The sequence below is a fragment of the Camelina sativa genome, chromosome 1 (assembly GCF_000633955.1).
Source record: "Camelina sativa cultivar DH55 chromosome 1, Cs, whole genome shotgun sequence".
NCBI lineage: Eukaryota > Viridiplantae > Streptophyta > Magnoliopsida > Brassicales > Brassicaceae > Camelina > Camelina sativa.
This window is the reverse complement of record NC_025685.1, coordinates 14,517,057-14,571,783: the sequence shown is the minus strand read 5'-3', so window position 1 is coordinate 14,571,783 and position 54,727 is coordinate 14,517,057. Positions and strand designations below refer to the sequence as shown.

General features: G+C 35.8%; 8 protein-coding genes across 8 annotated transcripts; 6 read left to right on the top strand and 2 right to left on the bottom strand.

Moving 5' to 3' along the window:
- LOC104708109 lies at positions 765 to 2,141 on the top strand. The gene is made up of 3 exons (XM_010424607.1): positions 765 to 796; positions 908 to 1,130; positions 1,269 to 2,141. The coding sequence occupies exons 1-3, from the start codon at positions 765 to 767 to the stop codon at positions 2,139 to 2,141; spliced, it is 1,128 nt and encodes a 375-aa protein (XP_010422909.1).
- Positions 8,658 to 10,370, bottom strand: LOC104708099. Its single transcript, XM_010424597.1, has one exon. It carries the CDS (start codon positions 10,368 to 10,370, stop codon positions 8,658 to 8,660), a length of 1,713 nt encoding a protein of 570 aa, XP_010422899.1.
- Positions 25,443 to 27,730, top strand: LOC104790704 (cyclin-B2-1-like). Its single transcript, XM_010516487.2, has 10 exons — positions 25,443 to 25,688; positions 25,789 to 25,921; positions 26,019 to 26,081; positions 26,165 to 26,303; positions 26,391 to 26,519; positions 26,602 to 26,691; positions 26,787 to 27,008; positions 27,094 to 27,192; positions 27,292 to 27,470; positions 27,589 to 27,730. The coding sequence occupies exons 1-10, from the start codon at positions 25,625 to 25,627 to the stop codon at positions 27,728 to 27,730; spliced, it is 1,260 nt and encodes a 419-aa protein (XP_010514789.1). The 5' UTR covers positions 25,443 to 25,624.
- LOC104790694 (phosphoserine aminotransferase 2, chloroplastic-like) lies at positions 28,141 to 29,695 on the top strand. The gene has a single exon (XM_010516477.2). It carries the CDS (start codon positions 28,249 to 28,251, stop codon positions 29,527 to 29,529), a length of 1,281 nt encoding a protein of 426 aa, XP_010514779.1. The 5' UTR covers positions 28,141 to 28,248; the 3' UTR covers positions 29,530 to 29,695.
- On the bottom strand, positions 29,738 to 32,233 carry LOC104790684 (serine acetyltransferase 2). Its single transcript, XM_010516468.1, has 10 exons — positions 31,860 to 32,233; positions 31,307 to 31,504; positions 31,168 to 31,227; positions 30,992 to 31,087; positions 30,864 to 30,888; positions 30,632 to 30,726; positions 30,373 to 30,539; positions 30,209 to 30,282; positions 30,081 to 30,140; positions 29,738 to 29,974 (listed from the first exon to the last, which is right to left on the bottom strand). The coding sequence occupies exons 1-10, from the start codon at positions 31,998 to 32,000 to the stop codon at positions 29,919 to 29,921; spliced, it is 972 nt and encodes a 323-aa protein (XP_010514770.1). The 5' UTR covers positions 32,001 to 32,233; the 3' UTR covers positions 29,738 to 29,918.
- Positions 32,774 to 35,168, top strand: LOC104790673 (probable acyl-activating enzyme 2). Its single transcript, XM_010516457.2, has 2 exons — positions 32,774 to 33,390; positions 33,474 to 35,168. The coding sequence occupies exons 1-2, from the start codon at positions 33,064 to 33,066 to the stop codon at positions 34,935 to 34,937; spliced, it is 1,791 nt and encodes a 596-aa protein (XP_010514759.1). The 5' UTR covers positions 32,774 to 33,063; the 3' UTR covers positions 34,938 to 35,168.
- On the top strand, positions 35,186 to 35,710 carry LOC109125703 (RPM1-interacting protein 4-like). The gene has a single exon (XM_019228163.1). It carries the CDS (start codon positions 35,378 to 35,380, stop codon positions 35,585 to 35,587), a length of 210 nt encoding a protein of 69 aa, XP_019083708.1. The 5' UTR covers positions 35,186 to 35,377; the 3' UTR covers positions 35,588 to 35,710.
- On the top strand, positions 39,528 to 41,583 carry LOC104790666 (pentatricopeptide repeat-containing protein At2g17670-like). Its single transcript, XM_010516448.2, has one exon. It carries the CDS (start codon positions 39,714 to 39,716, stop codon positions 41,112 to 41,114), a length of 1,401 nt encoding a protein of 466 aa, XP_010514750.1. The 5' UTR covers positions 39,528 to 39,713; the 3' UTR covers positions 41,115 to 41,583.

The window sequence follows — 54,727 nt, the reverse complement described above, 5'->3', positions numbered from 1 at the left end:
TTGTTTTGCACAGGATTGCAGTGTTAGCTTTTCACATTGCACTTGTGCGTAACCCCCAGGAGGCTATTGTGGTGCGCGCTTTTGCTGCTTTGCTCTACCATAGAGACTGGAGCAAAGCTGTTGAATTTGCTAGAGAACATGAAACTTCTGTAGTCGGATACGGTCCTGAGGTATTTAAATCTGTGCAAAGGAGATCTGATGAAGATCTTGTTGAAGCAGTTTCAGAATTCACATGTCTATTAAAAGATACTCAATACGTTCTGACTGGTATAGAGGCTCTCCGCGAATCCCTATACCTATACCCGGATTTCAAATTCTCTGGTCTGGTTAGTACAGTACAAAGATTCATTGTGTTAAGACATATATTCTCTGTGCAAGTATGCTAATCTATGTTGGTCTTGTGCTCTGCTCACGTATTCTTATTCTAGCAGTTAATGTTATAATTGATGGATGTGTTTTTTCAGGTGTTTATACCGAAGAGAAAGGGGAGAGATGTAGCAGAAGGGTTTGCGAGATTGAGTGATGTCAAATCATACGAAAGCAAAAAGGAGGGATTCTCTATTGACTATCTCTCACTTGGCAAGGGAAATCCATGTGAAGTAAGATTTGTTCTTGGCAAAATCATTCTGGACACCATCACAGAAGGTATCGTCATCGAACCTCTAAACTCAGTCAAGAAGGAGCAGAGCACCAGTAAGCAAACTGTTCCAGCGGCTTGCTTGGAGAAGAAGNTGCCTCTCGCCATTTAAAACACAGATAGGAATATGGATCTTCTCTTCAATGAGCTTTGGTTAATGTCCTGACTTGTTTTGCACAGGATTGCAGTGTTAGCTTTTCACATTGCACTTGTGCGTAACCCCCAGGAGGCTATTGTGGTGCGCGCTTTTGCTGCTTTGCTCTACCATAGAGACTGGAGCAAAGCTGTTGAATTTGCTAGAGAACATGAAACTTCTGTAGTCGGATACGGTCCTGAGGTATTTAAATCTGTGCAAAGGAGATCTGATGAAGATCTTGTTGAAGCAGTTTCAGAATTCACATGTCTATTAAAAGATACTCAATACGTTCTGACTGGTATAGAGGCTCTCCGCGAATCCCTATACCTATACCCGGATTTCAAATTCTCTGGTCTGGTTAGTACAGTACAAAGATTCATTGTGTTAAGACATATATTCTCTGTGCAAGTATGCTAATCTATGTTGGTCTTGTGCTCTGCTCACGTATTCTTATTCTAGCAGTTAATGTTATAATTGATGGATGTGTTTTTTCAGGTGTTTATACCGAAGAGAAAGGGGAGAGATGTAGCAGAAGGGTTTGCGAGATTGAGTGATGTCAAATCATACGAAAGCAAAAAGGAGGGATTCTCTATTGACTATCTCTCACTTGGCAAGGGAAATCCATGTGAAGTAAGATTTGTTCTTGGCAAAATCATTCTGGACACCATCACAGAAGGTATCGTCATCGAACCTCTAAACTCAGTCAAGAAGGAGCAGAGCACCAGTAAGCAAACTGTTCCAGCGGCTTGCTTGGAGAAGAAGGGTGAGTTGGTAGTTTCTAAATCTTCCAAGGAGGATGACAACAATCAAGCTCCAGTCCATGGGTCAAATGCATCATCTGTTTTAAAGATTTTGAAGAAGACGAGAGAAGACAGTGAGAACAAGAATGACCAAGAGACCGAGGTATGTCCAAGAATCCTTACTGGTCCAGCAAAGAATCAAGATCAGTCTGTAGTTCAAAAGCTGAAAAGACGGCGAAGCAAAGAAGCACCAGTCTCTGAGCCGCCTAAGCAAAAGACTTCAAAGAGGTCGAGATCAGATGACCAAGAGGCAGTTGGAAGTCTCTCTGTTCCAGCAGAAAATCAGCATCAGAGTAATAAGTATGGCAAAAATGCACCGATCTGCGAGCCGCCTAAGCCAAAGACTTCAAAGAACCGTTCAAAGGAAACACAAAAAGTAAAACACAACGACTTGCCTGTGAAGGAGCTTCAAGAAGCAAACAGCAGCTTTGTTTCTGACAAATCTATGAGCGATCTTCTAAAAGTTCTTGAGAAATCAAGTCAGCACGCGTCTAGCAAAGAGGAGAGCGACTCCTTATCATCAGAGAAGACAAAGAGACCAAAAAGTCTCTCAAGTCTGTTCAGGTGAAATTGGTAACCCTACTGGTGTTGAGGGGCCTGAAGTCAAGCTGGACCTTCAGAACGAGTCAGAAGGTCTCTCGTCAGTCACGGTCTCACTTCACAATTTGTAGGTACGACATGTTGTTGTAACTTGAACCAATTTGTTTTTTTTTGGTCACTGGTAGGGAGAAATTTTGGCCGTGAGTAATATAATAGTCGCAAATTAGTTATTTATTCGTATCTTTGTTTCATTTAGATTTCAAATAATTTTCTTCCTTTCTATCAAATCAGATTCATGCACGATTCCATCGTTCTTGTTCTTTGGATCCTGTTTACTACACATTTGTTCAATTACTTTGTACTTTGAAAATGAAAACGATTTGTAGTTAATTTGTCTCATTGTTCTTGACGTTTACAAACTAAATCGTTTGTTAAGATTATATTACTCACAGTCAAACTAAATATACCAAATCTATGATTTTGTTAACATTTAATCTATAATTTGGAATGAATTTTTTTATACGAGTTAAGGAATAAAATGTCATTTTGAACATAATATAAAATATATCTCAATACTAAAAATTTATAGTGTAAAGTTTAAATTTTCTAATAAACTTTAAAATATACAATCAATTTATTATTATTATTAGTTTGTTCAACATCTTTCTGAATGTTATATTTCTATTTATGTGTGCGCGCGAACGAGTAAAGTTAATTAGCGTCAATATATGAAATTGTGACTCGGCTATCTATTTGATGATTCTCATACTCAAAAAAAAAAAAAAACAAACTCAAAAAGTAACACAAATATCAAATGCTACCATTCAAGTCTATCAGTATCATAGGTTATATATGTTCATTACTACATCACATAAAAGATAAAATAAAGAGTCACATACCCAATTGGTAGGGAACTCCAGTGGAGTTGATCCACAAATTTCCTTGAATAAGTTTTCCAACCTTAAAACTGGCAGTTTCAATGGAATCCTTAAATCTGGCAATAATTCTTTAGGACATGAACCAGAACAAAAGGATTATGAAGCATATGAGGTAATGACACAGTTGTAAGGATCAATTTCACTTTTTTTTGTTAACAACGTACAAGATCAGCTCAAATGAGCCAATTCAAAATAAAATCATTTGCAATAAAGTTTATATAATTAAGAATATCTACAATATATATATATATATATATATATATATATATTGGCTATAATATTTTTAGCCAAGCATGTTAACGATATCCTATATGACAACAATTAGCAAGAGTTTAATATTCCTAAATTACGTGTTATAATGACTGATGTTTTGCGTTGATGAAAGATATATTCATAGCCAGTAATTAAAAGTGAGTGAAATCTGTTGAAAACCCTCAAATCTTATCTTAGTCGATTTTGTGTTAATATCGAATTAAACGGTGATAAAGAAACATTACGATCATTAATTGTTTATCGATCTTCCACTGACTTATACAATGCAATTAGGTAAGTTCGATATACATTTATTTTCGCCCGAGTATCCCAAACTGGACCATCTCCACCTTGTTCACTTCCGCTGTAGAGACCGGAAAGCACTTGCTGGCATCCATGGCGGCAGGCCGAGGAAGAAGATGAGAAGAGCGATTTAGGGATTTTGTTTGTCACAGTATGATTCTATGTTACCAAAAGATCAATTAAGATCAGATTTAAGGGCGTTCATGCGAATTTAGTATGATGGTTTAGTTGGCTAATGTTATGTTCTAATAGTACAAGTTTGAATCCATACTGTGTACTTTACGAGTCTTCTATTATTTTTGTTGACTCATATTTTCCTTTTATTTTGCTCACATTTTTCTTTTGTTTGGCTCACATTTTCCTTTTGTTTTTTGTTCTATAGACTTTTTTTGTATGTGTTTTAATTCGAGAAAATATGGTTTCCAAATGAACGTCAGAGCATGTATAGGCTAATTATATGAATAAGTCTCTTTGTATCAAATGTATACAGTCTATTGAACACTTACAACAAGATACTAATTAGTAACTAAACAGCTAGCATGAATCAGAAGAAATATGGAAGACTTACAACAAGAGATTTTGCATAATCTCCCTCTACTAAAATCAATGTGCAGAGTCTGGATTTTTCCCCTCCGGCTTCTTTAGCATTATCTAATTTTTCGATGTGAACCATACCAAGATTTGCTATTTCAGCATCTTTGCCATTCTTAGAAGTTTCCCAGGGATGCAACGGCTTCACCAGACAAAGATTCTCATCTAGAAGAAACATAAAACAACAAAGGAATTAAACGTTACGTACATCACTAACCCAACAAGGAAGATTAAATAAGTGCATACCTTTCTTCAGAAGAGTTAATTATGAGATAAGGACTTATTTGAGTGGCATTTATAGATTTTGCCATTTTCTTAAAATTATTTCAAATTTGCCATTTTCTTATATTTACACTTGATTGGGTTCCATTTTCATTTAGGGTATAGTTTTTTGTTATTAAGTATGTATTTTATGAAAAAAAATCCCAAATTTTTAGTTTTTTTAAGGTAAAAATAGTTAAAAAAATATGACAAATATGAAAGATTTTAGGAAAAATGGCAAATTTAAAAAATGATTAGGCAAAAATGGCATTTTAGACAATCATCCCTTCTCCATAATATAGGCTAATGATATGTATATATTTTACACTCTTTCATCGTGCATTTGTCATTCATTTTGTTCTCTTAACTCATTGCTTTGCATTGTTTTTAGTCTCTTTTTGCATAATATGCATATCTAGGTAGTCTTTGCATTGATATTGCATGCATCTTGCATATTGGAGTTGTTTCAGGTGTTTTAGGAGATGTACAAACCATCAAAAGCAAACAGGGAACAGGAAAGCAGTCCAGCGACTCAATCTACACTACCTAGCGATCCAACCTTCCACGTCTTTGATCGAGTCGAGTGAAGCTTTTAATTTGGGATTCAGCTTTTGACGTCTTCATAAAAGTTGTAGGGAATTGAGTCATCTTTCCAACGCTGTTTATTTCAAGGCAATCAGAAGCGTGGTGCAAGAGTTATCACCGTTTTAGTGGGTGCATGTACACCCATATTTCCGACTCGACCTGCACGCAAAGGAGAGCTCCCACTCGATCGGACATGTTAGCAGCCACTTGATCAAGACATCCCAGGAGGGCTCCTGAGCATCCTCAAGAAGCGACTCGATCAGCAGCTCCCAGACGACACTTTTCAAGTTGTCATTCGATCGACGTTTTCAAGCTGTCACTCAAACAACGATCTGAAGCCGTCATTCGATCAAACGTCCTAGACTTCAATTCGATTGACACTCTCACGATGCGACTATATCGACGCTCTTAAACCGACATCCTGATTTTGTTCTGAACATGCGTCCGAAAAGGGTTCTTGAACCGCCTTTCTATTTTGTCGTTTTATGTTTTAGTGTTTTTATGTTTTGCTATAAATAGACTCTTATGCCTTTACCCAAAGGACATAACTTTTATCCTAGGGTTTTTTTGTAGCCACCAAAAACGTTTATGAGTTTGTAATCAAGAAATCTCTTAATCTATTTAGTTTTTGCATTTGATTTCTTCAGCAAAGTTGTTTATCTCATCTTCATCTATCTAGTCATGCTTGATTTAGTATTTTCTGGGGTGTCTGGGTTTTTGATGATGATTGTCTTGAGTAGTGAACTAGGGTTCTTGAGAATAGGATAGATTAGGTAGAGAATCTTAGTATAATAGGATGTCTAAGCTTAAATTGTTTGATTTCCCTTCTGGATTAGTGTTCTTACTGCTAATTTCTTACTGATCATTTGAGATTAGATCTTAAGCATCTCAGCATCCCAAAGGTGTTCCATGAGATGCTTGAACAAACTAATACCAGAGATTTATATTCCTAGCCTAAGAGATTGTATGTCTAGGGTGTTTATTGAGAACTTGTGTGGCATGCCTGTTTAATCATGTTTCTCTAGCGAGAGTTAGGTTTGGAAGTGATTGAGTCTGAGTAGCTTCTGTCAAGAGATTGGATTAGCTAAGATGTGATGTTCATTGTCTAGGGATAGCTTGATGGTATTCTGTTAGGCATTCTAGGTAGATTAAGAGACTCCACCGAAATCAATAATTCCATCCTTAAGGCCTCTACTTATCTGATTGTTTCTACATCTTTAAACTTGTTCTTTGTTTTTGTTGCAATAGCTTGCTATTTTGTCTATGCACGTTTAGCTTGTTTTTACTCTCTTCCATTATTGCATTTTAGCTCTTGTTCTACAAACTTGTTTTGTTCATGCATCTCATATACTCTTGCTAGACAAACAAAAACTCATTTTGAATCTGACTTAACTTGTGACTGCTTGATTGCATCTCGATTGTTAGTAAAGTTTCCCATTTGAATTGACACCTTCTGTATTTAAACTGCATTAGGTTATGACACATCATCTATGATGGTTAAGGATCTGATTTGTCCAATATCTAAAGATTTGGAACATATCACTTATTCGAAACACATTACCTCAATATGAAGATGTCATTCGTACGCTTATCCCTAGTCGTGCTAAAATGAAAGATGTGCTGATTTGGCTACCAGAAAAGTCAGGATTGTACTCAACAAAAACAGGCTACCAATTGGCATTACAAACGGCAAAAGAGGAGATAGTACCCCACAAGAATTTCCGATGGAACAAAAACATCTGGCAAATCAAAGTGGCACCAAAGATCAAGAACTTCCTCTGGAAGACAACTAGTGGTGCTCTTTCTCTTGGTAGCAACCTTGCTAAACGAGGATTAATGTCTTCCGTGTAAGAGATTTGGGGCTAGGGAGGATGAGCTTCATCAATCACCTCTATCTGTCACCTTGAAGTGCATTCGGACTCTCAAGTGTTAGTGGCGAACCTCAATGCAAACGCTTGCTCTAAAGAGCTCAAACCTATCATCTATGACATAAACTGTATTAGTTCAGTTATGTCCTCTATCTCTTTCCACTTTGAGATTGCTGATTCTATTGCTAAGTCTGCCCTTTATGTAGCGAACTCCTTCTCCCTAAGTGGAGTGTAAAACTCTATTTCTTTCGTAATCAATATCTAGTTTGATCAAAAAAGAAAAAGAGTAGTGCACATGTGTTACAATATAGGCGGTTTTGATCTTGCTTAAACAAAGTTATAGAGACAAAGAAAAGTGTTTGTTTATTCGGTCTACACTTCCTTTACTTTAAGCCTATATACTTCAGATCTAATCGTGACACAAACTAATTCTTTCAATAGAATTTAAACTCAGATATTTTTCTCGATTGGTTTGACCATTTTGGACACTTGCAAAGACCACTCTACTTACCCAAATGCTTGGGTAGCTATTAGGGTATGTTCCATTCGATACCACTTAATGTTTGTTTTGTAATACTCTTTATAATTTTTATAAATAGTGTCATTCTTTACATAATATAACAAAAAGTATACAAATTTCTACTCTCTTTGTAATAGATTCAATAATATTGTTTCTCTAATCACTTTAATAAATTTAAATGACACCGATAGAATTGAAATTATTTAAATATATGTCTAGTTAAACAAAAAAACGATACTATTATTTATAAAACAAAAATAAAATGTTAAAACGATAACTTTTGTAAAACGTAGGAAGTAGTTGATTAACTATTATTTTTTCCCGGGAGGAGCGGTTGAAAAAAAAAGTCACAAAGAAGACATAAAAACCGTACCCGAATACCCAACCCGGAACCCGACCCGAAAAACCGGGTTCGGTTTGGGTATGGGTTTGCCTATAAAACCTTATTGGGTTTTATTTTCTAATACCCGTGGGTTCGGGTTAGGGTCGGATAATACCTGGTACCCGTTTGGGTACCCATTAAACCTGAACATATAAACATATTTATAATATTTATCATTAATATAATGCAATTACCCCAAAATTATGATTATAATTTTTAATATTTCATTTAGTTTTATACCTAAATATCAAAAATAATCAAAATATCTAAAATATTTTGTTATGTAAGTCAAAATTTAACTAAATTTATTTAAATTTAATTATACTTTTTCGGGTACCCGGTAGTTCGGGTACTAATCGGGTTCTAAAATTTGTAACCCAAACCGACCCGAACCCGATAGTACCCAAACCGAACCGAACCCATATATCTAAAAATGCCCAATGAGTTCTATTTTTCTAAACCCGTTTACCCGAACCCGAATGGGTAATACCCGAACCCAAACGGATTACCCAAATGGGTTACCCAAATGCCCAGCCCTAGACATAGTATTATAGACACTTCCCGAGGAAGTAGTTAACGATAAACCAAAATAGAAATAACTTCTACTTCTCAGCTAACTAAAAGAAGATGACACTCCCCATAATGGTTCGCATCCAACATATTGTGTCTTAAAACCAAAATTCCAAAGTTGTTGATAAACCAAAATTCCAACTTTATTGATAAACTTCGCTTACATTATTGTATATCTTACATAAATTCAAACACTTAGATTTTAATAAAATTGATGTTATTACAAAAGAAATATCCTTCGCGGTTCAGAAAACCATCTAAGGTTTATTCCGTCTCAAAAACTGTCCATGCCGGATGTCCAAATACAAAACCAAGAACAAAAATCCTTCTCGAACAATTTGTAGTATATGGAGTCCGGACAACGATGGTCACACTTATAACAAATCGGTCGAGTATGACTATTGTTGCCAAGAATTTTCATCGATTCAGAGCCGAAATAGAACGTGTAACCTGACTTGATGTAAACGGAAGATCCAAATATACACTCGAGGTGGACAGTGATGCAACATTTGTTGCATGAGTAGAACCATTCTCTTGGATTTACTTCTTTCTCGCATACTTCACACCAATATGCTTTCTCTGCATCTTCTCCGTAGCATAGTGAGAGAGGATGTGCATCATATTTGTAATATAACTCGTACGGAATTGTAGCGCATCGATAACACATAGCAAATGAACATGTAGTGCATTGTAGATAATACTCACTACGAACACTATCTTTGCAGCCAGGGCAATAAATGATACCTTTTCTTGAATATGATGTTGAGATGAATATAGGATGCTCATGATTTTTGTGGGTGAATAACTCAGGAACTAAAACGCAACGAACATCTAACTGAAAGTCATCGTCGCAATCAGTTTTTGATGAGCATTTGTACCTGAAACCAGTGGACTCACGGGCACAAGTCGAACAACTTGCGGAATTGTAATCAAATACCGGAGAAGGGTCTAGAACCAGAGGATGCTTATGCAATGCATGAGCCAATTTTCGAGGAAGACCAGCACATACCTCATGAAGAAAGAACTCACACTGTATACAATTGTAAAAATCATTAGAGTCGATACGAAGGATGCACGCTTGACATTGTTTCTTTGCGTCTCGAACACTGTCATACTTCTCAAGCTTTAGATGATGTTCATGACAAAAGTACTTTATCATATTATCACCCACTTTCTTGAATGGCGCAATATCTTCACTTTCATCGGGTTCTTCTGGTTCCCATTCGAGTTCTCTCCCGTCCCAAACGTTCCTATGTGTTGCACATTTGGAATGGGCAACATAAGAACAACCTTCATGATCGCAAGAATACTGGCCATATTTGATGTCGACCATCTTGTAGCAAACTCGACAAGATGGAGTTGTGGGTGGAAGGAAAGGAGTGTGAGAGAGACGATGTGGGTGACGCGTGATTTTTATGACACGCGGTATGTCAATACAACTCTTATGAACCACATAGTTGCATTGGAAACAAGCATAACTTGGTTCCAACAAACTAACCAGCCCACAAGCTACACATGGAATTAAGAGGGGCCAAGGGAATAAAGAGAGTGAATGATAATGGCTTTTTGGGTTTGCGATAGTAAGAGTTGGAAAACCGTGGGAGCAAGAAAGATCCAAACAAAAGTTACAGATAGAACAACAATAGAATTGTGATCCATCTCCCAAATCATCTCCACACCAATTACATTTCTTGAATATGTAACCATATTCGGTTTTGTTAGATATGATCTCTATTTGAGTGGTGAGGGTGAGAGGATGTTGAAGGTGATAAGGGTGTGTCATCTTCCTCGGATACAAATGACAAGTATCGTGGAACTCCACATCACAAGTAGTACAAGAGTAATAGAAGGTAGCCAACGGTGAGGGTTCTTCTTTGTCGCACGCGAAGCAACCAGATGGAGGGATTCTTCCAGCTCTACGGGAAAGGGTGTGAGGGTGAGTTGGATGAGATAAACGGCATATTGGCTCTTCCTCATTAGCAGCCATTTTCTTTTTCTTTTTTTCTTACAGTTTTGGTTATGATCCAATTAATATATTTGTATGAAACAGATATACTCACACCTCTCCCATCGTGTGGAGATGACTTGACTAAATGGTGGACACAAGTTAACATGGTTAGCAAATAAATAATGTAGACTCAATATACAAATTATATAAAGTACAAATTGTACCAAACAAATGACTTGAAATTAATTTTATAGACAACTTCATTAAAGTTTCCTCCATGATCTGTGTCTCTCCAAACTGTCCATATCTCATACAATAGCGATATAATATGTGACAACGATTAACAATAATTTGTTTTGGCCAAAGAATTTATTACTACAAGTGTTTATTAACTAAATTAAAAGAATACGTAAGTGTTACAGGGTGTTTCGATCTTACTTCAGACATTAATATATATAGAAAGAAAATGAAAAGTCTTTGTTTATTTGAAAGTATGGATTTGTGAGCAGTCGACAACTTGTCACGGATACCAACGCGAGGGTGGTCGGTCCCGTTCACCCCGCGACCATTGACTTTAAATAGAGTGGGTTGGGCTTCAGTATGGTTTCAATAATTAAGCTTATTATGTATTTAAGATCTAACTGTGACACAAACTAATATGAATTTTGCCTGACCTTACAAGATTGATAGGTCCATCTATTTTGTTATTCGTTTACTTACCAAATCATCACTAGGGTCAGGGTGACAGGGTCTGATAACACTAATCAATGGACTAAAAACATTATGTTCCTTTGTGTAATCACTGACTCGTTGATATTTTTGTTCTACAATGTATAATTACTTGTTTCCCCATAACTGATTTGGGGACAAGTCGTCGCTGAAATATGCCACAGAACCAATAACTACTAAACAAATAAATATAGTAACAATGATACAAACAATCAATATGTTGTTTCTCGTCGTTATTAACTTGAACTTCAGCAATAATGAAACAAACATGGTCATTAAACAACAAGCTTTACGTTTCTTGTTAGTCATTCTGCCTGAACATCATAATTTAGTAGTGTTCGATCATCAGTTTATATTATTTTCGGTTTGGTTTTGGCTTTCCGGACAAGCAATATATATTAGTACTTTAGTAGAATTAAAGCTGAATCCGGTTTTTGGGTGGACGGTTTGGATCGGTTGGTTCAGGTTATCCAGACTCCAGACTGGATAATATTTCGTTAGTGCTAATCAAAAGCCTACATCGTAGCACTAATTTGAACAATAATATCAAAAAGACATATCATTAGAAAAATAAAATCCGCAGACTGATATTATCGAACGACTAAATCAGCTAGTTTGGTCCAATTATTTTGTGCAATGATATTTATTTTACCCACGAACAACAATGACAAAACATGGTCCCCTCTTTTTCTTAAGTCTTAACATATATGCGTTTGGTTAGAAAAATATTTCCTTTTCTACTTATAACTAGGTGCTTCCCCAAGCAACTGTGAGTTGTTGTGTAGTTGGTACTTTCTTGTTTTTTTTTGTTTTTTTCGTTTTCTTTTTTGTATTATTTCGTTTTAATTAGACATATACGGATTTCGTAGTCACTATTTATACACTATATGTTTATACCATTTCATTTAGATATGTACAATTGTGGCGTTTATTTTTTTATGAATTATGAGGATGTTGTTTCTTGCTTTTGAGAATCTAATCTTATCATTGACTGATATTGTTCCCAATACATTATTGTATTTTATATTTTCTAATTAACTGCTAATGTAAACCCTTCATATGTTGATGTTGCAATAATAAGTTTTTTTTTTTAAATAATTATCTTTTGTGTAAGTGATTATGTTTGTATGCCTATGTTTTGGTCTAATATCAATAAGATCGTTTCTGATTTTCTTTAGTTGACTTTGAAACCAATTTTGAGTTAAGCAAATAATGGGTCGAATTATGGTGTTAATAAATAATATAAATTCTTATGTATATATATTGTATATATATTGTATATATATTGTATATATGTGACTATAAGTTTAGCTAACTAAAAAATTATGTAATATTTAAATATAATCTTGAACATATATATATATTTATATATATATATATATATATATATATATATATATTTATATATTATTTGTGGGAGGAATGTATGGAGTTATTGGATATAAGTTATTTTTGAGTTAAATGACCTTTTATGTTTTTAAAGTGAGTTAAATATTAATAAATTTTCATATGTGTCTTCACCTTTTTAAAAAGGAATACCAAGTGTTTCCCTCCAAATTTGAAGTGACATAGTATTTTAGTTTTCTTATATGATTTTATGAACTTCAATATAAAGGTTTTTCAAAGTAATAAGTACACTCACACTGATGGAATTATAAAATTTGGAGAAATTTTTATTTCGATTAATCATCTGCTCTTTTAAAATATCAAATAAGTATGTTGTTGTTCCTACAAATAGGACAACATATATTATAGTTTAACCATGAAGTTAAGCAATGAAAATGGAACTTGAGATCGCAAGACAAAATGCTTATATATATTATGTTACACATTGATCGTTTAAAAATGAATAGGAACATCTAATTCTCAAATAAAGTTGATTGTTTTGTTAAAACCAACATATGTGAATTTAAATTTAACTATGCAAATTTAAAAAATAAATATGAATAGATTAGAAAGGCAAGAAATATAAAAGAAATATTTTTTTATATAAATAAAATAAAAATTGAAAACAATGTTAAATATATATAATACTTTCTACATTAAAATATAGAATCAAACTCTTACAAGTTACAACACATATGAGATATAACAACATTTGATATTGGTAGGAGAGGAGGAGAGAATGTTTATTATAAGATGGTAATCCAAATTAGATAATGGAGATGAATCTTTAAAAAATAGAACAATGTAAAATATATATATATATATATATATAATACTTTCTAAATTAAAATATAGAATCAAACTCTTACAACACATATGAGATATAACCACATTTGATATTGGTGGGGGAAGAGGAGAGAATGATTACTTATAAGATAATAATCTAAATTAGATAATGGAGATGAATCTTTTAAAATAAGAACAATGTAAAATATATATCATGTAGTCTCTAAAATTAAAATTTAGCATTAAAAACTTACAAATAAAAAAGTAAAAATGATTTGAGGTATTGTAGAAGAGAATGAGAGAATGTGAAAATGAGATAGTAAAAGAATGTCAATATAATAGAATGAGAGATTGAGAGAATGCTTATTTATATGATAAGAAATTATGGAAGTTACATTTAGTATTACGGAGTTACAATAGTAATTTATTGTGTTTGAATCAAATTGAGTGGTAGAATATGATTAATGCATAATTTATTTTATTTTCAATTATAATTTTATTTTAATGTGTGAATTAAATGTATTGTGTTTATTGTGTCTTAAATATTGTTTAAAGCAATTAAAAAGCAAAAAAAAAAAAGAAAAAAAAAAAGAAAACATTTAATGAAAATCAACCAATAAGGAGAGACCAAAACCTTACAAAACAAAACAAAACAAAAAAAAGAGATTTGAAAGAGTGACTAAGAGAATAAGATAATGAGTATTTATAGGAAGAGAAATGATGAAAAACTACGTTTAGAAAAATGAGAGTTACAATTCTAATTTATTGTTTTGTTTTAATACAATTGATTAATACTACTTAGTGGAGAAATAAAGTTAATGCATAATTTATAGGGGGAATTTATATGATTTGAGTTTTATATTATGTGAGTTAAATGTGAAGATTAATTGTTTTTAAATTTGTATTTTAATATAAATATTTTTGTTGTTAAAATCCAAATTGACCAATAATGAGAGAGTGAAACCTTACTTTTGCCAACTCTCTATGATTATGAAAGTTGGCCAACTCTCTCCATCCTTCTGCCACATCAGCAATGTAGAGAGTGTCACATGTCCATCCTTCTTTATGTTGCTTGACTGATCCTCATCTGTTTTTTTGCTTGATTTTCATAGTAACTCACACTTTGACCTTTTTTGACTTCCCTTGCTTTAGTATCTGCTCCTTTATAATATCTCCTTTACATTGTTGTGTTGTTCCTTCTCTGCAAACTTTTTTTCTATGACTCTATCTGCTCAATTGTACTCAAGATTGCAAGTTCATTTTCATTATGGTGAACATTAAGGATTTTGTCTTTGAGTGGCGTTGTTTCTAAATTTTTGTTTTATGCATCTAGGGCCGGTATGTGTGTTGTTAAATGTAATCCTACTATAGAATAAGAAGAAACTGGTCATTTTGTGTTTAATTTTTAAGAGGTAGAATAGATTATGAGACTTGAAAATTGGCCAAATTTACTATAGTTTTTTTTCTTACTGCTATTGTGCCAGAGAATAAGAAAATTCAATCATGTGTGGTGCCTACTCCAAATTTTCAGTTATATGATATGATATTGATCACCATGATTTGTGCTTTCATTTTTTACTACTCAATGCACAATATAATATTGACAGTAAAAATGTAATTGTTCGTATCGCCGAAAGATAACCCGTGCAGTGCGCGAATACTCATTTAGTGTACTTAAAAGGATGAGATCTGCAAAACTCAATGTACACGTGTCATATGAACGGTCAAGATTCGAAGAGAGCACCAATCCATTATTCCCGTCCGTTGCTCTTCCTTCTCTCCCCCTCCCTTACGTGTCAAACTATTTCGGCTCTTCCACGAAAAAATCCCGCCACTGTGTAAAATTTTCAATCTCTTTTTACATTAAAAAATTAAAAATATAGTAATATTATTATTATCATAAATAAAAACAAAAACCCTATTACTCAACACTAGTCATAACGCCCTCTCTTCTCTCTTCTAAGAAGAGAAATGATGAAAAATTACATTTAGAAAAATGAGAGTTACAATTCTAATTTATTATTTTGTTTTAATACAATTGATTAATACAACTTAGTGGAGAAATAAAATTAATGCATAATTTAAAAGGGGAATTCATATGATTTCAGTTTTATATTAGGGCAATTGTCATAAAGGTTTTTATTCCAAAAATACCATAATTTAGTTTTTTTCCAAAAATACCACTAAAATGTAATTTTTTCCAAAAATACCACATAATTGAATTAAAGTTCTAATACTAAAAACTAATTCTTAAATTGTAAATACTAAACCCTACCCCTAAAAACTATACTCTAAAACTAAATGTGTCAACCCAAACCTAAAAAAAAAAAATTCTAATCCTTAAAAATCAAATTTTTGTATTTGTGGTAATTTTGGAAAAAAAAAACTAAAATGTGGTATTTCTGGAAAAAAAAATTAGTGGTATTTAAAGGAATTTCTCTTTATATTATATGAGTTAAATGTGAAAATTAATTGTTTTTAAATTTGTGTTTTAATAGAAATATTTTTTTTGTTAAAATTGCATTGCCAAGTGGACCAATAAGGAGAGAGTGAAACATTACTTATATATATATGATTGTTTTAAACTTTGAAATGAGAAATATATTATTAACAATAATTTTACATGAGAAATATATTAATTTAGCCAACCAAAATATGAATATAAATTTAGCCAAGCAAAACAATTTAAAAATATTAAAATTTAACCAAAAATATTTTCTCTTGAAAGATAAATGAGTTAGTAGGAGGAATGAATTAATGTACAATTATTGGATAGGAGTTACATTTGATTTAAATGGAGTAACATGCCTTTAATTCTAAATAAATATTTTTAATTTTTTATAACCTAAAATAAAAGGAATACCAAGTGTACATCTTTGTTTAAATATATTTTATTTTTATATTTGAGTTCCAGTTGAATATGATTTATTTTTTGGATCAGTTTTTATTTTGATTAAACACACAAAAACCAATTGTTTAATTATGTTCTTTTTGTTTTCAAAAACCTCAAATCATAAAAAAAAATATATCTATATTATATTGATCTTTGCAGATTTATCAATTGGATCACAAAACAAAATAGTCTTTATAAATAGAGTTGATAGACTTTACAAAACAAAATAGACTTTATACATGGATAATTATATTGATCTTTAAATATTATATTGATCTTTATAAATTATTAAAAATGATACATGAATATGTAAGATAACTAGAGACATAATAGATAATTAGATATGGATCATTTCAACTTCATGATCTTATTGTGTGGTGAATATTGTAAAAAAGTATGAAAATAATGACTTATAAGATGTTAATAGAAAATGGAGATAAACCTTCTAAAAGATTAAAAATATATATATAAGATATACATGTCATAAAAACTCAAAAACTAAGTTTTTACAATGATATTTGATTTGATTTTTTATAACCCATACAACAACAATAACAAAAAAAATACAAAACAAAACAAAACAAAAAAAAAAGAGATTTGAGAGTAGTGGAAGAAGATGAGAGAATGAAAGACTGATAGACTAAGAGAATAAGATAATGAGTATTTATAGGAAGAGAAATGATAAAAAATTATATGTAGAAAAATTAGAGTTACAATTCTAATTTATTGCTTGTTTTAATACAACTAGGACTCAGACCCCCGCGACATCGCGGGAGAAGTATTTTAGAAAAAAGTAAATAAATTTAAAATTTAAAACTATACATTATGAAATCATTTGAATGTAATAGAATAGTTTGAATACATAAACATCTATAATAGTATTTTTGCAGCAACTTTTGACAAAAAAAATCATTTTAGAAATAATTAGCATTCAATGCATTGAATTTAGTATTAGTTACCAAAATTTTGAAAATTAATTGTAGGTAAGATTAAAAAAATAAGAAAATATATTATCTACCTCATTCAAACATAAATTTATAATTCTTTTCATTTTTGTTTCAATTTATATTTGAATTATTTTAGAATTGTGATTTTTCTTGCATATAAACTTTTTAAAACGGACATATATTACTCAATAGATGAAAAAAATACGGGTACAATATCCCACATCGCCTAAAAAAATGGACCATAGTTCAGAGTCATACTATAAAATAGACCAAAATGATTCATAATACAAATGAGTAGAAAACTTAATTTATCAGGCATTCAAACTATCAGTATTAGAGAATAGATATATATAATTAAAGTGATTAAATAAATATTATGTAAAAAAATAAATTATCTTGCAGTATTATATAGTTTAAACTTTAAACCATAAAATTAACAATTATTATATAATATAATATATTTAACCAATATAGTTAAACATAAACTGTTACTTAAAACATCTGACAACCCGTCCGTGGACCCCATTAGCCCACCGCTAGTTGCCCCCATAGGCTGGCCCTGTAGGGCATCGATCCTAACTCATCACTGTGGATATCCAAATCCACTTGTAGGTTATTGGTGACAACTTGTCTGTGGGAAGGTTGTTAAAGGGTGAGGGACCAAGGTTCGTGGAACGCCTGATGCACCAATAACCTACTGGTGGATTTGGATATCTACAGTGATGGGTTAGGATCGATGCCCTGCAGGGCCAGCCTATAGGGACAACTAGCGGTGGGCTAGTGGGGTCCACAGACGGATTGTCACATAAAAATCGATTTTTATACGACAACCCGTCCTCTGGACCCCACTAGCCTCACTGTTAGCTTGCCCCCATAGGCCTAAAGCTGGCCCTGCAGGGCATCGATCCTAACTCCTCACCGTGGCAAATAACTACTCATCCAAATCCACAGTAGGTTATTGATGCGCCAGACATTCCTTGAACCCTGGTCCTCACCCTTTATCAACCTTCCCACATGACAAGTTGCCACCAATTGATCTGATACCAAACTGAAACGACCTGACCTGTTTTTTTTTTAATAATAAATAATAATGATAATAATAATAATAATAATAATAATACTAATAATAATAATAATAAGAATAATAATAATAATTAACTACGACTAGTGGTTCCATACCCACTAGCCACCTAACCACAATCACAAATAACAGCGGAATACCAATACCAATTAAATAACCAATAATAATCCATAATCAAATAACCAATAACCAATCCTAACCATTTCAATGTCAAACAACAAGAAACACCAAACCGGCAATCCTAACAATGTTTCTAATGACCCAACTCTATCACCCTAGCAATGCCAGACAACATCCAATCGAGTCCCTAGAACATCTTCCTCTTCATTGCCTTGATTCCACGATCACACCTTGCCTTTACCTGAACCACAAACACAAATTGAGATACATGAGTATTTGATAAATACTCAGTGAGGCAATCCTCCCATCTACTGGGCTATACACACAAGCAACAATGACTCCAATGTTCCAAACGATCAACAAACAAAACACACAAACCAGGAAAAAACGAACATCGTCACACTGGAACGGAGGTGTCGACCGACACCAGCCTAGTGTCGACCAACACTGGCATTGGTGTCGACCGACACTACCCCACAGTGTCGATCGATGCCCATTTCTGCTGGTATCGATCGACACTCCACCTGCAACTGCGATCCGCACGAAGCTGAGAGTCGAATCTGGCTTCCCAATCTCCTCTAAATCATCCAATACTCAAAACCCATGTCGGAAACATCATTAGGAACCTGTATAATCCAATCCCCAGCAAGAAAACACACAAAACAACAACGAACAAGCAAGAACAAGGAAATCAAGGGCTTAGATTAGCCATGGTCATGCACTCACCTCTTTGCAGGAAGTTTCTGACCAACAATGAACGAATCCACACTCTCAGCAAGCTTCCCACACGTTCCTAGCCTTGAATCCTCACTCCCACAGCAAGATCTCACCCACAAAGCCTTTAAATCTCACAATCTCCCTCTAGAACCTCAAGAACAGTTTTCTCTCTTTTCTTTTCTCTCAAAGCAGCGTAAGACAAGAAAAACACGACCCTAGGTCGTTTTCTCCTTTTTAAACCTTGGTCCAATGGTTTCCTTAAACCAAACTGGTCCAAATCAATAATTAAAACAATCTGGTCGAACCAGAAATAAGTAGTGTCGACCGACACTAACATGGGTGTCGATCGACACCCACCCCTAAAACGCAGAGTTTTGGTTCGCGGGCGTTACAATTCTCCCCCACCAAAATAGATTCGTCCTCGAATCTCGAACAACACTCATCCAAGGACTCATGTGCTACCGACTCCACGGCCCACACTCCTCCGACTGATATACGAAAGGTCACCTCTAGGTGATAGACTCACGCTCCAGGCGTTATTTGCTCTCGACTTTTGGACTCACCTTTTTTTTTTACTCACAGGCCCAAACCTTGAGTTTTTATTGGCTCCTCATCAGACCGAAGTCTGCATGCCATAATATTGGCTCCTCATCGGGCCTAAACCCGCATGCCATAATGTATATATGGGAGTCCAATACTCGTCTCTCGGGTTGCCACCCTACAGCGCGCCTCCGGATCGTCATCCGAAGTCAATATACCAGCCATACTTCCAAGCCACAAAGTCTTAGAATATGACGGTACTAGGAGAACCTAAGTTCCCCAAGAGTCGCGAGCAAACAATTCTGAACACGTCTGAGTCCTATCCCTATCCAGGTTCCCTTCCCGTGGATCGCGTAAGACAACACAATGTCCTACCAACCACATATCCCCTCACTGGAATACCCCATGACCACACAAGGATCATCTCACTGCCCCACGGGCCGCCAAGAAGGCCAAACAAATTTCCTAAACAGGACCGCCTCAAAGGCCAACCAAATGTCCTAAACAGGACCGCCACAAAGGCCAAAGAAATGTCCTAAACAGGACCGCCACAAAGGCCAAACAAATGTCCTCAACAGGACCACCACTAAGGCCACTCGTCCCGAAGGACCGTCACGAAGACCATATGTCCCGAAGGACCGCCTCAACAGGCACTCTGGCTAAACAGCCCGCCACGAAAGCCACACAATGGCTAAACAGCTCACCACGAAGGCCACACAATGGCTAAACATCTCGCCACGAAGGCCACACAATGGCTAAACAGCCCGCCATGAAGGCCACAAAATGGCTAACAACTTGTCCGTGGGAAGGTTGTTAAAGGGTGAGGGACCAGGGTTCGAGGAACGCCTGATGCACCAATAACCTACTGGTGGATTTGGATATCCACAGTGATGGGTTAGGATCGATGCCCTGCAGGGCCAGTCTATAGAGGCAACTAGCGGTGGGCTAATGGGATCCACGGACGGGTTGTCACAAAACACAACCATCAAAATGAAAACTTATAAACAAAAATAGAATAGACGTAACTTTGCAAAAATATTGTTTAAATTATTATAAATATATAAGATATTTTATGAAGAATTATGGTAAAGAGCTACAATTAAAAAAATTATACTAACAAAGGGATCTTAACTCAAAATATTGAATTAATGGTTGTAATGAGTAAATTTAATTTTAATAAATAATTATAATAAAAAATGTATTTAATAATGAGTGAAACTATATCAAAGAAAAATTGAAATTAAAATACACAATTTTCAAAAACATGATAAAATAAATTTTAAATATTAAAAAAGTTTTTAACGAAAGTTACGATAAATATACCCAATTGTAAATTCTATATTAAGTTGTATTAACTTTCTCTATTGCTATATTTATTTTTAAAATTTTAGTTAGATTATAGAACAACGTTGAATATTAGATATTAATATTCAATTATTTAGATTCAATATAAAGTGAAAAATTTGTTTCAACGAACTTGTTGGTTACTGATGAAGAGACAAATATAAAGAAAGTTCAGAAGACATGACTATTTAAATAGACACACGTCAATGACGTCATACACCTATTAGAACGAAAGTTGTGATGAAAAAATATAAATAATAGTGAAAAACACAACTCTATAATGAACAAATACAACCGATTGATTTTTTAAAAAAAAACAAATAAAAACAAAAAATTTACGAAAAATTACTACGAAAAATTACTACGAAAAATCGCAACTGTTAGCAATTCATTATACCTAATAATCCATATAAACTGCTTAAAATAGAAGGCATCTTTATTACCATATTGAAAAGGTTAAATTCAAAAACTCACTCTATAATTCATCTAACTGTTGGAAAAAACCATTGGTATTTTTATTAAATTTTTATATTTAAAATTAACTAAAAGTTGTAAATTAGATTCATCATTCCAAAAATCTTTTGTTAAATCAAGAATTGGAGGAATTTCTTTACTTGTAAAAGAATGAATGCTAGAGAATAATAATTTAGAAAGCTGTAAAAACTGTTGAGAATGAAAATTTATATTATTTTGTGCCATAACAAAAAAATGAAAAGAGTTCAAACAGACAAATCTATATAGATTTCAAAAGATATGAATGTTCCAATAAACACAACTCTACAGTGAACCGTTGTAACTTTTCATAATTAACCGTTTTAATGTACTATCATGACTTTTCGGAAAATATCCAACATGTACGATTGAAAAAACACAACTGTTGGTCGCATTTATTCGGATTGTTATTATATATAGATTGATTAATACAACTTAGTGGAGAAATAAAGTTAATGCATAATTTATAGGGGGGATTAATATGATTTCAGTTTTATATTATGTGAGTTAAATGTGAAAACTAATTGTATTTTTAGGAAGATGAATGATGAAAAATTACATTTAGAAAAATGAGAGTTACAATTCTAATTTATTGTTTTGTTTTAATACAATTGATTAATACAATTTAGTGGAAAAATAAAGTTAATGCATAATTTCTAGGAGAAATTCATATGATTTCAGTTTTATATTATGTGAGTTAAATGTGAAAATTAATTGTATTTATAGGAAGAGAAATGATGAAAAATTACATTTAAAAAAATGAGAGTTACAATTCTAATTTATTGTTTTGTTTTAATACAATTGATTAATACAACTTAGTAGAGAAAGAAAGTTAATGCATAATTTTTTTTTTAACACTAGAACTGCATTAGCTAATATAATGATTACTTTATAGGGGGAATTTATATAATTTTAATTTTATATTATGTGAGTTAAAAGTGAAAATTAACTGTTTTTAAATTTATTAAAATTCTATTGTCAAATGGACCAATAAAGAAAAAGTAAAACCTTACTTTTATATATACGATAACTTTATCAAAAATCCGAAATGATAAGGAGGCTCCCCATGTTCACGGTTTCATTCCCTAGCATTACCCGTTATGTCTAGATTTTCGTAAACATTGACTATTATTCCTACTTTTATGCTTATGTTTATATTACGGTAGATGACTAACTTTTTTGGTGCTGAAAAGTATAAAAGATTAATTTTTTTTTTACTAGTTTTTGTTTTGGTTCGAATAAGTTTTAGAAGCACGTTGCAATCAGTTGTCTAAATAGATATATCATCTTAGTTTTTGGTAAAAAAATATAGAAACACAGACAAAAAGAATACTCATTTTCTCCCTGATAGTGTTCTAAGATTTATTTTTTTGCCTAATAGATTGAATTTGTATATTAAAATATTAAACTAATTTTTCTACTTTATGTTTTTTCAGACATGTCATCTATTTAATGATTTATATTTTCTCTTTGAAAAATAGTTAGATTCACTCCTGAGATGAACCTTTATATTTACCCCCTTCCCTCTCAATCAATCAGAATGTTCTATCTAATATTTTATTTTAAAATAAATCAAAATTAAATTAAAAAGCAAAATTAATTAAGGAAACAAATTTTGTATACTTTTATTTAAAGAAAGTTAAATATTGGCTTGGTTTAGATTTTACAATGAAACGAGGTTATATATCGGTTTGAGTTTATAAATGAGAATTAGGGTTTAGATTTTATAATTAAAACGAAATTATATGACAGTTTGGGTTTACAAATGAGGTGGTTAGGGTTTAGATTTTACAATTAGAACAAAATTATATGTCGGTTTGAGTTTACAAATGAGATGATTAGAGTTTAGATTTAGAACAAAATTATATGTCGGTTTTGGTTTACAAATGAGATGGTTAGGATTTAGATTTAACAATTAGAACAAAAGTATATGTCGGTTTGGGTTTACAAATGAGATGGATAGGCTTTAGATTTCACAATTAGAACGAAAGTATATGTCGGTTTGAGTTTACAAATGAGATGGTTAGAGTTTAGATTTTACAATTAAAACGAAATTATATATCGGTTTGGGTTTATAAAAGAGCAGTTTAAGTTTCTAATTTTATAATAAATGTATACAGAATTTATTTCCTTATTTTATAAGAGGGTGAATGAAGAGGTTCACCCCTATTACTCTTTCTCTTTCTACCCAAAAATAATTAAAAATTAATTTACAAATAAAAATCAAAGTTTTTTTTAATATGTGTGATAATATCTAAACATCAATTTAGGAGAGAGAGGGAGTAAACAAAATTTATTAGAGACAGGGAGTAAACAAGACTAAAGTAAATAAAACCTCAACCATACTTCTTAACACAAAAAGGTATTTGTCAGAAGTTTTGCCTCTTTTCCATTCATTTTTTTTTGTCATAAATTTCAATTCAGATCCAATTTGTTTAGCCATGCTCTCAAGAATATATATAATCCGCACCGGAATGATTATTTCCATTAATTGAACTTCTTTTTCTAAGCTCACACATATGCATATTAAGCCATAACGCCTTATTGATATGGGTTATTTTTTTTTTTTTGGCGATCACCTTATTGATATGGGTTAAAACTCAATATTCTCTTTCTTTCCTCCAACCTTCTCTTGGTTCTTTGCCTAGTCACATGACTTTTTTTACTCGAAGGTGGAAGAGATTTTGGGAGGACAACCTCACTTTTGTCCACCCTAACTATGTTACTTCTATGATGTTATTATTTCAGGCCCCATAACAATACTTAGAGGCCAACTTCCGAGAACCATATACTGAACAATACAAAGGAGAAGTTTTGCTAAGCTGTCTTCCGGCAATCGAGCCACTAACCAAAACAATGACATTTTTTTTGTGGCGAACAATCTTCAAGAAAAACAAAAAAGGTTGTGAATTCTGATGATTTTTCTTGAATAGATAGACAGATAGCACAAAACCATAATTCTACATTTTTCATTTTTTAAAAAAAGTTACAGTAGTCATACATTTGATGGAAATACCCTTGAGTCGACAAAATTCTACTGTTTATGTGCTTAATCGAAGGACATTGTTCTCATGCTAGCTAGTGGTGATGGACAACAATGACTTCTGATTTTTTTTTTTTTCTTTGACAAACTTTTACAATGTTTCCAAAATATTTAACAACTTTTGGAAAGCTTCATAGGTTCTCAAAAAAATTCAATTTTTTTTAAATTCCAAAAAAAGCAAAGAAAATTGTTGTTGATAATAAACATACAAAGATTTTTTTAAAAACATAACCCTAAATATAAAAATATATATTTAACATATATACAATAGTTTATTTAGCAAGTTTTTTCAAAAAAAAATATTCTAAAGGTTTTAAAATTTCAGAAAACCACAAGCAGGCTTTCGAAAACCTCCATAATTCTCTAGAAACTTTTACATATAGCCAAAATATTTATATACATTTTGAAAACTCTAAATCGTGAAATTAATGTAAGCTCTGATCCAAAATTCCAAAATAACTCTCATAGACACATGCCACAAAATTCCAAATACTACTTTATTAAATATATTCACCTACAAAAGATAATTTCAAATGGGAAATACAAAATAGTAACTCTCTCACGGGCCAGCATATAAGTCTCAGTACGGAATCTGGTCTGGTCTGCCTAACGAATTTTTCACTGAACAGAGTACTGAGAGAGCATGATTAGCTCTGTAAATGATTTAATTAATAAGTTAAGATTATTGATTGTTAATTATATTCTTACTATAACATTATTTAATAAGCTAAGTTTTTAATCAAAAAGTTGGTTAGGGGAGCGCATATGGAGCGTACGATTTCGTCTTAAAAAAAAGTCGAAGCCACCAAAAAAAAACTAAAAAAAAAAGAAAGAATAATAAAAGTTTGAAAACAAGAAGAGAAGAAGAAACGAAGCCACCCACATGCCTTGAACCAAAGTTACCGTTGTCTTATACAAACTTAGAAGTGAATCGTTTCTTTCCCCTAATCATCCAACGGTTATATTCTCATCCTAGCCGTCCCTTTTTTTAAAAAATTAAACACTTTGTTTTCTTTTCTATATTATTTTTTGTTTTTATCTTTCCTCTTTTTGCTTATTTCATCCCCTTGTTCAGATTCGACTGTATCAGACTTTTAAGATTCTCTTCGTGTTCTTAATGCTCTTCTTCTCCTTCTTGCTCTTCTTCTCCTTCTTGCTCTTCTTCTCCTTCTTACTCTTCTCTCTTTGTGGGTTTCTCTTGGAATAATCAAAAAAATGGTTAATTCATGTGAGAACAAAGCCTTCGTTGATGAATCTACTACAACTACGATTCTTCAAGGTAAGTCTTGTATGAGAATTTTTCGAGGTCTTATATACCAATGGAGAATCCTGACAGAATGTGTTTTTGTTCTGTTTTTTTTTTTTTTTTTATTGTTTAGATGAAACAAGAAGTAGAAAATTCGGACAAGAGATGAAGAGAGAGAAGAGAAGAGTGTTGGGTGTGATTAACCATAATAATCTTGTTGGTGGTGCAAGTGTTGTCAACAAGAGAGGAAGCTTATTATTATCTAAGTACGTTTGATTTAACTTCAGTCTCTCTAATCTCACAAGTTTGTCTCTCTTTTCAATTTGATTGTGCTTATATGGGGTTTTGATTGATTTGAATCAGTAATCAAGAAGAAGAAGGAATTCAAAAGAAGAAGTTTCATTCTCTGCGTCCACCAGTTACAAGGTATATATAAAGCTTCAATCTTTATTGTCAATTTGTTTTGATTTGCAAGAAAGAAAAGATCTGAGATTGTTTTGAATATGTAGATCTGGAGTTGAAGAGGAGACTAAGAAGAGGCTGAAACCAACAATTCCAAGTTCAAATGAATTTGGTGACTGTATATTTGTTGATGAAGAGGAAGAGGAAGCTGCATTGGACCATCCGATGCCTGAAGCTGATCTAATGGTAAAACAAGAACATTCACAATGCTGAATTTGCAGCTTTAGTTCAATTTATAAATTCAATGATTTTAATGAAACTTTGATTGGACAGGAGGAAATTGAGATGGAGGATGTAACAGTGGAAGAACCGGTTTTGGATATTGATGCCTTAGATGCCAAGAACTCACTTGCAGCTGTTGAATATGTTCAAGATCTTTACGCATTCTACCGAACAATGGAGGTAAAAGTATTGTATCTGTGTTTTGAAGCAAGAAGTGGTTTGAGAGCTTGTTTAAGACAGTTCTTTGATTTTGAAATTGCAGAGCTTTAGCTGTGTTCCAGTAGATTATATGATGCACCAAATCGATTTAAACGACAAGATGAGAGCAATACTAATAGATTGGTTAATCGAGGTAATATTATCCACAACATTTTACAGTTCTCTCTCTCTCTGCATTGTACTGTGTAGTTTTGATAGAGGCTAAATAAGCTTATGTAAAATTTTCAGGTACATGACAAGTTTGATCTGATGAACGAGACACTGTTTCTCACAGTGAATCTGATAGATAGATTCTTATCCAAGCAAGCTGTTATGAGAAAGAAGCTTCAGCTTGTAGGTTTAGTAGCTTTGCTCTTAGCTTGCAAGTACGAAGAGGTTTCTGTTCCAGTTGTCGAAGATTTAGTACTCATTTCTGACAAAGCTTATACGAGGGAAGACGTTCTTGAGATGGTAAAGACTAGGGTGGTTTTTTACATACAAGCTTCATTTATGTTGAGACATTCTCTGATTGAATGATTCTGTTTCTCTCTAACAGGAGAAAGCAATGTTGAGTACTTTGCAATTCAATATTTCGTTGCCGACTCAGTACCCTTTCTTGAAGAGATTTCTTAAGGCAGCTCAAGCAGACAAGAAGGTAAGTTAAAAAAAAAACAATTGGCTTATCATGAATCAGTTTTACCTAGAAGTCTGAATTTAGAAAAGGAACTAACTGTGAAACTTAAAAACAAAACAGTGTGAGGTCTTGGCATCCTTCTTGATTGAGCTTGCCCTTGTAGATTACGAGATGCTTCGGTTTCAACCATCATTACTAGCTGCCACATCTGTGTACACTGCTCAATGTACACTTGATGGTTTCAGGCAATGGAACAGTACATGTGAATTCTACTGTCGTTACTCTGAAGATCAGCTCATGTAAGTCTCTCTCTCTCTCAAGTAATAATTAATCTTTTACAAAGATCATCATCCTTTTTAATCCATAATCACAAAAGGGTATTGAGAAAAGACTGATCTTTTAAAACTGTAATCGCAGGGAATGTTCACAGAAGCTGGTGAGTCTTCATCAGAAGGCGGGGATGGGAAACTTGACAGGAGTATATAGGAAGTACAACACATCCAAATTTGGGTACATAGCAAAATGTGAAGCTGCACACTTTCTAGTACTGTCCTCCTAGTCTCATCATCATTTTTTTGAAGCCAAAAAGGCCAATTAAGTAGTTTTGTACAGCTTGTCGACATAGTTCCTCATTCACCCTGTAGCACAAATAACAAAAAAAAGAAGAAAAAAAAGCCAAGTTCAATTTTATTTACTTCTATTGTAACAATCTCTTAGCTTCACTTCTCAGCATTACACTCTATAATGAATGATATATGATTGAATCATTCTTTTACATGAAAATTTTCTCAACTTGTGATGTCTTTATTGGCTTGTGTATCACTGTTTGTCTTGTAGGTAAATACAAAAATACATTTCAAAATCAAAATAGAGATCAATCTATGTGTATTAAATGTATTTTTGTATTTGAGCTACTTACAAAACAGCGTCGTTTTCATTGTTTTTAACTTTGACCTGTTTGAGATCTCTCTCTCTCCCCACCAACTCTCTCTTTCACACTTCACTTCCACATCATCAGATATATTATACAGAAAAAAAACAAAACTTTTTGAAGATTCTTCAAGATCAACGACGATAATGGCGGCGTCGACGAACTCATTCCTCATCGGAAACAATACACAGATCCCTCCCTTGAAACCCAAATCAAATTCCCAATCTTTTATCCACTTCACCAAACCAAACACCATCAACCTCACCACCACCACCAGAAGAAGAACCAATTCCGTTTCAATCCGATGCGCTTCCGCTTCAACCACCGTCGGATCCGAGCAACGGGTCTTCAATTTCGCCGCCGGTCCAGCCGCGTTACCTGAAAACGTCCTCCTCAAAGCTCAATCAGATCTCTATAACTGGCGTGGATCTGGTATGAGTGTCATGGAGATGAGTCACCGTGGTAAAGAGTTTCTCTCCATCATTCAAAAAGCCGAATCTGATCTCCGTCAGCTTCTCGAGATTCCATCGGAATATTCCGTTTTGTTCTTACAAGGCGGTGCCACCACTCAGTTCGCTGTTTTGCCTCTCAATCTCTGTAAATCTGATGACTCCGTTGATTACATTGTTACTGGATCTTGGGGAGATAAAGCTTTCAAGGAAGCTCAAAAGTATTGTAACCCTAAAGTGATTTGGTCTGGTAAATCTGAAAAGTACACGAAAGTTCCATCTTTTGATGGGTTGGAGCAGAGCACGCACGCCAAGTATTTGCATATATGCGCCAATGAGACGATTCATGGAGTTGAGTTTAAAGATTACCCTCTTGTTAAAAACCCTGATGGTGTTCTTATTGCTGATATGTCTTCCAATTTCTGTTCCAAGCCTGTGGATGTATCCAAGTTTGGTGTGATTTATGCTGGTGCTCAGAAGAACGTTGGTCCTTCTGGTGTTACTATTGTGATTATTCGAAAGGATTTGATTGGGAATGCTAGAGATATCACTCCGGTGATGCTTGATTACAAGATTCATGATGAGAACAGCTCCTTGTACAATACGCCTCCGTGTTTCGGGATTTATATGTGTGGTCTTGTGTTTGATGATTTGTTGGAGCAAGGTGGTTTGAAAGAAGTGGAGAAGAAGAACCAGAGGAAAGCTGAGTTGTTGTACAATGCCATTGATGAGAGCAGAGGGTTTTTCAGGTGTCCTGTTGAGAAGTCTGTGAGGTCTTTGATGAATGTTCCTTTCACGTTGGAGAAATCGGAATTGGAAGGTGAGTTCATTAAAGAAGCTGCTAAGGAGAAGATGGTGCAGCTCAAGGGACATAGATCAGTGGGAGGTATGAGAGCTTCTATTTACAATGCAATGCCTTTGGCTGGTGTCGAAAAGCTTGTAGCTTTTATGAAAGATTTTCAGGCAAAGCATGCTTGATTCTTTTTTTTTTATTGCTTTCTGGTCATCTTGTTGTGTATTATTAAGCTTTGATGCTTATGATTTTTGAGTTTTTTTCCTTTCTTTTGTCTGTACTTGAATTCTAATTGTTTGTTGTGGATTTTTTCCAGTAATAATAATTTGAGATGCCAGGTTTCAATTTCAAGCAAGAATCATTTACACTTTTATGTTTGTCTGAGACTCTGAGTTGAGACTGAAGAACTGATGAAAACTTCCAAGTTGTCAAAATCTTGTGTTAAACAACTTATTGAGAAAATGCTGAGATTAGCTTATGATGATAAGCAAACGCAAACAAGGATCAGCTTATGATGATGAGCAAATGCATACAAGGATCAGCTTATGATGATAAGCAAGTGCATACAAGGATCTCATGCTGTGCAGATAGTGTGTCCTTTCTCTGTTTCTCCTGCTGAGACTGATGGTCCTGTCTTCAAGAAGCGAGTAAATAAGTGATTCAGGTTTTCAAAATCCCAACTAAACTGTAATTTTAGATTCTTTATATCAGAGTTCACTGTGAGCGTGTAAGTTACCGTTAGAATGTGCCCCTTTGTAACCATCAGCTACATGTCGAAAGAACTCTTTGGTAGCATCTGCATATTCATTCAAGAATAATCACTACTACATCCAGCCAGAAGAACAAAAATATCTGCAAACTCACCGTGTTTTGTTGTAAGAGACGGGTCTTGCCCATCCATGACCCTGATCAGTTTTGCAGGATTTCCAGCCACCACACTTCAAAAATACAAAGAGGGTGTCCATTGTTACCAAAAACAAAGAGTGCCAAGTCATGAAGATTTGTCAGATGCATTTTCTCTTTTATACCAATGTGAAGGAACATCCTTTAACACAAGTGAACCTGCAGCTACCATTGCTCCAGGACCTATGCTTATGTTCCCAAGTATAGTCACACAAGCTCCAAGCAATGCACCTTCACCTATTTTTGGGTGACGATCGCCGGTTTCCTTGCCAGTTCCTCCTAAAGTCACACCCTGTGACAGTGAAAACTCAAGTAGCCTTGGTTGGAGAAGATCATGATCTCGGTATTAAATTTCCAGGCAATGGTTGGAGAAGAGATGCTTACATGTAAGATTGAGACACAATTTCCAATTACAGCAGTCTCACCAATAACCACTCCAGTTCCATGATCCAACAATATTCCCTCCCCAATTCTTGCCGCTATGCAAAAAGAGTAATAAACCAATATGTATAACCAGCAATCAAATCACTGATAAACCTGATCAACTAATACACCAGAGAGGGGAATAGGATAATGTTCAAACAGATAAGAGCGAGATATGAAGCTCAAACTCTACCTGGATGAATGTCGATTCCAAAAACCTGAGAGAAAAAACCACAGCATATATCAGACATTGAGATGAAAGATACACCTCAAGCGAGGCTCTAAATGCAGTAACAAAAAGACAATGATTGCCAAAACTACCTCACTTATCCGGCTTTGCAATGCAAGAGCTAATAGTTTCCTCCCTTCATTCCACAATTTATGTGCAACTCTATATGCTTGCAACGCATGATACCCCTGTAGAACAAAACCACCTCAGCAGTCACTTCTTCCTAGTGAGGAAATGTTCTGTCTGTATATACAATCAAAGATTTTACCTTCAGATGTAAGATTGCAGAACTATACGACAAACAAGCAGGATCCCGGTCTTTAAATGCCTGCAAATCACTGAAGCACATGAGAAAACAGCCTCAAACAAACACTTTCACATGTACTAAATAAAACCGTTGCCTTTACCTGAATGTCATGGCGAATAGAACACTGGATACCTTTGTCATGCATCATAACACCATAAAATATATCCAAGAGTTGAGTTGCCAACAAAGTTGGGTTTTGGAGACGGTTGGCCAGAACAAACCCTAAAGCTTGCTCCAAACAGTCATGAGCCAAGATGCCAGCATACAAGAAGCTACTCAAAATAGGTTCTTTCTCTGCCTATAACCACAACAAGATTCAGCAATGTAAGATACCAAACTATATAAAGCATAGAACACTAACACTGTAGTCAAACTTTCTTGCTTTCAATCAAACAACCTTCAAAGTGAAAACCTTTAAAGTGTATCCATGTGTGATGATGATCAATGGGAGGGGAATGAACATTCAAGTCCTATGTTTGGTCGGATTAAATATCAAAGCTTGCAACGAGAGAAACAAGATTGACTAATTCCTAACCCTAATGGATACAGGGTTACTACAATAACAACTGTGGATTAACATGGAGACACAAAACCATAACTTTTTTCTTCCAAATAAGACTAAGAATCGATGAAGCAGAGAAAGTGTTAGAAACCTCAAGCTTAGCTTCTTCTCTGATAGCATCCCAGATAGGATCAGAACCAGAATCAAGCAAATTCGAGTCAAACTCTGACTTATGCATTCCCTTAGCGTAAACCTCGAAACCCCTCTCGAAAGGAAGCTCATCGCCGTTCATATCTCCGGGTATAGTTTACAATACAATTCCCGGAAGACGATGGAAGAATCACAAACTCTATTGATTGGTTGGCGAGAGAAAAGAGAAGGAGAAAGTGCTAAAAAAAAGGAGGCTACTTTAATGGATATGATGCGAAACTGACAAACCCTTTATCATCTTTTAACTTTTTGATTCTCTATCGATGGTCGTTGTTGTTTGTTTGGTTTCTCGTTGTAAACAAGTCGTGTGTTGTTGTGTTGTGTCCAGTGTCCACCGCTTTGAAAGGGTTCTACGATGATATCATATCATTTGTTGTAATTATGTTTATTTTTATATTTTCCTTTGGCCTTATTTGGTCGCGACCGTGATTGTGTCCAAGTTCGTAATGTGATTAGGGTCTCTCTTAAACAGCTAATTGTTTTTCTAATCAACAAGGCTCGTATAGATTTGTTAAATACTATTATAGTTGAATCTTAATCGCCTTCCTCGGTGGAGATGATTAGTGGAATATAAAAATTGTACTACAAAGAACAAAGTAGAGTGACCCACAAATGATGCCAACTAGTCGTATGTTTATTGCATATTATAGATTATAAATGTCTTATATGTCGCCGGATAAGGTCATATAAACTATTTGTACTCTATTCCATGGATTCTTAACTATACAGTATGGATGGCTACACAAACTTGTACTTCATTCCCAAACTACACTTATTATTTTAAATCAGTAAGTATAATTGATTTCAAGAATTTATGATTTCAAGACTATTCATTTGTAGAATCATCCTTGAAAGCCTAATATAATATGGTCATTCCCATCAACACTAGCACCAAAATCATTCACCACGTTGGGTGCCATCGAAGCCCTCAAACATAAACGCATAACGCATATCCCAGTTATCTTAGGACGACGACGCCCGTTAATCACGAGGCATGGTTATCCCAATAGAGCTTATTTGTAATCAATTTAGACCAATCGTTTTGACAGACCATTTGAGTTCCCGGAGAATCAAAACCTGTCTTGATCAGTTCCAAAGACCAAAACTTTCAATCCAACAAAGGCAACTAGAGTGAGATTTAAACCATGAGATTCTTGTTAACCAAAAGGGCACTCAAAAGCTTTACCCCACGTTTCCAGAGACTTCTGTTAACCCATACTTCCTTCTCCTCAACCTCAGAACCCGGCGATTCCGAGCCGGGATCATGGAGAACTATGGAGGGTCTACTCCGATCCCCCGCCAATTTCTCTCCTTTATCCCCAATCACGTTCTTGGAACGATCCGCCAAGGTTTACAGAGACAGAACCTCTCTTGTATATGGTTCGGACAAGCACACTTGGTTCCAGACTTATCAGCGTTGTCTCCGTCTTGCCTCTGCTCTTACCCACCTCGGAACGTCTCCCGGCGATGTGGTTAGTCTCTTCAATTGTTCAATTTCTGCTCCGATTAGGTTTCCGATGTAGTTTTAGTGATAAAAGAGGATACTTTTTATTAGGTTGCAGCTTTGGCTCCGAATGTTCCAGCTATGCATGAGCTTCATTTCGCTGTACCAATGGCTGGTTTGATTCTCTGTCCGCTTAATACTCGACTTGATCCTTCCACATTGTCCGTTTTGCTAGCTCACTCCGAGGCGAAGATCCTCTTTGTTGATCAACAGTTACTTGAGCTTGCTCATGGAGCTCTTGATCTTCTTGTCAAATCAGACAGAACAAGAAAAAGTCCAAAGCTTGTGTTGATCTCTCACTCTAATGATGATGGTGATGATGATGAGAGTGATTGTTCATCAAAGTACTCTTTTGATTACGAATATGAAACTCTGGTTAAATCCGGAAACAGCGGATTTGAGGTGAACAAACCGAGAAGCGAATGGGATCCCATTAGTATAAACTACACTTCAGGGACGACTTCGAGACCTAAAGGCGTAGTGTATAGCCACAGAGGAGCTTATCTCAATTCTCTTGCGACAGTCTTTCTTCACCAGATGTCTGTTTATCCGGTCTATCTATGGACGGTGCCGATGTTTCATTGTAACGGATGGTGCCTTATTTGGGGAGTAGCAGCGCAAGGCGGTACTAATATCTGTCTTAGAAAAGTCTCTCCTAAGTTGATCTTTAAGAACATTGCTATGCATAAAGTGACTCACATGGGAGGAGCCCCTACGGTTCTGAACATGATTGTGAACTCTCCTGTGACGGAACGTAAACCGTTTCCTCACAGGGTTGAGATCATGACAGGTGGGTCACCGCCTCAACCACAGATCCTGGCAAAGATTGAAGAATTAGGTTTCAATGTGTCTCATCTTTATGGTTTGACAGAGACATATGGTCCAGGGACACACTGCGTGTGGAAACCTGAATGGGATTCTCTTTCTTTGGATGAGAGAACTAAGTTAAAGGCTAGACAAGGAGTGCAGCATTTGGGTCTAGATGGGCTCGAAGTGAAAGATCCGGTGACAATGGAGACTGTACCTGATGACGGTTTAACCATGGGTGAGGTTATGTTCAGAGGAAACACCGTAATGAGTGGATATTTCAAGGACTTAGAGGCAACAAGAAAAGCTTTTGAAGGAGATTGGTTCCACAGTGGTGATCTCGCTGTGAAACATCCGGACGGATACATAGAGATAAAAGATCGGCTAAAAGATGTGATCATATCAGGAGGAGAAAACATAAGCTCGGTGGAGGTGGAAAGAGTTTTGTGTAGCCATCAAGCGGTTCTTGAAGCCGCTGTTGTGGCACGTCCGGATAATCACTGGGGACAGACTCCTTGTGGTTTCGTGAAGCTGAAAGATGTGTTTGATGGTACCAAACCTGAGGAGATTATTGGTTTCTGTAGAGATCATTTACCTCATTACATGGCTCCAAAGACTATTGTTTTCGGAGACATACCTAAAACCTCGACGGGGAAAGTACAAAAGTATCTTCTGAGAAAGAGAGCTGATGAAATGGGCAGCTTGTGATCGCCATGTAAGAAACAAAAAAAAAAAAAAACTTGGTATGTAGTTTATGTTTGTGTATATATAAGGAAACAAAAGATGTGAGAATCGTAAACCACCGCGTGAAAAGGAAGAAACAGATCAGCCATGGATATGATTTGGCTATAATTAGATTTGTTACGCGGAAAGGCCAACGATTTTGTACCTCAGAAAGATTTACAAGACATTAATAAAGAAAGAAGAAGCTTAATAGAATATTCCGCCGTGTCTGAAACGGGTCCAATTCGTAGGAAGGTTTCAAACACAATCTTACTTATCTGTCTTTTCCTTAAAAAAATATCTCCATTATAAATCTGCATTGGACGACCCTTACAAAATCATCAACTCATCCAAACAGAAGAAGAAAAGATTTTGTTTGTTTTCTTTCTGAGAAGATTGTTTGTAATTTTCTTGATAGAAAAAATATGGCATCAAACGAAGCTGGAAGGCCATTGCCGAAATTTGGAGAATGGGATGTGAATGATCCGGCGACGGCTGATGGATTCACGGTGATATTTAGCAAAGCGGGTGAAGATAAAAAGACAGGAAGGAGTTCGACCAAGACGAATTCTCAGAGGAAACAAGATAATGATAAACCAACGGTCAAGAAATGGCTCTGTTTCACTTTTGCTTGATATTTTTGGTTTTTGTTTGTAAAAGAGAACTTAGCTTTGAGCCTTATTGAGAGCCCTTTGACAACTTTTGTCATTTTGTTTCGTAGTCATCTAATAAACAAATGATAAGGTTTTGTTTCCTAATGAATAGTTTTTTTCACTTGGTAATACAGAATCAACAAAATGACAAAACTCATAAAAAAAGTATCTTTGATTTTGAGGTGAACACCAAGTTCTTGATCTTGAACATCTTTCTTGTTCAAATTCAGACAAAATGTGTTCTTCTTTCTTCCTTACAAAACATATTTATCTCTCTTGCTTTTCGTTTTTTACGGAAAAATCTTTATATAGGTTTAATGGCAAAGTCAGAGAAAAAAATCCACATTGAGCCTCTAACTATTGTTTGCACCTAGGGTTTTCGCTCACATACTTGTACAAAAAGCAAAGGAAATTACATGTTGGGGGCGGGGGGGGGGAGAACGTAAGACCTTCTTTATCGGTGGGTTTATAGAGGAGATCTAAGTATTTAGTTGAAAAAAAAATAATTAGAACAAAAGAAAAAAAGGTAAGAACTCCTCCTATATAGTATACTCAAACTTAGTTTAAGAAACGCTACATGTTATCATTCTATTGGATGAACAAAATAATACAAAAGGAAAAAAAAAATTGGGAAAGATCGATTGATTTTATTCTTTTTTTTCTCGCTCTTTCTCTTGCGATTGAATCCTCTTTCTCTTAGCGATCTGCAGCTATTTCAGAAAATTTGACCCCTGGGTTGTGGATTGTGCTAACATGTATTTTTAACATGATTTGGACTTGTTATTGGATGTTTTAAGTTAAAAGTAATATTGCTGATCTTCTTAGTGATGTTAGCATTTTTGTTTGAAGCTTAAGGCCCTGTCTTTTGTTATTGATAGTCGTCAATGTTCTAAAAGAGAAAAGCTTTAGGTTACTAACTGGTTTTTTCCGCTTTATCTCTGTTGGTGTTATCTCTCATGCTACATTCATTCTTAGTGTTTGATCACACTCATATATTCGTGTGACGATGGCCTTTCTTTTATGTGAAATGCTCCGCTTCTTGGTAGGTATATTGACGATGCAAAGGAAGCAATCTTTTGATTCATACTTACAGGATTTCGAAGTGTGTTTCTTTTCCTGAGCTGTGTGAACTTTGACGGTGGAGAGTGTCTTTTGCTTTTGTGTTTGGTGGTTGTGCTTTTGTGTCGTACTTGATGTTTTTTTCTATTTTTATAAAATTTTAAATGTTTATACATTTATACTAGTTCTATTCTATTTAAAATTTTTAAATTTTAAAAAACAATTTTACAAAAATAAGAGACCCAAAATTAGAACTTACCATTAGAGGAGAAAATTTTAACTAAGAGTTCATGGGTTCTTATTTACAAAACAATACACAATTTATTCTTAAAAAATTCAAATAGTGTCTAAGTATCCCAATATATGAACCCCCAATAATCTTGCTCTAAGCAACTTGAGTGCGACTGTCTGTGCGAGTGCAAGCAATTCGCAAATACCTCTCCAAGAACCCTAAAAGCTAAAAAAACTTTTGCGGTCAAATCAAAATGGCGAAAGATCCGCCGTCGCTTCGCTCTATTCCGAATCTGCATAATCCAACTGCTCCTGCCTTTGTGATAAAATGTAACGCATGCCACCTCGATATTGAAAGTGGTCAAGGCTGGCGCTGTGACGTTTGCCCAGACTATGATGTGTGCAGTGCTTGTTTCAATAAAGAGGCCGGTTGTGTTAATCATCCGCACATGTTAACAAATTATCTATCACTAGCTGATCAGAATGCTCAGAATAAAGAAGCTAGGCAATTTCGGGTATATTGTAATATTCAGTTTCTTGTTGTTGTTGTTTATGGTAGATTATTATGTTAAAAGAGCTGCCTCTTCTTCTCTTTCTTTAGTCTTCTCTTGATTTAAAAAATGGATGGTATTAGATTAGTCATATGGCAGTGTCTCTGAAAAGCTAAAGTTTTCATTTATCTAAAATATGCAGCTCAGGAAAATGCTCGAGGTTCTGGTGCATACGTCGCAATGTTGTACTCCACATTGCCAATATCCCAATTGCGGCAAAGTGAAGGATCTATTTCGAGATGGTCTCCAATGCAAACTACGTGCCTCAGGAGGTTGTTTTCTATGCAAGAATATGTGGTATTTCTTGCAACTCCATGCTCGGGCCTGCAAGGACTCCTCCAATTGTTACGTACCTCGATGTAGGTAAACTCTTTAACTTCTGATGTGTCCCTGTCTTTTTCGACAAGTAAAAACGTAGGATGGAATGTCTGTCTTTTTCTTTCCTGGAGTCATGGTTTTTCTTTTACTTATGCCACATTCGAAAATCACAATCTCAACACACAATTTTGGATATTACAACCCGGGCATATATAACATATGACATAGTTATATATTGTATTGATCATTGTATATCTCTCTTTGTATTGGTTTGTATTGATCATTGTACATCTCTCATTTCAGGGACCTAAAGGAACATATTGAGAAGGTTGCAACAACAACCGGATTCACGACGCAGAGCTGCTGTCATGGAGATGATGAGACAGAGAGCTGCGGTCAAATCAAAATGGAGAAAGATCCGCTGTCGTCTCGCTCTATTCCGCATCTGCATAATCCAACTGCTCCTGCCTTTGTGATAACATGTAACGCATGCCACCTCGATATTGAAAGTGGTCAAGGTTGGCGCTGTGAAGTTTGCCCAGTCTATGATGTGTGCAATTCTTGTTTCAATAAAGAGGCCGGTTGTGCTAATCATCCTCACATGTTAACAAAATATTCATCACTAGCTGATCAAAACGCTCTGAATAAAGGAGTTAGGCAATTGCGGGACTTGGAGGTATATTGTAATATTCAGTTTCTTGTTGTTGTTGTTGTTGGTAGATTCTTATGTTAAAAAGATGCCTCTTCTTCTCTTGCTTTTAGGCTTCTCCTGATTTAAGAAATGGATGGGATTAGATTAGTCATATGGCTCCCTCCACAGTGTCTCTGAAAAGCTAAAGTTTCCATTTATCTAAAATATGCAGCTCAGGAAAAGGCTAGAGGTTCTGGTGCATACGTCGCAATGCCGTTCTCCACGTTGCCAATATCCCAATTGCGGCAAAGTGAAGGATCTATTTCGACATGGTCTCCGTTGCAAAGTACGTGCCTCAGGAGGTTGTTTTCTATGCAAGAATATGTGGTATTTCTTGCAACTCCATGCTCGGGCCTGCAAGGACTCCCATTGTTACGTACCTGGATGGAGGTAAACTCTTTAACTTCTGATGTGTCCCTGTCTTCTGTCCACATTCGAGAATCGCAATCTCAACATACAATTTTGGATATTAGAACCCGGGCATATATAACATATGACATAGTTATGTATTGTATATCGCTCTTTGTATTGATTTGTATTGATCATTTTGTACATCTCTCATTTCAGGGATCTAAAGAAACATATTGAGAAGGTTGCAACAGCAACCGCCGGATCCACGACGCAGAGCTGCTGTCATGGAGATAATGATGAGACAGAGAGCCGCAGAGAAGTCGCTGGAACCTCTGGTTGAATAATTCGTATATACTAAATCTATATATAAGATCTAAGCAGAAGTGCAAGTGTAATCTTAATCCCCAAGATTAAGAAGATGAAATAAGCAGGTGTTTCTAAATAACACCTGGAAACAAACCCTATAACAGTTTGTTTAATTTAGATTGATTCGTATGTTCTGTTTTATCATCTGCAATATAACAAGCATTGCATTCTTTTAATCTTTGTTGATTTTGTTTTGTTTTCTGCAAATTTGCCACATTTAGCCTCCAACTACGTTCTTGTTTTTTACAAAAAAAAAAAAAAAAAAAAAAAAAAAAAANTTGTTGTTTCTAGGGATATTGGCTCACACAATCACATACTTGCGTAAGAAAGCAAAGAAAAGTACCAGTCGAGGCCTGCTAATAGGAAAGCCCAATAGGCCCAATGTGTTTCTACGGTTTTTCCGAATCGCTAACGTAAGCAACTTGAGTGCAAGTGTGACTACCATGCGCCTTTACTCTGTCCCCCCCATTTTGAACACTAGAGTCGCAAAACCCTCTGCAAGAACCCTAAAAGCTAAAACCTTTTTGCGGTCAAAACCGAAATGGGGAAAGTTCCGCCGTCGTTTCGCTCTTTTCCGGCGAACCAACTGGTCAGAAAACCCACACCATCTCCTCCAGCGACGCCGCGTGATTTTCGCAACAGAACCGCCGTGAGAGATTCAACTAGACTCCCCCAGACTACTCATCATCAACCCCTTCATCGCGAGCCTTTTAGGAACCCTTTCAAGTCACCAAGTCTCTCAGACGCCAAAAGCCTCTTCAATTCAATCGCCGCCACTTCAAGAATCCCACTCGATCTCAAATTCCACAACTCTGTTCTTCAATCATACGCCTCGATCGCCGCCGTCGACGATACCGTGAAATTGTTTCAGCACATCTTGAAATCGCAGCCTAAGTTCTCTCCTGGGCGTTCCACTTACCTCATCTTGCTCTCACATGCTTGCAGAGCTCCTGATTCGTCGATTGCGAATATTCATAGAGTTCTCAATCTCATGGTCAATAGTGGTTGTGAGCCTGATCATGTGACAACTGATATTGTTGTTAGGTCTCTTTGCGAAACGGGTCGGGTTGATGAAGCTAAGGATTTGATGAAGGAGCTGACTGAGAAACACTCGCCTCCGGATACGTATACTTATAACTTTCTACTTAAGTATATGTGCAAAAGCAAATCACTTGGTGTTGTTTATGAGTTTGTTGATGAGATGAGAGAGTCTTTTGATGTGAAGCCTGACCTTGTCAGCTTCACTATCTTGATTGATAATGTCTGTAACTCTAAGAATCTGAGGGAGGCAATGTTTTTAGTTGATGTCTTAGGTAACTCTCATAATGGGTTTAAGCCTGATTGTTTCGTCTATAACACCATTATGAAAGGCTTTTGCACACTGAGTAAAGGGAGTGAGGCGATTGGTGTTTATAAGAAGATGAAGGAAGAAGGTATTGAGCCGGATCATATTACTTACAATACATTGATATATGGATTGTCGAAATCTGGGAGAGTTGAGGAAGCTAGGAAGTACTTGAAAATTATGGTTGAAGCGGGTTATGAGCCAGATACTGCTACTTACACGTCGCTGATGAATGGAATGTGTAGAAAAGGCGAGTCTTTAGGTGCGTTGAGTTTGTTGGAAGAGATGGAAGCAAAAGGTTGTGTTCCAAACGATTGTACTTATAATACTTTGCTTCATGGGTTGTGCAAGGCGAGGTTGATGGACAAAGGGATGGAGTTATATGAGTTGATGAAAGCGAACGGTGTAAAGCTTGAGACTAATGGTTATGCTACGCTTGTGAGGTCACTGGTTAAATGTGGCAAGGTGGCAGAGGCTTATGAAGTGTTTGATTATGCAGTTGAGAGCAAGAGTTTGACAGATGCTTCTGCGTACACGACTCTTGAAACTACCTTGAAATGGTTGAAGAAAGCGAAAGAAAAAGGCTTGGTTGTCTAAGTGGTATTCTCTTGCTAAGGCTTACCAACTTTCTTCTTTATGCAAGTCTTTGTTATTTTCTATAAAAGGAATGATATTTGATTCGTTAATATTGAAATTAACAGTTAAATCCTCGAGGAACCAGTATTGATTTATGATAATAGGTGGTTGGTTATCTATGTTGGTAATATTCTTGTCACATGAGATCTCTAAAGGGTTCCTTAAGCACTCGAATGATCGATTGAGGGACATTTTTTCTGCTATGTTTCTATAAAAAAATATCATTTTCTGCGATTCAATTGGTATCAGCTTTTTGTTTAGTGTCATGTACTCTGTTCTTACAAGCTATTGTAAACTGCTATAATTTTGGTTGTATCCTGAGAGAGATTTGCTTTGATAAATTACCCCATGTGTTCGGGGTAAACGAGGCAGAGTATCTTGAACAAAGATTGTTTCTTTTCTCTAGCTGCAGGAAGAGACTGAACAAACTTATCTTCTGTTTTAAGTTTTAACACTAAGCAGCCAAGTGCAGAGTATCATAAATTATCAGTTGACATACAAAACCAAATCATTGAGGGGGCAAGAAAACAGAGGACAACGTTGGTGGAATCATGAAGAAGACTTTTTTTACAAATGGTCAACAATATTATGGTATTAGTCTATTTCATTTTTTTTTTAAGTGACCAATTCCAATCATTTGGTGAATATACTCTTTTGTTTATTTTGATATCTCTTCTGTCATGTTTCATTATCTATTGTCTCCCCACCATTAAACAATAGAACGCTACGGAGAAAATACACGTATTAGGAAGAAACGTACGTACCGCGAGGTCCACGAATACAAGATTCTCCTACCCTTATTGTAAAACGCATAGATTCTTAAATCTACAATAGTCTCCAGCTTTTTTCTTGAGTTAGTATAAGTTTCTCTGAGCTGTCATGTTCTTGTATACATCTCTCGTACAGATCTTTTTGTATATGCCAGAGATGATAAAGGAAGCAAGAATAGACAATAATGGGGACAAGATAATCAGGAAAATCTGAGAGCTTCACGTTGCCGGGTTCGTGATCACAGAGAGAGAGAGAGAGAGAGAGAGAGAGAGAGAGAGAGAGAGAGAGAGAGAGTAATAATAAAACACAATGACAATGGTGCAAAGAAGATCCTCATTTCCATAAGATTTTAAATATTTAACACATGCCCAATTGCTATTGCTGCTCAAGCGATTAGATTAGATTTATGACTCAGGGAGCTTCGACTATAAGCTGAGTTGCTTATTAAAGACTACTCATTCAACGTAGACTCATTGTTGAACAGTATGACTCTTAAAAGAGATGTAGCTTTTGTAAAGAAGAGATGATTGTATAGTTTCAGTCCAATCTTGTCCCTTCAAAAAGTAAATTATTGTCGGCTCTTATGCTAACCCGGCTCATTTTCTAAGCCAAGGAACCGGAATTTTAACAAAATTAGATGCTATCCGTTTATGTCTCTAGATGCCAATTTTGATTAATTGAGCATTCGTGTTTCGATACTGGTTTTTGTATGCAAATATCTATTATTTTAATAACAAACAAAATTGAATTTTCATATGGGTTTGTATATGAAGTTTAAACTTGCAAAAGATCAAGAGATCAAGATACCTTTACAATATTAGATTTGTTTAAAAAAAAAAACTCAAAATAACTTTACTAAATTTCATGTCAAGTTCTATACCCCTGCAATTTTAGGTTATAATATATAAAACAAAATGTTGCGTTGAAATCGCAGAATACAAAGTTGTGAAACGCAAATTCAATTTAGTGTTAAAAATCACAGAATTTTCCAAATGTAGAATTCAAATACAAAAGATTAACGGAAAACTGATATAGTTTTGCATTTGAATAGAGAAAAAAAAACGTTCTTGATTTTCTAAATTTTGTTTACATAACAATTCCATAATATCATCAAAAAAAAAACATTATTACGTTCCTATCCAATTGAGATTGTAAGTACGGTAACTATTTTGTAATTTAAACTTGGTTTGTAATTTTTTGTATTACTTGAATTGTTTTTCACTTTTGTATGATGATGACCCACGACCACGATATAAGCATAACTCAACAAAACACTTTTTTATATAGTAGTATTATGCCACATTCTTCTCTTCATTAATTTAGAGAAATCGGTAGGAGAAGAAAACAAAATTGGGAGATAGATCATTGATCATTCTCATTATTACAGGTTGCTTTTTGATTAATTAACGTTGACACATCTTTGTCACAGATTCAACTTCCTAAATAATATATATACTAATATATTTCTACTTTTTATATAACAAATGGCTTTTGATTAATTAAAGTCATTTTTTATAATAAATGGCTTTTTATTTTTTATTTTTTCCGCTCGACCAACGAAACAATAGCCACTAGCTAAAAACTATCATATGTAAACCAATTCAGCTGGTTCTATGAATCCAAAAAAATTGTTTAGTTGGTTAAAGCCATTTTAGTGTTGGAGCTACTTTAGGGAACACACCTGACATGCGCCACAAGAAATAACCTTAGAAAAGAATGTTTTTGGAGATCTATGCTATATACAATGTACGTAACATGATTGAACACATTCTTTGGAATTTGGATGCATGCAATTATTGGTGACTGCCAATGAGATCTTAAACAATGATAAAAACAGCTTTTACGTGTGTACATGATGCCAGTGACGTGGAGAAATGGAGATGTCTGTTTACAAGTCCATGAAAGATGGAATTTTACAATCTACTAGAGGCTTATTAATTTTTTTTTGCAGATTTTACAATTTACGAGAGAAAAATTAGAAATATTATTAAATATTACCACGGTAGTATTCTTCAGTTTAACAATACAAGAAAAACAAAAATATAGTTTTCCGGTAAAACTGTAAAAAGAAGACATGCAAAGTAGATAACTGTACATGGTAAATAGTTTTCCTTTTTGCATATAATCTGAACAGATAACTCGATACTGTATAAAATAAGTTTTAGGAAATAAACGGACAAATGGTGATGTCCGTTTACAAGTCCATGAACGATGGAATTTTACAATCTACGAGAGGCTATAATTTTTTTTTGTGTGTGCAGATTTTACAATTTACGAGAGATTTTAGAAATATTATTGGATATTACCAGGGAGGTATTTTCAGTTTAACAATACCAAAAAAAAACTAAATTAATTTTGTTCTTTTTTTTCTTTTGTGTGTTAAATAGCCAAATTTTGGTAAAACTGTAAAAATAAAACACGCAAAGTAAATAATTGTACATAGTAAGTAGTTTTCCATATATAAAATAATTTTTAGGAAATATATATGGTATTTTCTTGTTTTTAATAGTAGATTCTTTAATTTATCAACATGTATACCAATTTAGATTGATTTACAACATCACTAGGACAAACCGCTAATATGTGTGTCTTATTTTTTTACTTAATTCATTCCAAAGTAATAACAAAGAACAATAAATTTGTTTAAAAAATTTCATTTTTTTTAAATATTGTATTAATTTGGAAAATTTTCATAAGACAGTTAAATACTTAAATATTTTAAAGTCACTTAAGGCAAAAGATACTCAATGATGTTTTTTTTTTGTTCAAAAGATGATTTTCGATTAGAAATTAAACCGGGTTCACTACAACTTGGTTTAGAGCAAACTTAGCTATTGCATCAGCTTCTCTGTTACAAGATCCGGGAATAAAAGAGAAACGAATTTTCTGAAATTTTGACGATAAGATGAGGATGTCGTACTGCATCCCATGGATTTCCTTGATTGGAGATCCCAAATTGATGGCTTCTATTGCTTGTTTAGAATCAGAAGCGATGTGGAGGTTTGTCATTCCTAGATCTGCAGCCGTTTGGACTGCGTGGAGGATTGCCAAGGTCTCTGCAACCAATGGCGAGCGAACATTTTTGGCATATGTTGATCCTTGTGTGGTCGATCGTTGTTCAATTGCGTTGAAGATCCAGCCCAAGCCAGCAGCTTTTATTTCGATGTTCCAGACGGCATCGGTGTGACAAGTAATCTCGCTCGGATTAGTTCTATGGTTTGGGATGGGTGGGTTCCTAATTGGAGGCTTCAGAGTAGTCGTTTGTGCTTGGTGCCATTCCCGAGCCGCGGACATAGCTTGGGATAGAACCTCCATTGGATTTATGTGTTTCCCATTGAAGACCAAGTTGTTCCCAAATCTCGTTTTTCCACTTAAAGGTCTCATTTTCTGGTGATTGCAGGGGTGGTTCTGATACTGTTGCTCGCCAAGTGTGGTAGCCTGACTTGACTGAGTATATACCTGTTTTTGTTGGGAGCCAAGCAAAAGAATCTGGTGCTCCAAGTTTGCTTGGTCTGAGGTTTAGGATGTCAGATTCATACATTGGTAACAGTTGTCGTATTTGGTTCAAGTCCCAGTCTCCAGAGGGGAGAAGAAGATTGGAGACCTTGAAGTTCTGAGGCGATTCTGTCGGTGGTCCCATTGGAGTGGTTGGGGTGTCAAGGGATAGCCATGGTTCATACCACAGGGAAGTTTGATTTCCATGGCCTATAACTTTTCCTAGGAGAGCTTTTAGCAGATCTCTCCCCGCACAGAGTCCTCGCCAGCCATGAGAGGTGTTAGCCGGTGGTTGGCATTCAAGAAAAGGGGTACTATGGCAGTATTTACCCAATAAGATTCGAGCTAGCAAGGATGATGGGTTGTTCAATAGCCACCAGCTAATTTTTGCTAGAAGTGCATCATTGAAGCATTGGATGTCTCTAAAGCCTAGTCCCCCTTCCTCCTTTGATTTTGTCAGGTTTTTCCATGAAACCCAACACATACTCTTCTTTTCTTCATTCTTGTCCCACCAGAATCTTGTTATGCTGATTGGATTCGTTTGCAGAGTGAGTTTGGTAGCTTGAAGCAAGACATGGTATATGTTGGCATTACCGCTAGAACTGACTTCAGCATGACTAACTTTCCAGCAGACGATTGGAATCTTGAGGACCAGCTGCAAGCTTTTTGTCGGATTTTGTCAACTATGCTGGTGAATAGATCTTTCTTTTTCCTACCAAAGAGTTCCGGTAGTCCCAGGTATTTTCCCAAACCTCCCTCTTTTTGTATACCAAGGTGGTCTTTAACTCTTGTTTTAATCCCATATCAGTCCTTGCAGAAAAATTTATTGCTGACTTTTGCGGGTTAATCAGCTGTCCATATGCTACTTCATACTGGTGTAGGAAATGTAGGAGGGTTGAGCACTCATCTATGTCCGATTTGCAAAAGAACATTGTATCATCAACAAACAGCAGGTGATTGACTCTGGGGCTTTCCTTTCCCACTTTTATTCCTATTAATTTGCCTTCAGCTTGGGCTTTGAGACATAATCTTGATAGTACCTCACTGCACAGGATGAAAATGAAGGGAGAGATGGGGTCGCCTTGTCTGATACCTCGTTGTGGAGTTACTAGGCCCCGAGCAGCTCCGTTTAGGAGGTAAGAGTATGAGACAGTCGTGATGCACTGCATTATCCAGTTGATCCATTTGTGGTGAAAGCCCATTTTTCCATTACCAACTTGATAAAATCCCATTCCACGCGGTCGTAGGCTTTTGTCATGTCAGTTTTAACAGCCATAAACTTTCTTTTTTTTTCTTTTGAGTTATGTAAATAGTGCAAGACCTCATGTGTGATCAGCACGTTGTCAGATATTGCCCGTTGTGGCACTGTCGGGAGGACAGGTTGTAGTCTCATGGTGAGTATCTTTGCTATGATCTTGTAATAGACCGAACATAGTGCGATTGGTCTATAATCTTTCATGGTTTTTGGACTCTTTATCTTCGGTATAAGTCTCACATGGGTCTCATTGATCTTTGTTGGTAGGGTTCCAGTGGTGAAGAAGCTTTGTATCTCCCGCATTAACTGACTCTCCACTGTGTTCCAGTTAGACTGGAAGAAACTTTCGGAGAAGCCATCTGGCCCTGGGGCTTTATCTGGGTGGATGGAGAAACATGCTCGTTTGATTTCAGCCTTGGAGGGTAGGGCAATAAGTTGCTCGTTGGTTTCCTCAGATATGCAGGGTTGTACGGCTTCTGAGATCACAGACGTACAATCTCCAGCTGCAGAGGTGAAAAGAGTTTGGTAGTACTCAGTAATAACTTTAAGTATCTAGGGTTCCTCATAGTAAGTTTGCCCCGCATCATCCTCTATAACAGCAAATTTATTAATAGTTTTTCTTCCTTTTGTGATTGCATGGAAGTAGCCTGTGTTTCTGTCCCCTAAGGTGAGCCAAAGCTGTCGACTACACTGCTTCCAGAACTCCTCTTCCTCACCATATGCCTTTGCCAGTTCCTCTGTTATTTTGGATAAATCCGCTGTGTTTGTGAGGGTCTCCGACATGGCCAGGTCAAGCTTCTCCTTGCATTCATTTATTCTTTTTTGGCTATTGACATGCTTTTCTTTTGACCATTTAATTAGAGCACTTCTGACTCTACTTATCTTTAGGTTCACCTCCTCTGGGATTGTAGGGTCCCAGTTTTCCTCGATCAATCTGGATACTTCTTCGTTTGATTTGAGTCTTCTGTTATACCTGAATAGGCCCTTGCCCCTCTTCATTTTTAGGTCAAAGTAAGTGATAATTGGTCTGTGATCAGATCCTTCGAAACGAAGGTACTCACTTCTGCCAGATGGGTAAGAGGTTGCCCATTCACTGTTTGACATTGAACGGTCCAGTCGACAGAAGACTAGGTGGTCGTGGCGTTTGCCTCTCCATGATAAGAAGTTTCCTGAATGGCGAAGATCGAAGAGGTCACATTCTGACATGAAAGTGCAAAGGTCGATGAAAGAATCCTCTGGGCGTTCTGGTCCACGAGATTTCTCAGATGAGTCTATGATATCGTTAAAATCTCCTGTTAGGATCCATGCTTCTGACCTGTTTCGTCCAATAAGTGATAATTGATCCCAGATGTCTTTTCGCTTTGCTTTCACCTGAGTGTCAATGTAGTTTTGGGTCTCAGCTAGGATTTGGAGTTCAATGTGTTCCTTCTAGAGCAGGGCGAGACCTCCACCACCTGGACTGTGGGGAGAAACCAGTTGCAGATTTGTGTAGCCAAGGGGTTGTGTGGTTGCGAGGACCACATCATCAGGATTTTTTGTTTCCATGAGAAACAGTATATCAGGAGATAACTTTCTGTTCATCTCCTTGAGGCGTCGAACTGTTGTGGGATTCCCCAAACCACAACAGTTCCAGCTTGCAATCTTTAAGGAAGAGGTGGAGGGGTTTTATGAAAACTCCGATTATTCTTTGTTATGGCTGGTATGATAGGCATCTGAGGAGGGTCACGAGTAGTAGGGGGGCCTGCTGCATATCCAGAGGTTTGGTCAAAACTACCATGAACTTGGTTGTTTGGTGGGGGACTGGTATACCTTGATTGGTTTGACTTACTGGAGTTATGACGTCTTTTTGGAGAGTTCTGAATTAAGGTTTTGTTTCTCTTACTCGACTTTGCTCCTCGTAGGTTTAGAGGACTTCTATTAGTAGATTTGTTCAGCGGAGGCCTTCCTCTTTTCTTTCTTGGTGCTGCAGGTTGGTCAGAGATATCAGCAGGATGGATAGGGAGATCAGGAGATGACTCTGGGATCTCTAGGCTTGCAGCTATTAGTGGTTGGGTAGTAAGCTGTGCTTGGTTGGCTGCCGCAATGATTCCAGCAGCTGTTTATGCCATCATACCTCGATTCTCCCCTTGAGTGACTCTCTGTTTCCTAGCCATGCTTTAAGTTGGATCCGAGCAGGTTGTATACTGAATGGTGACGTCCCATAATTCTTCCATGATGTCCTCTGTTGCAGGTATTCTCACAAGGTCAGACGGTTGCGGTTGAAGGGGTGGGACTCGCTCTAGAGGTGGTCTCCTGGATCTAGGAGTTTCAGAGGATTCAGACCAGTTAAGTTCTCTTGGGGTAGACTTTTCTCTCCATTGGAAGTTTGGGGATAGGGTTCCATGAGACAACCTAGGGCCTTGGTTTGGGAGTCCTCTGTTTTGGTGTTCTAGTGTCCTCGGGGGAGATCTCCTGTATCCAAATGAACGAGAGTCATGGGATCTAGGGCAATAACTTTTGTTCTCAGTGGGGGCCCTATCGTCATATTTCCTCTTACTTCCTGAGAGGTAGCTTTGGGAGGCATTAGATCTAGGTTGGACCGAATTGTTGCGGTCCACTCTTTCTTTGTAAGATCTGTGGCTATGACTTCCTGTAGGGTGTTCGTTGGGTTTTGGCTGGGAGGGTGCTCTGAAGTTGTCTTCAGGTGTGTAGTAGTTCCTATGGACCACTGTTGGATTGTGTGAGGGGCCTGCATGGGTTATAAGGTCTTGGCTCTCTTTTCTCTGGACTCCCGGGCATGCTTTTTCCTCGTGGGTTAGTCGTTGACAATGGTGACAATGGTTCTTAAGATTCTTGTAGTCCAGATGAACCAGAGCTTCACTCCCATTTGCGAATTCTACTACCGTCTCCTTAGTCAGTGGTTGTAAGCCATTGATTAGGAGTTTGACTTTTGCAGTAGCGTTTGTTATTTCTGTTTCCATAACCTCTCCTAACTCATCACCGATTGTTTGCAGCATCTCTTGCTGCCAATAGTGTTTAGGTAGGCCTTGCACTTCGATCCAGAAGGGAATCATGGATGGGAAGGTTTCAGAGATCACAGGTTCCCATTTTTGAAGGATGACCATCCATTGATCAAAATGGTATGGTATTTTTTCGAGTACTTTTTGTAGATCTTCTTCGTATTCGAATTTGAATTGGAAGCAACCTCTTCCTAGGTCAGCGCCTGTAGCTTTACCCTTGAGGGTCCATCTGTTGGCGAGAAAAGGAAAAAGGCATACAATCTTTGCACTGAGGGATTTGTCAGTCTTCCCATGAGGGTAAGTGCATTTTCTTCAATTAGGGTGGAGGTATCAAGTTATGGGGCTCTGATGCATTTTCAGGGAGGAGGGGAGTAACCTCTTTCTAGTCCTTTACCCTTCTGAAGGGTTGAGTAACGGTTTGTCATTTATGGTTGTAGGGTGGTACAGAAAAAAGACTTCGGTGGTTAGCAGGTTTTAGGGTCTTAGGTTGTGAAATGGTTTCAAAAACTTAGGAGGTTTGAAACAGGTTAAAAGAAGAACATGCAGCAGTTGAGCTTAAGTAAAGATATGGAGGTCAGGATTACCAGGGAGATTCATACTAGCGGGTAGAGGTGGTTGCAACGACGAGCTGATGGTTTGAATTTCGCCGGAACGGTTTGAAAGACCGTGAAACGTCGTCAAAACATGCATCTAACCGGTGGGTATTACTTCTTTTAGTAATAGAGGGTTGGTGAGATCCAGTTAAAAGAAAGCTTCATGCTGTTTATAGTTGACCTCGAGACTTGTGTCTGGGAGAGTTATGTCATTTGTAAAATTGTTTAACACTCGCTATAGCTTCTACTCAATGATGTTAAGATATGTAATTTGTATATTATAATTATCTATTTAAAAAGGGAGATAAGATCATTTTGAGTTTGAGGCTTTTTAATCCAAACCAAAAGGTCAGGAAAAAAAGATTAATTCATAAAAATCATAGTTAAATAGTAAATCATGTACCTAACTTCAAGTATATGTACAAGATTTACACACTTACGTTTAATAAAAAAATGCTAGTTATAATAAATTCACTTTGACCTTTGTTGAGCTTTTTATAAATATCTTTCTAATTTTATAATTACAGATATAATTATCAGATGAGTCAAGTATATGAAATTAAAGTTTTAAAAATATCAGTTCAATAATTTTATGTTACACTTAAATTGGAAGAAAATAAAATTATTAGTGTTTTTGACTTGCCCCTTGATTTGAGGTAAGATAACACTAGAATATTAAGATTGGATTTGAAAACCTTATATGTATAAAAATTAAATTGGAAAACATTTTCTACACTACAGTCTACTTCATCTCTAAGAATTATGCACCGGAAGACAAGATTTTGAGATTATAAATTAGTGTAGGACATTATTGCAATGAATTTCAAATTTATATTTTATCACAATTCAAAAATATTTATTTTAGAGATTAACTTACATATGCAAAATTCTTATATTTCTAATAAGGTTTCCGGTATTACATTTGTATATATATGTGCAAAAATACACCTCTTTTTTTAGTTTATTTATTTTCATAGCACCTCCCCTTTTGTAACTACCAAATTATACTATTACAATACACCAAAAAAAAGGTTTTGATTCCATAAAATCTTACATTTAAATTCTGTTCCGTACGTTTTATCATTTGAAAATCATTTACACTAGTATTTCATAATGTAAATTAAATTTTTATTTTTCTAGTAAAAAAACATAGAAGTCTTATGATTTAATTTTTTTTTTGCCAACTATCAATATTATTACTGACTAGAACTTTTGCCACACGACGCACACTCAACACATGAAAGAAAAAGAAATTTCAAAAATACCAATTTTAAAAAATATCTTTTAAAATTTTTTTTTATCTAAAATGTTACTAAAAAATTGAAATATATTCAAATAAGTATACTTATACCTTATAAAGTATACTTAAATTACATTTATACGTGTAAAAGACTTATAATATTATGCAAATACCATATAAATACTTTTAAATTTTTGTAAAATTTTACATAGAATATCTTGTAAAACCTTATAAAATTTTACAAACACTACAAGAAAACAGTCGATTTGCGATGGAAGAATACATCGCAATTCCCTCGCAAATCGACAGTCGCAAGGGATTTGCGAGACACAACTATTCCTCGCAAATCGCTCCTCGCAAATAAGCTGACATCGCAATTCCCTCGCAAATTTTGCGAGGGATATTTCCCCTCGCAAATCTAACGCAATTGGCGAGGGATATATTCCTCGCAAATCCCACGCACATTGCGAGAGACGGTTGTACTCGCAATTGTCAAGCAAATTGCGAGGATTTTTTTCCATCGCAATGTTCGATCCGTCGCAAATTTTGCGACTACTTTGCGACGTCCATCTGCCTAGTATTGTTGATATTCGCTAATTTTGTAGCAATTCTTCATTTTTAATTTTTTTTTCTTTTACCATTTTTATGTTTGATTTTTTTTTTTGTGAATAATATTTTAGATGTTAAAAAAAAATAATAATAAGAAGAACATAATTGAAAATTCAAAATAGAATAAAACATAAATATTACAAAACAAAAGTCATGTTTTCGTTTCTGGTCAGAACAAAGTGAGAAGAGTTTACAAAATAAAGATGGTCATGTTTACAAAACAAAAATCAGAACAAAGTGAGAAGAGTTCTTAAAAGGATTGAGAGAGAGAGGTCACGTTTCTGGTCCCAGTTTGGCTACCAGCTGCTCCCGTTTCACCTGTGTTGCCCTCTGGGTTGGTGCCTTCCTGGTTGGTGCCTTCTGGGTTGGTGCCTTTTGGGTTGCTCCCTTGTTGGTTGGTCGGGTATCGAAACTTGGCAGCAAACTCAGGATCCTTTTCCGCGAGATAGTCAAAGTATGCATCATAGCTATGCATTCTTTGACTACTTTCATGGATTTGACTCGCCTGGGTTTGGATTTGAGTCGCCTGGGTTTGAATGCATTCCTCAGCGGCAGCAAGCTTCTGAGCCAAGATAACCGGATCATTAGCTGGAGACAGAGGTTGCGGACAGCTACTGGTAGAGGACGCTTCAAACTGCAGAGAACCAACCCCAAAAATTCTGTTTTTCTTCTTCGGAGCAACCTAAAAACAAAACAACAAACGACAAGTTACAAACATACAAAAGAAAACAATGGATCACATACTAAACAATTGCAAGTTATCACAAACTAAACAATCCCAAGTTATCACAAACTAAACAAGGAAGTTATCACAAACTAAACAATCGCATGTTATCACATACAAAACAATCCTAAGTTATCACATACAAAACAATCGTAAGTTATCATATACAAAACAATCCTAAGATATCACAAAATCATTAACAAGACAATCGATAGCAATATACGATTGGCAACTGAACACACCAGAAGCACTAAAAACTAACTTAACCACACAGTTCAACCATTGAGTATTTTTTTTAAAAAGAACTAAGAACGTTTATCTTACCTCAGTGTAAATTTTGTTTTTGATATGAATGGGCACCCCACCAGAAGCAGAACTCTCTCCATTCTCCCCTGTGCAAAGCTCAGATTCTAACTCTTGAATCTTGGACGACACCTCATTGAACACGGACTCGGACTTGCCATCCGTAAATGAGCCATCTGGTTTTCGATGAGTGTCTTCTAAGATTCGTAGGAAATCCGGAGTTAACTCCCCAGTGATCTCAGACTTGAAAGAAACAAAAAAGAGGTTGATTAGTTAACAAATAAAAGAGTGTCTGAAGGCCTAATCTTAAGAAAAAAAAACTTAAGGAACTTACATGCTTTCGAGCACGGGCTTTAAACGAAGTTTGGCCTGAACGGTGCTTGTATATTCCAGTGCCATCCGGATCATGATAGCGAGCATTCCGACTGTTGATGCTCTTGATTTCTGATTTTGGATCAAGCCAATACCGAACAAGACCCTCCCATACTTGAGGATCAATCCACCGTGGCTTTGCCTCATCGCCTTTAAGCTTCCACTTTAACTTCCACCTTGACACTTGATCACACATCCTGTCCTTCAACTTGTCTTCAAACTCTTTCCTCACTCTATCGTTTATGCAACGGTCCCAATTGTAAATTTGCTTCCAAAAAAAGAAAGGATTAGTCTATATTTAATTAAGGCAAAAAAACATATTGTAAAATAGCAAACAAAGAGATTTCACTGACCGCAAACGTTTCATACCAACGGTCTACCACTTTAGTTGGCGTCTGTGTCCAATTGGCATGGGGCTCTTTGAAATCTCTTTCAAAGATGCTTCGAACAGTAGCCGCAACACAGGAGTCTTGGTCAAACCTTCAAAATAAATTCAACTTTCAGAATCCATGCAAACACAACTTTGTAATTCTATTATCAAATTAAAAACTTAAAAGAAAATTCTTACCACAGAGTTCCTGGAGGTCGGCGCGGATCTAGTTTAGTTAAACTAGATCGACCAGGACTATCGAGTAACTCCTCCAAAGTCAGGTTGTTGAGACGTTGGGACATGACTGTAGACGAGGAAAGCGCGGGTTGAGACGCAGGAATTTCAGGATCCGCCGCAGAGCCACCATGCATGGGAGATGGTGAAGGCGTATTATATGGAGGCGTGACAGGCAGGTGCTGCGAGGTTGGACGGCGGCTATTCTGAGAACCGGAGTTTGGGTTGTGAGAACTGGAGGCACCGGAGGTTAGACGGCGACGATTAGAAGCAGTGGGAGAGGGATTTGAAGTAGTGGGAGTGGCTAAACCTTGATCCGACAGGAATCTTGTGTAATCGTTGCCTCCAAACATCTAGAAAGAAATAAAATGGACATCTAATTCACAACGAAAGGATAGATCGAAAGCAAAATGAAATCGAAACAAGAACGAAATCAAAATAAAATCAAATCAAAAGTAGAGAAGAAGAAATCATATGCGAGAAGATTTACCTTTGGGTTCTAGAGAGGATAACGGAGAGGACGAGGTCGGAAGAAGAACACTGAAAGAAGAATATCGGAGAGTACGAGGTCGGAAGAAGAACACCAGAGAGGACGAGGTCGGAGGAGAA

Excerpts from the sequence above, each read along its gene's own strand:
- LOC104708099 (XM_010424597.1), bottom strand. The coding sequence starts at position 10,370 with ATGGCTGCTAATGAGGAAGAGCCAATATGCCGTTTATCTCATCCAACT.
- LOC104790704 (XM_010516487.2), top strand. The coding sequence starts at position 25,625 with ATGGTTAATTCATGTGAGAACAAAGCCTTCGTTGATGAATCTACTACA. Across the intron at positions 26,304-26,390 it reads TGCCTGAAGCTGATCTAATG|GAGGAAATTGAGATGGAGGA; the intron begins GTAAAACAAGAA and ends TTGATTGGACAG. Across the intron at positions 27,193-27,291 it reads CAGCTCAAGCAGACAAGAAG|TGTGAGGTCTTGGCATCCTT; the intron begins GTAAGTTAAAAA and ends AAAACAAAACAG.
- LOC104708109 (XM_010424607.1), top strand. The coding sequence starts at position 765 with ATGGATCTTCTCTTCAATGAGCTTTGGTTAAT. Across the intron at positions 797-907 it reads TTCAATGAGCTTTGGTTAAT|AGACTGGAGCAAAGCTGTTG; the intron begins GTCCTGACTTGT and ends GCTCTACCATAG. Across the intron at positions 1,131-1,268 it reads ATTTCAAATTCTCTGGTCTG|GTGTTTATACCGAAGAGAAA; the intron begins GTTAGTACAGTA and ends GTGTTTTTTCAG.
- LOC104790666 (XM_010516448.2), top strand. The coding sequence starts at position 39,714 with ATGGGGAAAGTTCCGCCGTCGTTTCGCTCTTTTCCGGCGAACCAACTG.
- LOC104790684 (XM_010516468.1), bottom strand. The coding sequence starts at position 32,000 with ATGAACGGCGATGAGCTTCCTTTCGAGAGGGGTTTCGAGGTTTACGCT. Across the intron at positions 30,889-30,991 it reads TGCAAAGCCGGATAAGTGAG|GTTTTTGGAATCGACATTCA; the intron begins GTAGTTTTGGCA and ends TTTTTCTCTCAG. Across the intron at positions 30,727-30,863 it reads TGGAATCGACATTCATCCAG|CGGCAAGAATTGGGGAGGGA; the intron begins GTAGAGTTTGAG and ends CTTTTTGCATAG.
- LOC104790673 (XM_010516457.2), top strand. The coding sequence starts at position 33,064 with ATGAGATTCTTGTTAACCAAAAGGGCACTCAAAAGCTTTACCCCACGT. Across the intron at positions 33,391-33,473 it reads GAACGTCTCCCGGCGATGTG|GTTGCAGCTTTGGCTCCGAA; the intron begins GTTAGTCTCTTC and ends ACTTTTTATTAG.
- LOC109125703 (XM_019228163.1), top strand. The coding sequence starts at position 35,378 with ATGGCATCAAACGAAGCTGGAAGGCCATTGCCGAAATTTGGAGAATGG.
- LOC104790694 (XM_010516477.2), top strand. The coding sequence starts at position 28,249 with ATGGCGGCGTCGACGAACTCATTCCTCATCGGAAACAATACACAGATC.